Consider the following 71,123-nt stretch of genomic DNA (forward strand, 5'->3'; position numbering starts at 1 on the left):
TTACCTCAACACTGCTACTACTGTAGTACTACTGCAGTACTCTACTACAACTCTTACCTCAACACTGCTACTACTGTAGTACTACTGCAGTACTCTACTACAACTCTTACACACACCTCCCACTACCTGCTCCTGACGAGCTGGCTGTCGCCCTGTGTGGTTGACTCTGCGGTTGGTGTGTCAATGTGTTTATGAACCGTTGTAGATCGCTTTGGATAAAAGCGTCTGCTACATGCCCTAAATGTCAATGTCAACACTGTGCAAGTACTGCTACTATAGAAATATTACAATATTCTACTACAATTCATTACTTCTTACCTCAACCTGCTGATTGCTGGAGTACAGTGCAGTACTACACACACACACACACGCACGCACGCACGCACGCACGCACGCACGCACGCACGCACGCACGCACGCACGCACGCACGCACGCACGCACGCACGCACGCACGCACGCACGCACGCACGCACGCACGCACGCACGCACGCACGCACGCACGCACGCACGCACGCACGCACGCACGCACGCACGCACGCACGCACGCACGCACGCACGCACGCACACACACACACACACACACACACACACACACACACACACACACACACACACACACACACACACACACACACACACACACACACACACACACACACACACACACACAAAAAATACACTTCATGTTAAACTTTCAGTATGCTGGGTTTTGTCATGCTATGGGTTTGTGTCTTTTTTCAACCCATAATTAACCAGGTGTACCCCTATGAAGTCCTGGCTGGCACCCCTAGAGGGCGGGCCAAACTCCCCAAGAACGTAGACAGGACAAGACTCGAGGTAAGGATGAGTTCAACAATTTTGTTCATGAAAAGAAAAAAAAAATCCTCATTAATAAATGTTACCTTCAAGTATCCTTCAATTTATTGAACTTGTATCTTTCATCTCTCTCTCTGTTTCTCTTTAAGCGATATCTTTCTCCGGACTCCTTCTACAAAGTGTTTGAGATGAACTTCCAGGAGTTCAACCGGCTTCCTCTGTGGAGACGCAACGACCTGAAGAAGATAGTGAACCTCTTCTAGTCTGAGAGGCTTGTCTCATTAACTAACTCAACGACCTGGGGAAGATGTGAACCTCCTCTAGTCTGGAGGCTCATCTCATGAACCAACTCCCCCTCACCATCGCCTTTTGGTTTCATTGTTCCTCAACTTGAATTTAAATGATTTTACCAACCAGATAATTCTTTGTCATGGGTTTTGAATGTTTAGCCTACGCTCACTTCTGTGTACTTCTGTGTCATAAATCCCCTCCTTGACACGATTTCGGTATTGATTTCTGGTACTTTTGTAGATATCACTTGACTTTATGGAATATTAAACAAGGTAAACTAAACTTTCTTGAAACATGTTTCCCCAAGAGAAGTTAGATGGAAAAAACAGCCTTACTGTATTAGCCCATTCCTCAACAAAACACTTCTAACATGCACCATCTTTCAATTTAAATCCTTTAACTTTTATTTTCCAAACATAGGCGGTCCTTTTGATGTGACATTAGAATTGTTCAGTATACGAGATAAACACAATAACTGCCATTTACAGACTAATTGTGTGATCGAAAGATGAAACAATCAAAGATATTTTGTCTTTGTTATCCCACCTGATGCCTTCACAGTCCCGTTATGAATGTTCACTTATATTTAACCACAATTTAAAGGAAGCTATGCTAAACCACTGTTTTGTGGCACGCAAATAACGGGTTAACTGTTTAAACACAAATGTGATTCATAGTTATTTTCCTGAGGACTATAGGCAAGACCCACATTTTAAAATACGTTGAATCATTATAGGACAATAAAAAAACGATTTAAAGGGAAATGTAAAATAAAAGTAGAATGCTGAAATGAATACCCAGGGGAAAAAATACTATAGTTTACTACAGTATACTATATATTACTATAGTATACTATAATATACTACAATATAGTGTGGGATTTACTATAGTAATTTTCCAGACATTGTAGTGTACTATGGTAAATACTATAGTAAGTTACTACACAGTGTAGTATACTATAGATTACTATACTATACTACAATATAGTGTGGGATTTACTATAGTAATTTTCCAGACATTGTAGTGTACTATGGTAAATACTATAGTAAGTTACTACAAAGTGTAGTATACTATAGATTACTATACTATACTACATAGTGTGGGATTTACTATAGTAATTTTCCAGACATTGTTGTGTACTATGGTAAATACTATAGTAAGTTACTACACAGTAGTATACTATAGATTACTATACTATACTACAATATAGTGTGGGATTTACTATAGTAATTTTCCAGACATTGTAGTGTACTATGGTAAATACTATAGTAAGTCACTACAAAATGTGGTACAGTATAGATTACTATAGTTAACTATAATATACTACTGTAGTTTATTTACTATAGTAAACTATAGAATTTTCTGTAGCATACTATAGTTTACTGTAGTAAAACTACTATAGTAAGGTTCAAAAACACTACAATATTTACTATAGTATATATAGGGTGTACTGTAGTTTATTTACTGTGGTAAACTATAGAATTTTCTGTAGTATACTATAGTTTACTGTAGTAAAACTACCATAGTAAGGTTAAAAAACACTACAATATTTACTATAGTATATATAGGGTATACTATAGTTTATTTACTATAGTAAACTATATAATTTTCTGTAGTATACTATAGTTTACTGTAGTAAAACTACCATAGTAAGGTTCAAAAACACTACAATATTTACTATAGTATATATAGGGTATACTATCGTTTATTTACTATAGTAAACTATAAAAAAATTTCATGTGGGTAGTGACCCTGTGTCAGCAGCAGACACACAGAAGTGGTAGTTTCGACCAAATGGGATAGACTGTCTGGCCTGCAAATGATTTAAGGCCTCCTTTCGACGCTTCCATCTTTTCACTGAGCAGTGACGCTACATTATATACAAGGCAATACACACACCATGCTGTGGGGTCGTTGTTCTGTGCTGATTCTGACCAGCAGATGGCGCCTTGGCTCCGTGTCAAGAGAAGCCGCGGGACTGAACGAGCCTGCAGGGCTCAGAGGTCAAAGGTCAGGACAGCCCTCAGAAAATGAACTGATGCATTGGAAACAAACAGGGCTGTTACAGAAATATCTCCCACTATCATTGACTCTTATTGTTAGAGTCTCAGGGTGGTTCAAAAGCATGTAAAATCGACATACATAATTGTAATTTTAACACCCGCCAGAGTAATGTATATTAAGTAATAAGTATGATATTCATAACCAGGCACTGTTATTCTTAGGCATATCCAGGTTTAAAACCTACGTTTCATTTGAAATTAAAAAAAATGCCATGGCCATCTTATGAAACATATACAGTATTCAATATATAGCAGGCTTGTCTATATTGAACCACACACTGATGAGAGAGGATGGATCTTGGTCTTTATTATGGTTCTGATCCAGTTAAGGCCTCGCCCAAGGATGGCAGTGGTAGTGCAGTATGCCTGTTGTAGTAGTAGTAGGCCTAGTCTACTATGCCTGTTGTAGCAGCAGGCATACTGTAGTAGTCGACCTAGTCTAATATGCCTGTTGTAGCAGCAGGCATACTGTAGTAGTCGGAATTGTCTACTATGCCTGTTGTATAGCAGGTCTAGCCTACTCTGCCTGGACATAACGCAGTGAGTAGGTTAAGCCTGTTTCATATATTTACAGGGTGATAGGAAATAGGGAATGATTTAATGCGCTGTTGGCAATAGATAGCAAAACAGAATTTTCAATCATAATCTGACTTAATACCAATCTAAACTCAAGATTTTTTTTGTCTCTTGTAAAATAAGATAAACAGCCATTTTACTAATATAATGACGTTGGTGAAGAAAAATATAACACCTTGCCGGAAGTTGTTGTTGTCATGGCGTTGACATAAAGGCCTACCCACCGCCCACCCACCCGAGACGCACCGGGGGGTCGCAGGCATGGACCTATTAAAGAAGGCCGTCTGCAGGACACGTCACAACATGCTCTTCCCAGGAGGAGGAGGACCCTCCTCTCTTGTTGGTCGAATTCGCTGCCGATCATCCTGCTTCTCCTGTAGCCCCGCCTCGTCATTCCACTGCCTGTCTGTCCGAGGCTGGGATCTCTACGAAAATACCCCTAACCCCCCCCTCTGAGAACAGAACAGCCATACTACTGCGAAACGGGACGGAACTGAGAGGCCATGAAGCCCGCGACATGATCCAGCGCGCAGCGGGGATTGGGACGTCGGAGCGTGGCGCTGCGAGTCGTGAACTCCCGTCAGGAAGGAGAGGACTTCACGACACCAGTGCGTAGTGGTGCCGAGAGACGGGCGGTAACGTGGAGCCCTGATCCGACCGATGGAGCTGACGGGACCGCTGCGGGACCACATCAAGAGGCCGACACAGGGTCCCCTGTGAGACCCCCTGTGAGGTCCACATCTCCCCGGAGGAGGAATCCTCCGACGCCCAAGCGGTGAAGGGCTGCACGACTCGTCGCGTCCGCCTCGGAAGACGTCCTCCGCTTTACAGACGTTGTGTTTTCTCGGTTCCCAAAGTTGGGCTCTCTCTCAGTGAGCAGGCAGGTCCCGCCGTTGGACAGGGACTAGGGTCGGTAGTACCACCTGGACCGTGGAGGTCCTCTCCATGGAGGCCTGGATGTCGCCACACTTCAACCCTCCAAAGATTACTCTGATTCACAAAGTTGCGTAATTATTGCATCGCAGCATTCCGCGGTTTTTGAGGAACTCTTAGACTTTGTTTTGTTGTTGTGTTGTGGCCCAAAGTGTCTACTCCACGTCCATCATGTCATCTAAAGACGGCACATGTCGGAAGTTTCAAGCCAACATCTTCAACAAAAGCAAATGCCAGAACTGCTTTAAACCCCGAGAATCGCATTTGTTGAACGACGAGGATCTGAACCAGGTAAATCATTGACCTATGAGCAATTTTGAAATAACGATACTCTGCCAAATGCCACTCATAATACCAACTCATGATCATTATTCGCTTATGAGGTCAGATGTTGACTCGGAGGGCGGGGTAATTAATTGGACGGGGATCATTAATTGGACGGAGTCCTAATTGTGTTTACATACCTCTGGTCTGTGGTTCATATAAATAACTATCCTATCATCCGGGAAATATGTCTTTACGTTCATTTCATGGATGATCATGATAATGATGATACTACTACTACTACTACTACTACTACTACTACTAATAATAATAATACCCTCATAATGACCTTTTGGACCCAAACTGTCAGCAGTTCAGGACTACAATTAGATTCAGTTTTGATTCAGTCCCTCTGTTATTAACTGTAAAGCAGAAGTGCGTTGGATTTATTGGACCTGACTCAATGCATGACTAATTATTATCATTACTATTATTATTATTATGACATAATGGGTTACTGACAACAGATCTGTTTATAGGCTTCTGGTATTTATGATACAGAAAGAACCACCTCGTGTTTCATAGTTGCTAACTTCATATCTAGTTACAGGAAAGGTTGACTAGAATGAGTAGGATGAATAAAAGCATGCCCACCACTCTGGGTGATTCTACCTACGGCGGAAACTTTGGAGCCTCCATAAAGCTAGTGGTGTCCCTGGGACAGCACCCCCCGCAGACATTCTTCCTGCGGTGGGACAGTAACGGGGCGGCCAACAACACGCAGGCCTGAATGACAGCCTTTAGCCAGCCGAGGGTAAAAGCTGACCTGGTTCCAGCGCCTCAGGAACGCCACTCAGGAGGGCTTCTCTCAGGCCTCCCGGGGGAGACAGAGCGAGAGAGAGAGGGGAAGGGAGAGAGAGTTGTATTTCCTCTGCTAATCTCTGAAACCTCCCTTCTCCCTCGCCTCCCTCATATAGTTTCCACTACCATGAATATAGTGGAAAATAACTATCTAAATGCAATGTTTGTACAGTTGTGGGCCTATATTATGCTGGCTGTCCCTTCTTCTTAATGGGAACAAATGAACTTCTAAATCTACAAGAAATGTAGTCATATGTTATGGCTCCCTGATTCATGTAGTTTATTATGTAGTTTCTCAACATTTCAAGAGTAGCCAATGGACACAAGGGAGCCTACACCATTGGCGATGTATGTGAGTTCCACATGCATAAATCCTGATATCTCATAGAGGTATACATCATATTATGGTATGGGATGGTTTTTGAACACATAGCACATTTAGGTTGTATACTGTCATACCATGATGGTCATAAATAGTGATATGGGGTTATAGGCTGTCATCACAACATAGAGTTGTATGCTCTCGTATCATGATATGTATACTGTAATGTAGGGTGCATATTAATTAATTGCATATTAATTGAAATGGAGATTATGACCGCTACAATTAGCTCATTTTGAATACCCAGAAGCTAGAATCGAAATATCAAGAAAACGCAACGTACATTACATTATTATTATTCTGCGTCACAGAATATTAACTGAATCTACTATTTGTTAAACCCATCGAATAACAACACTTAGAAATTCAGGCAAAATAATGACGATCCTATTATCGTGCAGCCCTACTGTCATAATTATATTTATATTATTCGTTAGTCATATTGCTAAATAGTGTTGTGTAACGTCATAAATCATGATTTTGGGTTCTTATTGTCATCGCAGTATAAGTTACCTTGATGGCTATGACAGCGTTTTTGTGGCTGTTTGACCTTGAGAGTGTTGTGTTGTTAGTTTCACTGAGTTTGTTTGATTAGCCATGAATCTGTGATGTGTGTGTGTGCGGGTGGGGCTGGGGGAGGGGGAAGGGGGGCTCCACAAGGTCAGCTAGCCTCTCCCAGCACTGCTCTAACTAACGGCTCAATCGCAGGCTTAGAGGAATTAGCGACACGGTTTGGTTCGTTAAGGTGTTTAGCGTGTTGACGCTTGGATTTGTGGAGCTCGAACAGACTAGGTTCCTCTAGTGCTGCCTTGACCAATGGGCCGCAGCGCTACAACCACAGCCCCGCTGGTGGAGGTTTGGATTAGTGAGGGCTTTGGAAACGGGCCCTTGATGAGTTCTGAACCCTGGCTGGCATCTTGTTCTTCATCAACCCTCTGCCCATCCACCAGCCGTCCAAATATGAGGCGCACACACACACACACACACACACACACACACACACACACACACACACACACACACACACACACACACACACACACACACACACACACACACACACACACACACACACACACACACACACACACACACACACACACACAGCCTTCTGTCCGTCAGCCTGATCCTGAAGCTTTCTGACTGTCGGTGCAGCATGCCTTCTTCCTGTGTTGTCTCCCTTCTAGCTGAGCTTCGGTGTTGTGAAGGATACATTTTATTTATTGTACTAATAGAACAGCATACGTCTCGTTGCTTCTCCATTCAATAGGCCTGTATAACTTTCTAAGGCTTCCATCTCAAAAGCCTTCATGGTTCATTATCATCTGTTTGAGCCGTCTGAAACGGTTTGATTTGATTTGATCTCAGGTTACACACCAAACATGAATTTGTTGAGCGCTTGTTTTCATACAAAAGCATATCGTTGGCCTTGGTCAAGCAGCATCACCTCATCACATCGCTGGTGTTCTTCTGGACAGGATAGTCTAGTGGTTCGGGTGTTTGACTCCTAGCCAAAAGGTTGTTTGTTTGAACCCTGCTGTCCACCTGGCACTGGATGCCCTCACCCCTACCTGCTCCTTAACGTAGAACATCTAACGTGTGTACTGGTCCTGTATGAATTGCCCATAGTTAGTTAACTGTACAGGATATAAAACAAAAATAAATGGACCATTTTGAAATAATAAATCTGTGCTGGAGTTGTCCAGCATGTAAACAGCCTCTAAAGGAGGCTAACCCTAACCCTATCACCTCCCCCCCCCCCCCTTCCCAGGCAAAGCCCACCTATGGGGGATGGCTGCTCCTTGCTCCGGAGGGAACCAACTTCGACAACCCTCTCCACCGGTCCCGGGTGAGTATGCTGCTGAGTTCTCACGGTTTCCTGTGGGGGTAACAATGTTTAGGGGTTGATGTTTAATCTCGGGGTTTGATGATTAGTCTTGGGGTCGGTCAATCCCAACGTTTCTCTCCCTCCTGTAGGGTTAGGGTAAGGGGGTTACTCGTGTCAATCACACTGGTTAATTATTGCCAGTTCAAACGGCGGCATTGGCCACACAGTACGCCAGGCCTCACTCTGAGCTCTCTGAAGGGGCCTGCAAACTTATCCCAATAAACACCACCATACCCCAGCATCAGGACCAGAGGGCCTGACCCCTGGGGGGGTGGTTGCTGTTTTTTTGTAAGAATTCATGTTGGCTAACTCCGGCCAACATTCTGAAGATGGGTGTTGTTGTGTGGAATATAATTAGTGTTCAGTGGCGCTTTAATGCATGCTTCTGTTGACGCTCCTAGCATCTACACAGTGGGCTACGAAGCAACCCAAGGAAGACTACTGGGTAACTTGTGTTCTTGCCCGAGGGTTGGTTGATACAACAGGGGGATTAGCAATTGACGTCTATTGATGTTATTCTGCATGGCAAAAAACCAACCCATCAATTAAAAATTTCAAACGACCGGCTGACGCATGTGTGGCCCGTTTATACGACGCGAGTGGTGAGCATAGCCGCTGATTTAAGGTTAGCGCTGATCATTAGCGTAGCTAATGATCAGGATTTAGCTCTGCTTGTTAGCCTCGAGCACGTCGAACACGGCCTACCAGCAGACCGGGTGACGGGCGGTGCTCTAACTGCGGTGGGATGAGAGGGGGCATTTCCTGTACTCAGTCCAAGGAAAACAGCTCGTTCTCAGGCGCTGTGCAGCCCAGTGTTGGAGGGGGGTCTCTGGGGGCCTCCCTCTTAGCTCCCCTGGTGGGGCAGGGCGGAGGGAAGTAGTTAGTCTGGGGTTGAGGGGGTGTGGGAAGGTTCCTGTTCCCAATGGACCGCTGATGGCTTCCATATGACCCTGGGATGTGGGGAGGGAGGAAGGGGGGGAGAGGGGGAGGGGGGGAGTGATTGCGACTGCTGGAGCATTCAACTCTGAGTAGGGATAACATGGTGTGTGTGTGCGTTGTGATAATGTCTGATAACTCTTCATGTGAGAGTATAACAGCTTTCCTAACGTCTCTCTCTGTTGTGACGCAGAAATGGCAGCGGCGCTTCTTCGTCTTGTACGAGCACGGCCTTCTCCGATACGCCCTGGACGAGATGGTGAGTAACCCAACAGTTTCACACCAGTTTACACCCAGTTCAACTTCGTTCACACCAGTGCCAAGCAGTATAAACCATTTCCCACGAGTTCGCCCAGTGTGCGCCAGCTGTGGCGGTGCTGGTGTGTGCCGAGCGTTGATGTGGTTCCTGGTGAACGCCCTGTGGGTCTGAAGGTGTGGAGCCGGCTGCAAGCGCCTCTGTTCCTCCTGAGCGCTGTGTACAGTCTGGCATTCCTCAGGTCGACACACGCTCATGTAATCACCCCTCCTCCATGACATCAGGTGTGTGTGCTCGTGTTTGAGCACTGTCAACAAACCACAGTGTCCCGTGGTCACAGACCGCTAGGCCGGCCGGCTAGCTGTGTTAGAGGCTGCGCCGCGGTCGACGTTGAGGGTTGTTTGCACTGTGTGTGTGTGTGTGTGTTCATTAGCATGCTAGCCTGTTAGCACAAGCCGAAACGTCCGTCCCCGGAGTCTGGGGAACAGAACAGACGGGTGCTGTCCTCCCGGGGCTGGCGCCACGTGTGTGGGTTCCTCTGGGGTGGACTTTCTTCTTTGTGTGTGTGTGTGTGTGTGTGTGTGTGTGTGTGTGTGTGTGTGTGTGTGTGTGTGTGTGTGTGTGTGTGTGTGTGTGTGTGTGTGTGTGTGTGTGTGTGTGTGTGTGTGTGTGTGTGTGTGGGCGCGTGTGTGTGTGTGGGCGCGTGTGTGTGTGGGCGCGTGTGTGTGTGTGGGCGTGTGGATCCGGAGCAGCGGTGTTATCTAACGGAGGAGCGGGCGGAGGTCGAAGTGGAAGGCTTGCTTTGTGTTCAGCGTGTGTAGGAGGGTGTTTCTATGTAGGCGTGTGTTTGAGGTATGAGCGTTCTATTACCGTGGCGGTGCTGCAGTATGTGGTGTTTTTGGAGGGGAAGTGAAAATGTACTATTGACGTCGGTACTGGTCCACTGTGTAAAGGGTTGGGTATACTAGTATACTGGTTCTACTAGTACCAGCTTGGTTGTAGCAGTACTAGTAGTGTCAGCTGTGGTTCTGGCCGGAAGCATCTCTCAACACGCATGAGATGTTCCCTGGTGCTATCACTGGCTCAAGTCTCACCCTGATGAGGGCGGAGAGAGGGGGTGGAAGTATGGGGGGGGGGGGGGGGTAATTACAGAGAGTAGGACAAGATAAAGATACCACAATGAGGAAGAGGGTGGAGCTCTATCTCCCCTCTGCATCAGGTCTCTCATCTCTCCATCGCCTTTTTATACATCATCAAACGGGGGGTTTTAAGATGGAGATCTCAAGTGTTGCTAAAAACAGAAGTGATGCGGGCCAAAGATCGCTCTTGTGGTTCTCACTCACTCACTCGTTCACTCATGTGTTTTACATATCTCAATAAAGACGGCTTAGAGCAAACAGCTGTAACCAGTTAGCCAATGACAGCAAATACTCCTTCTCTTCTCTCTTTATTTGAAGGCAGATTTGCAATCATTTGACTCGCTTTCACAGGCATCACCATGACAACACCACCTTAATGCTGTAGAGAACAGCTGATAGTCCTGCTGCTGGTGGTCTTTCACAGGCATCACCATGACAACACCACCTTAATGCTGTAGGGAACAGCTGATAGTGCTGGTGGTCTTTTGCAAGCCATGCACACACGCACACGCACACGCACACGCACGCAGAAAGACAGTGGTTTCACCTTGCTGTGTGCTTTCTGAACAACACAATGTTAATGTGGTCAGATGACCATGCTTTACGCTGCATTGACACCGTCTGGGTGATCGAGGGGAGGTTTCTCAGCGTGTAGCGTCCACCACCCATGGGTCTGGCAGAGTCCAAAGACTGGGCCGTTTGGGCTGTGAGGCCGCCCCCATATCCAGGGTTTGGGGCAGCGCTGAGTATCCGTCCGCCTTGGTGGCACTGTTATTGGTCAGGGACTGGGCCTGCCTCCCCAGGGGCTGGTGGGTCATCAGGGTTTCAACGGGACCGAGGCCAGGTGGATCTGTAGAGAGAAACAACCTGACCCCCCCCACCAACTCTGGGTTATCCCAGGAAGCTAATGTACGTCCCTGTTGAAAATATGGTGGCATGCTAGGTTGGGCCCTTGCTGTGTTTGGGCCTTGATGATGTAACATGATTGTTAATTTGATAAAAAAACGAAAGATATGATGGAATATTATAATTCATTTATTTGAAAACATCTTGATAGAATCAGAGTCTGGGATATCGGAACCGTCTGAACGTTCTTGAACGATTTTTCCACCTCGAAGGTGGTTGGATAATTATAACCATTCTATGTTCCTACTAATCCATCAGTTAACATATTGATCACCCATGGCATGCTCTGGAAGCATCACAGTCTAGAATCTAGATCTTTCTCCCTGAGTGCATCTAACCACAACCCCAGGTTTCCATGGCAACATGTTTTTCTTTTCCATCTTTTTCTTTTTTTCTTACTTTTTCTAATCATGGTGTGGGCAACATGTGACATGGAAATGTCCTCCCTCTTTTGTAAAGACCTGTCTCTGTCTCCCTGTTTCCCTCTCCTGGCTGTACGCCTCTGCTTCTCTCTTGCTATTCAACTTGGATAGAATGTTACAGAATGTTCCTGAAGCCGAGTGCTGAGCCAAGGTTGAACGCTGTTGTCTTGTTGGTTCTACAGCAGATCCACACAGCACTCTGTCTCTGTGTGTTTCTCGCTGTCCTCAAATCCAAACAGTACTCCATGTCCTATGTCCAATTGCATTTGAGGAGGAGTTGGGAAACAGTTTGGTAAGAAGAGAGATACAGATGTCTTACTTTGAGAACATTAAGATACAATTAGATGGCAGAGTACATCGAGAGAGGTTGTTCTGGCAAAGGGTCCTCCATGTCCTCTCAAACTAAGCAGATTGTTGTCCTCAGAAGGCGTGTGTGTGTGTGTGTGTGTGTGTGTGCGTGTGCGTGGAGGGGGGGGGCCGGCCCAGTCTGCTCATGGCCCTTCACACACACTCCCAGCGTGTAGTCTAACCCTGAACAGCAGACTCCTTAACACGCCGGTGATGATGTTCATGAGTAGGACTCCCCTACCTGCTTCTTGCTCATATGTATCTAAAATGAACGATGCAGGTCGCTTTGGCTAAAAGCATCTGCTTAAAGACCCAAAAATGAACAGTAGTTCATGCAGACCATAGGCCCTAATGGACCTTACCTGGTGTTTGTGCCAAGTCTCCGTCTTGTACCATCTCTACCCATCATCTGCTTTCACCACAGATATTCACTTTCTTTTTGAAATTTCTTCATTTTCAAATACATGAGACACACACTCATGCACAACATTGCACCCACACATTCCTAACTATACCTAGGTCCATATCACACACAACTCTTCACACAGAGAAAGATATGCCCACACATCCCTAAACACTTGCGCACACATGCCACCTACTCACACACATTAACACCACATCGCTGGCTGGTGGAGCACCTACTTGTAAGAGACTCCTGTCGTGTGTGTGTGTGTGTGTGTGTGTGTGTGTGTGTGTGTGTGTGTGTGTGTGTGTGTGTGTGTGTGTGTGTGTGTGTGTGTGTGTGTGTGTGTGTGTGTGTGTGTGTGTGTGTGTGTGTGCGCACAGTGATGGAGCCCTAACGTCACTCGTCTTGTGAACTCTTGCACAACTGTTACTACCACACATCACGGCGAGTGTGGACATAATTAACAACACACTAAAACACACAGTGAGTGCTAACATAATATGCACAGTGAGTGCTAGAGATACTAGCAGATACACAGTAATGCCCCCTAGCATAGTGAGTAGAACTAGTACAGTGAGCACTAGCACTAGTCATTGCTAGCTAAATAAGCACTTACGCAACAATCCCAGTGAATGCTATCCCAGTGAATGCTAGCAGAGTGAATACAAACACGGTGTGTGAAGCAGGGCCCTGGCTGTGAACGCGGCCCCCTCGCAGCCCCTCTGAAGCAGCAGATTGAGGCTATTTTTACCAGATAGCGAAGGGCCTTTTGTCCTGCCTCTGCGTGGGAATGCAGAGCAGAGTGTTCTGGCTTTACTGCCGAGCGGAGGGAGGAGGGAGGAGGAGGGGGGAGGGAGGAGGAGGAGGAGGGGGGAGGAGGAGGAGGGGGGAGGGAGGGGTGCTGTGGTGGTGGAGGCTGATCTCTACTCAATTAGTGTGTGTGTGTGTGTGTGTGTGTGTGTGTGTGTGTGTGTGTGTGTGTGTGTGTGTGTGTGTGTGTGTGTGTGTGTGTGTGTGTGTGTGTGTGTGTGTGTGTGTGTGTGTGTGTGCAGCAGCCTCTTGTTTAAGACATGGTCAACTAGTGGGATCAGGTTTTAATCCTAGATCTAAGAAATGTACAGTATTTGTTAAGGGGCTGCTGGTCGAAGTATGGTATCAGTCTGTGGATGTGGTATGGTTGGAGTTAGCTTAGGGTTAAGGGGCAGGGTAAGGGTTAGGGTCTTGCTGTGGCAGACTATTCTTAGTAGGTAATAGGGAGAAAGAGTGGGAGGTATAGATTGCTTGGGTTAGGATGAGGTTAGGGTAAGGAGGGTTGGCTAGAGAGTGGGGCTGTGGTAGGGTAAGGAGGGTTAGGGTAGAGAGTGGGGCTAGGGTACTGGGGTAAGGAGGGTTAGGGTTAGGGTAGAGAGCGAGGCCGGGGCACTGGGGTAGGGTAAGGAGGGTTAGGGTAGAGAGTGGGGCTAGGGCACTGGGGTAGGGTAAGGAGGGTTAGGGTAGAGAGTGGGGTTGGGTGAGGAGCGTTAGGGGAAGGCGAGCATGGCCAGTCATTCCCATGGTCCTTTAGGGCTTTGTGCGGCGATGAACACTGACCCCTTCTGTAATCCTGGGCTGTTTACATTCCACCAGATCAGTTGGTACTGGGGTGGGAGGGCTGGGGTTACCAGAGGACTCCCACACACTCGGTCTCCCCCCGGATCCAACCATACCCACCCCCAGACTGAACCCACACTCGGTCAACAAACACACCCCCGGCAGCAAGACGGTCTGTTGATAGAAACGTAGCGAAGACCAGGGTGTTCAGAAAGGATTTGGGGCTTTGATTCGTCTACGAAGCCGTCGCGTCGGTTACGTCTTCTCTCTACGTCGTAGTCTCTATTTTTTCTCCATGTTCTAAGTGGGTTCTCAGAGAAGGTTCTGGACTCGGGGAACTGCCTGAGTTCTTCATGGTGCTTCTGCCTGGTAAACCTGAAGGCCATGTTCTAATATTCAACATGTTCCAACATTCTTTATATTCCAATGTGCTAACCCATCTCTATGTTGCCAATGCTCCCGATATTGCCAATGTTCCAATGTGCTACATGGCATGTTCTGCTGGATTGTACAGCAAGACCACGCTATCTATTAACTTCAGACCTGTTGGTCGGCACTGGCTTATCTCTTAATCTCTCTCTCTCTTGCTCCCTCTCGTTCTCTCTCTCCCTCTTTCACAGCCTCCCTTTCACTCCGTCTCTTGTTCTCTCTCTCTCGCTCGTTCAGATGAAGTTCTTATCGGCCTCCGACCGCCTCTGTGTTGCTGCTTTCATCGCTAGAGTCAAAGCAAACATGCTCCACCACCCTTGACTGGCCTCAAGTAAACCATACTAACCTCTCCCCATTCACCCTGCCCACACTAAACTAAACCATACTAACCTCTCCACATTCACCCTGCCCACAGTAAACTAAACTATACTAACCTCTCCCCATTCACCCTCCCACACTAAACTAAACTATACTAACCTCTCCCCATTCACCCTCCCACACTAAACTAAACTATACTAACCTCTCCCCATTCACCCTGCCCACACTAAACTAAACTATACTAACCTCTCCCCAAACACCCTGCCCACTGTTAGAACGTGTATTGTTCAGAATCATTTTTAATAAGTTCTCCATTTCTGCACAAGCCCCTCCGTCATCACATGACTCCAGCATGACTCCTTCTCTTTATCTCCCGGCTCTTTCCCTCAGCTGTTTTCTTTCCCCCTCTTGCCGTGTTTGGTTGTGTGAGCTGTTCCTGGAATGCAGGAGTCCTGAGATCATGCTGCTGCCTGGTATACGTGTAGAGAGGACTCCCCTCAGGAGTTCTCTATCCTGATTGGATAAAGTGCGAACCTGGATGCCATAAAACAATTGTTTTTATTGACGGGAAGGGCCTGGGAGACCTTTGTTACCGACCAACTTGCGCTATCAAACTATCAAATCTGTGTGTTAAAGTTGGCCGTCCAGTTTCTGTCCAACACGGAGACTCTGGGGTACGGTGTAGCCACTGCCACACTGGGGTACAGCATAGTCACTGCCACTCTGGGGTACGGCTCCTTCACCGGGCGGTGAGACCGACTCCTTCACCGGGCGGTGAGACCGTCTCCTTCACTGGGCGCTGAGACCAGGTCCTTGGCCAAATGCAAGGCTCAGACGCAAACCGGCCATTTCTGATTTTAGTTTAGAGGATATGGCAGCCTTGACTGTGATGGATCTCAGGCTCCAGGGCTTTAAACAGCCGGTAGGTTTGGAAGGCTTCTTTCTTCAGGATGCCTACAGGTACACCCGGGGTCATTGGGATTGGAACCCAGAAACCTTCAACAGAGTGTAAAATATCCTCTGTGTGTGTGTGTGTGTGTGTGTGTGTGTGTGTGTGTGTGTGTGTGTGTGTGTGTGTGTGTGTGTGTGTGTGTGTGTGTGTGTGTGTGTGTGTGTGTGTGTGTGTGTGTGTGTGTGGGACCAACACGCTATGTAAGTTATTCGGCAGAGTGTTATCTTGCATGTTTAGCGGTGAGGGAGGAAACCCAGGTGGACACAGAGAGAACCCCCCCCCCCCCCCCAAACACCGGGAGGCCCGTGGAAAGGCCCGTTCTGAGAGCACTGCTAGCCAGCCAGCCAACATGAAACCCCCTGTGTTCTGCTGGGGTTGGCTGGGCTGCTGGTGGGCCTGGAGGATCAGGACCCGGGTGGTGGTCCTGCTGCACCAGAACGCCCCCTGGTTGTCCCAGTGCAGCGCCGGAATGTGTCCTTATAAACCCAGAGGAGAAGCACATCCCTGCTGTTCCTCAGCCAGTGGAATACATTAGAATATATTCAAGTTGAACTTCTTTCAGTCGCTTTTGAAGTCTTTTTTTACCTTCAGTCTTTCAGTTCCTTCGTTCAGTTTTCTTTTTACGATCTTCCAGCTTTTTGTGTGTGTGTGTGTGTGTGTGTGTGTGTGTGTGTGTGTGTGTGTGTGTGTGTGTGTGTGTGTGTGTGTGTGTGTGTGTGTGTGTGTGTGTGTGTGTGTGTGTGTGTGTGTGTGTGTGTGTGTGTGTACATTTCTTTTTTTTTCAGATAATTCACTTTCACTCACCACTCTCTCTTTCCAGCTTTCATTCTTACTCTGTCTCTCTCTCTTCTGTCTTGTCTATAAATCACCCCCCCAACTATAAAATCTTCTCTCACAGCTTTTCCAAACCCTCCGAGCCCCAGGGGGTGAGAGAGAGAGAGACACACAGAGAGAGAGAGAGAGAGAGAGAGGAGGAGAGCGAGGCTTCTCAAACCAATAAAACCAGCTGGCTGGCTGGCTGGCTGGCTGGCTGGCTGGCAGGCAGGCAGGCAGGCAGGCAGGCAGGCAGGCAGGCAGGCAGGCAGGCAGGCAGGCAGGCAGGCAGGCAGTCAGTCAGTCAGTCAGTCAGTCAGTCAGTCAGTCAGTCAGTCAGTCAGTCAGTCAGTCAGTCAGTCAGTCAGTCAGTCAGTCAGTCAGTCAGTCAGTCAGTCAGTCAGTCAGTCAGTCAGTCAGTCAGTCAGTCAGTCAGTCAGTCAGTCAGTCAGTCAGTCAGTCAGTCAGTCAGTCAGTCAGTCAGTCAGTCAGTCAGTCAGTCAGTCAGTCAGTCAGTCAGTCAGTCAGTCAGTCAGTCAGTCAGTCAGTCAGTCAGTCAGTCAGTCAGTCAGTCAGTCAGTCAGTCAGTCAGTCAGTCAGTCAGTCAGTCGTTCAGTCAGTCAGTCAGTCAGTCAGTCAGTCAGTCAGTCAGTCAGTCAGTCAGTCAGTCAGTCAGTCAGTCAGTCAGTCAGTCAGTCAGTCAGTCAGTCAGTCAGTCAGTCAGTCAGGCAGTCAGTCAGTCGTCAGTCAGTCAGTCAGTCAGTCAGTCAGTCAGTCAGTCAGTCAGTCAGTCAGTCAGTCAGTCAGTCAGTCAGTCAGTCAGTCAGTCAGTCAGCCAGTCAGTCAGTCAGTCAGTCAGTCAGTCAGTCAGTCAGCATGTCAGTCAGTCAGTCAGTCAGTCAGTCAGTCAGTCAGTCAGTCAGTCAGTCAGTCAGTCAGTCAGTCAGTCAGTCAGTCAGTCAGTCAGTCAGTCAGTCAGTCAGTCAGTCAGTCAGTCAGTCAGTCAGTCAGTCAGTCAGTCAGTCAGTCAGTCAGTCAGTCAGTCAGTCAGTCAGTCAGTCGCAATCAGTCAGTCAGTCAGTCAGTCAGTCAGTCAGTCAGTCAGTCAGTCAGTCAGTCAGTCAGTCAGTCAGTCAGTCAGTCAGTCAGTCAGTCAGTCAGTCAGTCAGTCAGTCAGTCAGTCAGTCAGTCAGTCAGTCAGTCAGTCAGTCAGTCAGTCAGTCAGTCAGTCAGTCAGTCAGTCAGTCGTCAGTCAGTCAGTCAGTCAGTCAGTCAGTCAGTCAGTCAGTCAGTCAGTCAGTCAGTCAGTCAGTCAGTCAGTCAGTCAGTCAGTCAGTCAGTCAGTCAGTCAGTCAGTCAGTCAGTCAGTCAGTCAGTGGCGTGGAGGTTATCGGGAGTCAGCCCTCCCCAGCAGTCTTTCTGTAATGGGGGCGTTACCGTGACAACCGTCCTACTCAGCTGCAGCACCTCAGTGAGGGTGGCTGGTCCCCCCCCTATCCTAAGCCCAGCCCGCACCTGTCAAGGCAGTCCATCGGATGGCTACTAAATGGTGGGAGGTTCCAGGTGCTGAGCGAGTTGAAGACGTGCCTGTTCATGTGTTCATACTGCTAGGAAACAAATCTCAGACCTGCCCATTTGCCTTCTCCTTCTCTCCTAAACAAGCAAGGGAAATCCTCTTTGGAAGCAAGCTGACCCGGATAAGATAAGATAAGATAGTCCTTTATTAATCCCCCTTGGGAGAAATTCACAGGTGACCAGCAGTACAGTGGGAAAAGAGAAGTGCGAAAAAAACAGTATATATACAATACATTTACTAATTGAAAATAAATTATAGTACAAAACTATTTTAATAAGATTAAGATAAAACAAACATACTATATACATGTAACTCTCCGTTTGTAGGTGACCTGTGTGTTAAGTAAATAAATAAGTACGATGAAATATGAGGTATAATATAAAAATAAGTATAAATATAAATATAAATGTGCCAAATGTGCAGGGACCCTGAAGTAATCGAAAAATTTAGTAAATAAATAACAATATAAATAACAATATACCAACGTCCGAGTCAGTGATGATGATGATGATCCTTCGTCGTCATAATAATGACAACACTGTAAGCACTATTTATCCGCATGTTCCTTCAGAACAGTTTTAGATTGTCTCTCTGCCCACCGCGCAGGACGGCCCACAGATGCCACCAGCAGCCGGGCTCTTGTTGTCGTCTCTCTCTCTCTCTCTGTCTCTCTGTCTCTCTGTCTCTCTGTCTCTCTGTCTCTCTCTGGCTTGAGCGGAGGATTGGAGCAGCTTCTGGACCAGTGCCTGATCCATGCTGGCCCAGAACCAGCCCAGTCTGTTAGCCTTCTACTGCAGGGCTGCATGTGTGTGTGGGACTGCCGGCATGTTAAATGCTTTGCCCTGATTCAGAGGACCCGCTGGGTGTCTTGAACCGACCCTTACTGATGCTCTGTACTGTAGACTCAATGTGTGGGCCAGGGTCGTCCCGGGGTCAGGTTGCGCCTGAGAGGCTCAGTGTTTGAACCCTGAGGACCAGTCCATCTGTGGTACATGGGTATGGACTACTCCCTTGTGTTAAAATAACCTGCAAAATGGCTAAATAGTATTTGTAAACGGTGAATGTATGTTGTACTGTGCGCACCGTGCACAAAATAACAAGTAAGCTGATGTGTGGCAAATAATCCCGACTTGGAGTGTGTGTCGACTGAGCGGGCGTAACCATGGTGATGGTGACAGTATGAAAATGGGCGTACAGTGAGTGACAGGAAGCTCTGCTCGAGGAGACAGAAGGGATTGGACAAGTCTGGGCAAACGAATCACTCTCACACTCTTTCTCACACAGACGCACACACACACACACACATTATCGTCCTACACACTCAGATCATCATCCTCCTCTTCCTCCTCCTCTGCTCACTGTGATTGGTCTCCTGTTGGATCGCTCTCGCTCTCTCTTGCCTCCCGCTCCTCACCTCTCCCGTTCGCCCACGTGAAACGTGCATGTTCCCGAACACTCCTCCGCAGCAGTGTGTTTGACGATATAGATAGTAGGGCTGGGTAAAAATATCGATTCATCAATGCACTGCAATTTATTTGTTCTCAATTCAATTTAGATTCAGATTTTTTTATTAATCGATTATTTCCATAAAAAAAAAAAGCATGCTCAGTCATTATAATCTAGAAGCGAGTGTGCCTATGTCCATACTATACAATGGTGTATTCCCTTTTTGCTAGTTAAAGCACAATGAAATGGTTAATTCATTTTGAAATGGTTCATTCTAAATAATATTGAGGGAATTTTGTCATCTGCACGTATTATTGAATCGCTTTCGAAGCAATTGGATCAATATCGAAATCGATATCAATCAAGACCTAAAGAATCAAATTGAATTGAATTGTGAGGTACCTGGCAATACCCAGCCCTAATAGATAGATATATAGAGATATACATGTGTGTGCATATTATATGCTGTATATGTGAATACTGTAGGCTGGTCATGTGACCAATCTGGACATTATTTTGGCAACAAACCCGTCCAAATATCTAAAATAGGCAATGCTGCGTTATCATTAGCATGTCTGTGTGAGATTATTAACATTGATTAGGTATCTGTGTATTGTTCATTACTACAATGTTATTCAGGCAAAGCATGTGGGCACGTGGCCCGCCCTTTACAACCAGTTCTGAGGATGGTTTGTATGGGTCTCCTCTGGAGGGCGGATGGGTGGGTTGGTGTCTGTGTGGTTGGTTGGTGTGTGGTTGGTTGGGTTGGTGTCTGTGTGGTTGGTTGGTGTCTGTGTGGTTGGTGGGTTGGTGTCTGTGTGGTTGGGTTGGTGTCTGTGTGGTTGGTTGGTTGGTGTCTGTGTGGTTGGTTGGTTGGTGTCTGTGTGGTTGGTTGGTTGGTGTCTGTGTGGTTGGGTTGGTGTCTGTGTGGTTGGTGGGTAGGTGTCTGTGTGGTTGGTGGGTAGGTGTCTGTGTGGTTGGTGGGTAGGTGTCTGTGTGGTTGGTGGGTAGGTGTCTGTGTGGTTGGTTGGTTGGTGTCTGTGTGGTTGGTGGGTAGGTGTCTGTGTGGTTGGTGGGTAGGTGTCTGTGTGGTTGGTGGGTAGGTGTCTGTGTGGTTGGTGGGTAGGTGTCTGTGTGGTTGGGTGGGTGTCCGGTTTTGGGTGGGCGGGTGTGGGTGGAGCAAGATCCCTATCAGTGTTGGTTGTGGGGAGCTAGTGTGTTTACGTCTTGTTGTCCACGTCACTAAGGAAGTGGGGGCTAATTGGCGTTACCGCCGGCCAAAGGATGAGTCAGAGCGAGCCAGCGCCAGCTGGTTCCGCACCGCTCTTCCCGTCAGAGCGGGTGGAGGACGCTGATGTCAACCTGGCAGCACCCCCAGACGCCCGTGGTCCCCGCCTGTCAACACACAGGTGGTGGTGGAGGTGGAGGAGTAGTGCTCTCATGTCATGAAGCTCCCAGAACGATACCAAAGATCAAGGTTCAAGATTAAATATAACCCTTTAGATAGGAGTTCAGGTTAGGCAAGATACAGGAAGATGTAAGACAGTGTGTGTGTGTGTGTGTGTGTGTGTGTGTGTGTGTGTGTGTGTGTGTGTGTGTGTGTGTGTGTGTGTGTGTGTGTGTGTGTGTGTGTGTGTGTGTGTGTGTGTGTGTGTGTGTGTGTGTGTGGAGACGGGTCCTTAAGGAAGGGAAGGGGTTAAACAGTACAGAGGCAGGTCATTTAGAAACAGGCAGGGGTTAGACAGTGAATACAGAGACGGGTCATTAAGGAGAGATAGGGGTTAGCTCTGGGCGTCCTGCTCTCGTTGACCTATCCTCTGTTTATAGACTCAGGGAGAGTGTTTACCAGTGTGTCTTGGCACTGTGTCCGTTGGCCGTTAACCAGAGAAAGTGGTTGCGTAATCCAAAACCGTGATGTCAGCACCGACCAATGAGCACAGGCGCAGCGGGGAGTCTTGTGTTCGTCACGCGTGTGTCATCCGTGCCTCACCTGTTGATAAGAGGTGACATGCCTCCTGGCAAACCGCAAGGCCACACACACCTGGTATATGTGGCCACACCCACAACACTCACTGGCCACGCCCACAACAGATGCTGCTCCACCTGAGAAGAACAAGGAGCCAATGAATCAGTCGCCATCCGCCCCCCCGTCCCCGAACAGACCAGTGACTCTTGGTTCTCTCTGTACCTCATTGGTAGCCGGTGACTGACTGGCTGACTGCACTGTTCCTACTCCACAAAGGGCCCCTTTGTGCAGAGAATAGTCCCTAGTAGAGGGGTCCAGGGGCCGGAGAGGTGTGTGTGTGTGTGTGTGTGTTGGGCCGGAGGGGCCTCTCCGGCCAAGTCTGCTGGAAACAAACGGAAGCTGCTTTCAGTTTTTCAGCGTCCTCTACATGTTCTATGTGCCCTGTGCATGTTCTCTGTGACCTCTGCATGTTCTGTGTCTATTGCTACGTGTAGCCTGACATCACCAGACCAATTCGACAATGCGTATTCATCTGGAACCTTTCCGTCCTCTCTCTGTCTCTCGCTGGCTCCGTGTGTGGGACCACCAGTTCAGCAGATTATCCCCCCCGTCTGTCAGTGCCAGGAGCACCGTCATGTCAGGCGGACGTGTCTCTCCCAGCTGTCCTGGGGCCCTTGGCGGGGCCCTTCCTCTGTCAACCCCAGCTGCCCCCTCCCTAGTCTCTGGTTCCCAGAGCCCCTCTGCCCCATAGACCCCGTTCTGCAGGGTCAGGGGGGCAGAGTGCTGACTAACGCATTGTGAGGGGCAGTTGTCTAGCAAAGACTGAGGAGAACCCCCCAATACATAACAGCTTCTGCAGTAGTAAAAACAACACCAAAGAAGCTGTTATTAGAATAAATGTTGAGTCTCTGTTGACCAACAGCTGGTCATTAGCATCGATACGGCAAAACTGCAACTGTAGATGCAATGGCCGCGCGTTGACTGCAGAACTTAAAGGTCATGGGTCATTCGATCCCAAATGTCCACAGTCTACCTGGCCTCCCTGAGCAAGATGCCCTTATCCCAACCTGGGTCTTAATTACCTGTGACTTGGTTTGCTTTAAGTGGCTTTGGGTAGAGGCATCAACAGCAGCAATAGTCTTGATTCAATTGTTTGAGTATATGCTTGTGTCCGAAATGGCATGCTAGCATACTAAATAGGATGAGAGAGTAGTATGTAATACATCCAAAATCAACTTTTTAATGTTATTCTCGTCCAATCCCGTGCGTGGTCTTGTAGAACAGTAAGACCTGTACCACCGCAGTATGCCTGCAGAAAGCATGTCTTGGGCTCGCATATCAATGGTGTGCCAGCCTGAAGATCAGGCCGATCCGGGAGCTCATGTTTCATGTGCTCTGGCTCGTCTGGCCCCCCTCCCGTTCAGTGACATTTCCAGAAAACCCAACTCAGTTCGGGCCAATCACAACCGTTGATCTAATACGGGGCGGGTTTAGCAGCTGGCTCTTCAGAGCCGCAGCCAATGGGGGCGCTGTTGAGGCTTGATTTTCATAAACGACCAAGATATCTGCCGCTGATGTTTCCCGAGTTTCGTTGCTCATTGTGGTCTGCGCCCGTTGAGAACAACAGAAATTCAAAAGGAGCGGAATTCAATTCACCCACATTGTGTAAGTTATGATACACGCACACACAGTTCTGGAAGAGTTTTAAAACCGAACCCGGACTTGATAAGTGACATCCTGGCATCGTAATCACCTTGTTCTGTCTCTCCTGTGTAGATAGTTTGTTGATATGTTCTCCCTGGGCTCCTCCTGGCGCTATGAGTCCGTGTTCCTGATCCTAGACTGATTGAAGCCCTCCTATTATGCCCCTCCAGCCCAGCACCCTGCCCCAGGGAACCATCAACATGAACCAGTGTTCAGATGTGGTGGACGGGGAGGGCCGTACCGGACAGAAGAACTCCCTGGCCATCCTAACCCCAGAGAGGGACCACTTCGTCCGCGCCGAGTGTAAAGAGATCATCAACGGGTAAGAAGACCACCACCCATGGGGGGTGGCATCTGGCTCAGGAGCTAGAACTGGTAACCTGAAGGTTGCTAGTTCAATCCCCGGCTCCTCCTCGCTGGGTGTCGAGGTGTCCTTGAGCAAGACGCCTCCCCCTCACTGCTCCTGACGGGCTTGCTGTCAGTCACCTTGCATGGCTGACTCCGCCGTTGGTGAATGAATGTGTGCATGAATGGGTGAATGATAGGAAATATTTTAAAGCACTTTGAGTGGCCATTGGTTAGAAAAGTGCTGTATAAACGCGGTCCATTTACCGTTGACCATTTAAGCCTTCCTATGGCCTCTGTTTGAAGGATGTCCCTGTCTGGGTCGTTTGGCCTTTTGGCCCAGAATGTGTAGAAATACTGACCAAATGGTGTCTCTATGTAGAGGAGTCCTGCTGCTCGTCTCCTGGGCAGGTTAACACCGCTAGACACGCAATCAGACCGAGATCAAGTCTTAAGTAACCCGCGTCACATTGCTGTAATTAAGAGCGTGACTATTTGTTCATTACCCAAAAGGTCTCTGACCAAAAAATACAGACTTCCAAACTACATAAAGTTGAATCCAGCGCTATGCTGCTTAAACACGGCTTGTTTTGGTGTTGGTTCCTGGGCTGGGATTAAAATATAATGATTAAAAAAACGATTTCCCGATTCAAATTGCTCTTCATTTGATTGATCCAATATCCGATTAATTAAAGTCCCACATTTGGCACCTGACTTCTGTAAAGGTGAATCCTTCTTGAGGCTCTTGGAGCCCTCTCTTTTTATTTTTTTTAGAAAATCCAATATGAATAAAAACGTAACTTATTTATTTAAATTGCAGTAAAGTATCCTTGAATTGTAAGGATTCCACACTTAAATATATATTTTTTATATGGCATCATTTGTTTTTCATTTAACAATATCACATTTCTGCACGGATATGGGTATGGCCCATATCATGCTCTGGATCACATTGGCACCCACAAACCATATCTGACCCTTCTAGAGGTGGAATGATGTGGGTGTCTACCCCCTGGTGGTCGTACCAGGGAGTGCTAATCCACCATCTCTCCTGGTCCTTATCGGACCCTTATCCCCTGAACTCCGACCCTTAACCCCTGAACTCTGACGTCACTCCAACCCCAGTGACCGGCTGATAAACACACACATTTATACCTTCTAAAATAAGAATGCCTAAAATATATACATATTTAAAAACAAGGTTTCCAAAACAAGGATACTGAAAGAAGAGTTGGCCTGCCGCAAAACCAGTATAATTAAAAAATGAACTGACTTAAAAACTATAAGATCACTTCATCAAGTGTACATAATTTTTTTTTAATTTAAAATCCACTCCCATGTTAACTCCATGGCAGAGTTTGGATCGGATTATGTTGGATCAGATTAGACTGGTATTATATTAATCTACAAGGGGAAATTTACGTGTAATAGCAGCAAAAATATCAGAACATGCCTGTGATTAAAAAATATGATGAATTTTGAAAGATGAAGACATTTGCCTTTTTTAAAAGGATAAGCAGCTCACAGGTCAGCCTCTCCCTCCAGAGAGACGTTATGAACGCAACGCAATAAGGGTCAGGAACTGAGGAGACAGATCCACAGAGTTTATGTCTGCAATGTGAGGACGATGAGTAGATGGATGTCCAACCTGGATCTATTGCATCTCCTGTCATCCTCCTCTTCCTCTCTGTGATGAAGGTGTGGGCTGTGTGTTCTGGTCTCTACAGGTGGCAGGAGGCATTGACTATCTACCCCCGAACCAACAAACACAACCTGAAGAAGAAGCGTAAGGTGGAGCCCCCCACTCCCCAGGTAATACCCCGGACCCTCCCTGTCCTCTCCAGGTGATAGCCTGACCCCCACTCCCCAGGTCATACACAGGACCCTCCTCTCTTTCTCCAGGTCATAGCCTGACCCCCACTCCCCAGGTCATACACAGGACCCTCCTCTCCTTCTCCAGGTCATAGCCTGACCCCCACTCCCCAGGTCATACACAGGACCCTCCTCTCTTTCTCCAGGTCATAGCCTGACCCCCACCTCCCAGGTCATACAACAGGACCCTCCTCTCCTTCTCCAGGTCATAGCCTGACCCCCACTCCCCAGGTCATACACGGGACCCTCCTTTCTTTCTCCAGGTCATAGCCTGACCCCCACTCCCCAGGTAATATATTCACAGGACCCTCCTCTCCTTCTCCAGGTTCATTAGCCTGACCCCCACTCCCCAGGTCATCCACGGGACCCTCCCTTTCTTTCCAGGTCATAGCCTTGACCCCCACTCCCAAGGGTCATACACCAGGCCCCTCCTTCTCTTCTCCAGGTCATTAGCCTTGAACCCCACTCACCCAGGTCATACACAGGGACCTTCCTCTCTTTCTCCAGGTCATAGCCTGACCCCCACTCACCAGGTCATACACAGGACCCTCCTCTCTTTCTCCAGGTGATAGCCTGACCCCCACTCCCCAGGTCATACACCGGACCCTCCTCTCTTTCTCCAGGTGATGGCCTGACCCCCACTCCCCAGGTCATACACAGGACCCTCCTTTCTTTCTCCAGGTCATAGCCTGACCCCCACTCCCCAGGTCATACAGCGGACCTTCCATGTCCTCTCCAGGTGATGCTGTTTTAGCCTAGCCCCTTCTTTCTCCAGGTGATTGGCTGAGCCCTTTTTCTACCATGTCACTAACAACTGATGATCCAGTTATCATTTAGCCTCATTATAAGAATAGGAATGAATTGGTTTGTATGTTTTAATGATGAAAGGTTAAGCAATAGAGACCTTTAACACTAAGGCTAGATGTTTAAAATGGAACAAGCAGAGACATGCTTCCGTTTCTACTCGCAGCTCTATCGATCAGCAATACTTTACCTCCGACGTTAACATCTTTGTTCGGTATAACAAAGCAAAGTGAAAATCTTTAGGACCCACTCACATAATCCTTTGGACCCCCTGTCGGACCCTCAACCTCAGCACAGCAATGCCCCCCTACAGATAGACCCTCAGAGCAGGGGGAGGGGGGGTTCTACGGTCACTCGGGTGTTGACGTCCACGGCCCTGACGAGGAGGCGTCCATGGTTCTCCGTACCTGGCGGAGGTGCGGGGTGGGGTGGTTCACGTGTTTACCTTCTGGGAGGGTCTGGCTGAAGCAATCCCAGCGCATGTCGAGGAACAGGCACTTTCCTCTCCTCAGAGGGCAAACAACACACAGAACACTCTGCTCTACTTCACACGTTGATACTAGAGTGGATAGAGACGTACCGATGCACTTAATGTCACACAGGGAATGATGGGTTCACTGCAGAACGACCAGGACAGGAATAAGACTGAGAGTCCCATTAATGACAGCACTTGTAATAATTACAGTCGTCTGAGTTATAAAGAACAACTAAACAGTCAAATCCAGCCACAGCCCCACCTGGTGGTTGAATGCTGTTATTTTATTTATTTTATTGGGGCCTGTAACTTCCTTCCCGTCCATGTTATGACCAGTGGGTTTGTTTTGGCGCTATCTAAGCCATTCAGAAACCACCTGCAGTATCTGTGGTCAAACCTTCCACCCCGATGAGAGTTCTCATAACAGAGGGAAATAAGTTGTATCTTGTTTGAACTATTATTGGTCAGTTTAACCAATAAGGTGTCTTATTATTGGCAGGACACCATAACTCCAAACGGTCACTTTTCCGCTGAAGAGTTGAACGGGCACGCTGTGAGTTGTGGCTCTAAACTCGTTCTCCCCCTGTGCTGTGATGGTTGAATCCCACATCTTGATCCCCATCTTAATCCTAATCTTATCCTGATTCTGATCACTATCAATCCTGGTGATGGGGTGTTCTCGACCTGTGTTCTCCTCTCTCTCCCTGGCTCTGATGGTCCGTCCGTCTGTCTGTATCTCACTCTGTCCCTCTGTCTGTCTGTATCTCGCTCCGTCGGTCTGTCTGTCTGACTGTCTTTGATTATCTGTCTGGTTCTCTCTCTGTCTGTGTCTTTGGGTCTATCTGTCTTACTCATCCTCTGTCTGTGTGTCTTTCTGGTTCTCTCCATGTCTGTCTGTCTGCCTTCCTGCCTCTCTTTGTCCGTCTTTCTGAGTGGCTTCCTGCCCGTGTGTGTGTGTGTGTGTGTGTGTGTGTGTGTGTGTGTGTGTGTGTGTGTGTGTGTGTGTGTGTGTGTGTGTGGTGTGTGTGTGTGTGTGTGTGTGTGTGTGTGTGTGTGTGTGTGTGTGTGTGTGTGTGTCTCTCCCCCTCTCTCCTGTGCCTTGGAGCTGTTGTGTTAGCAGATGTGGGTTGGCAGAGAGCTAATTAGTCTATGTGTTGAATGTGTGCACGTGTTGGTGGTTGTGTGTGTAATTCAGGTATGTCTACCCTCAAAGAGCTCTTTGTTCTTTTGTCGAGTTGTCCTTTCATTCTCTTATCTTTCTCTCTCTCACCCTGTCGCGTTCTGTGTCTCCTTGTCTCCTTTATTAAAATGTACTGGCCTGACAAACCCGTTTGTATTGCCACGGCATACAAACCATATAATAAAAAATAAAACCTTGTCACTGTCGTCGACCCTGTCTCGTTCTGTCGCTCTCTCTGGTGGGGGCGGTCCTCTGGTCACCTCCTCTCACCTCTTACACCGTCACCCCCCTCCTCACCCTCCTCCTCCCCCTCCTCCTCCCCCTCCTCCTCCTCCTCCCCCCTACAGGAGCCTGGCCCGGCCAAGGTGGCGGTCACCAGCGTGGGCGACAGCGGGGGTCTCTGCTGGGGACCAGGGGGCGGCGGCAGCAGCATTGCGGGCGCCGAGCGGGTCCCGGCCACCCGGGCCAGCCTGTGGCAGGACGAGGCCCCCGCCCGCTGGTCCCGGGCCCCCGCCTCCATCCCCTACAGCCGCAGCTCGTCCTGCATCAGCCAGCTGGACCAGCCCCAGGACCGCAGCGGCGCCCCCGCCACCCAGGACGGTGAGCCGGGGGGGGGGGGTGGGCGCGGAACAACGTTTCAACTGGCGTGCTGCTCACACTGTTGTCAAACATGGCCGATTTAGACGGCGACTCGCTAGTGACTACTTATGGTCTCTGAGATGTTAAGGGGTCGAGTTTAGTGGAGTACCAGCCAACACACTCATAAAACATGTATTCAGGTTGAGAAAGGAAGAGAGCGGTGGGGGTTTAGAATCCGTTGATCCGTAGAACGCTGTAATCTGTTGGACGCGCTTCAAGAGGTCAGCATCAGCCCAGGGTCAAAGTTGAAATGGTTGGTGCGGTGAGTGCAGCGTCCTGGTGGAGAAACGTTCAAATCCATAAGTATACATGAGCAGGGCTGGCCCCGCCCACCATGAAGGCTCAGCGAGTGGTGACAGCTTTACAGTTCAAGAGGTCATGAAACCCCAGAGATGAATGTCGATGAGTTGAGTTAAGTTAAGGTAAAGGGCCGGTGAAGTAGGGCTGGGCGATTTTTTCGGTTTAATCGATTAATTTGCATTTTTTCTTTCCTACGGTTTGTGAAATGGCTGAACCGAAAAATCGCGATTTAAAAACAGTTCTAGACTCTTCCGATTTGTTTTGCTGAATAGACTCCGTAGTAGCCTCCTCTCTCACTTTCCAGAACGCGCGCAAAACTCAGCCTACTGCAATCACATTCACCTCGCCCCCGACAGACTTGGGGGAGAGCCGGGTCGATTGAAACACTTTTCAGTTAAACGTCTTTTGCAAAGATGACGTTATGTATACAATAATTTGTGATCAACAACTCACATGTGTGTTCTCTTAGTTACAAGCAGTGGTGTAGTCTACGTGATACGCAGGTATACGCCGTATACCCACTAGGAACGCACCAGATTTTGCGTATACCCACTTAAAAATGTGCACGGATACGTATCAATCGTCTTGTGACAGATCTTTCACTTCTGTGTTTATTTTCGGAAATATCGGTTTGGTATAACTGCAATAAAATACTTTAAGCAGGGGAAGTTATCTCCTACATTCACCATTCATAAAATTCCCGCTGCGCGCATCGCGCTCTGCCCTGTCTCTGTTACGAAGCGCGAAGCTGCCCCTGCATCTCTGCACGTTAGTTAGCGGGCCGAGCCCCTCCTTCTCGCGTGTGCGTGCGTGCGTGCGTGCGTGTGTGTGTGTGTGTGTCCAGTCCTCCCATATTAATGTGTAAACCACATAATAAGTAGTCAACAGAAGACAATGTTTTAATCCCACTTTATATCTCCTTGTTACTTTTAGATGAGGACCCCTGGCCAGCCTTTCAGACTGGGTGTCAGGCTAGGGAATTTAAAAACAGGCATCCTTGGTTAGAGTGGAGGGAAAAAAAGTTATAGGTAAATGTCAGCCAACATACAGTTGGTATACACAATTTAAATTCATAATGTTAATCACTATGCAAATGAGAGTATAGCTAATTCATGGTCATTTTTAAGGGGCAGTAATTTCACACTTTTACACAATTAAATTACTGTATGGTATGTTAGATAACAACAGTAAGAGCTCAAATTAGAGCAATTGAAAGAGTGAAACATTAGTCTCCTGTCATCTCCTTCTCATGCACTGGTTAGCCATGGATGTAAACAGTTCATTCAATTATTCTGAGTAGATGTTGTCCTTGTTTAGCATGTGCTATTGCTACTATAGATATACAAAGGACAACTTGTCATTTTGTGTTCTATTTGTTCATACTGTTATTAAAACTGATAAACCTACTCAGCTTTCCATGATTGTTGATAATCGTGATACTCTTAAATCAGCGGGTTGTAGACCCCTGCGTTGGTGAGTGTGGTGCGACACCCCATAAGCGCCACACACGTACATGGGTTTCAATGGAATTTGTTTAGAGAAAAACAGAAAAAATAAATCGAGGTTTAAATCGAAAATCGTCCATTAGTTAGAAAAAATCGAGATTTTATTTTTAGGCCAAATCGCCCAGCCCTACGGTGAAGCCACATTTTCAGCTGGAATTTGGCTGAAGATTTTGGGCCATAGGTTTGGGCCATAGGATGAAAGAGGTGTTACGCCCCACTGCAACTTTGTGATGCTTCTTTAGTACCGACGTGGTGTAACATACACCGTGTATGGGCGATATAGTGAGCGACGTTGTATATGAAAGCACCGTGGCGTTACACTGAGAAGCTTCACCCTCAGTCTGATGCGGACATCCGAATAATCCGCCGCTCTGACCCTTTTTTTTCTCCACATCCTTCGGAAGCCGAAGCACACCGTCCTCAAAATCAATAGCGTTCCAAAAACGAGCTCCACACCTCCACACACACACCGTGGCGTTGTACTACAGGTGTTCCCCTCCGGGCAGAGCTCCACACTCCCACAAACCCCTCGCTGCTGAGGTCCCTTTGTCGTGACGTCTATGATACCTTCAGTCAGCCCCTTCCCGTGCCCTGGTGCTGGAACAGGGCCCTTTAACAACCTCTTCCTCCCCGCCCCCTGGTGGTCGCAGACGGCGCGGTGGTGGCGGGCGGCGGCCGTAAGCCTCGCGTGGAGAGCGGCTACTTCTCCCTGGAGAAGACCAAGTACGAGCCCTTCGACTCCCTGCAGCACCCCCCCCAGCACCTGCCCCTCTCCGCCGCCCCCGTCCCCCCGGGGACCTCCAACCACAGGTACGCCCCTTCTCCGTCCCCGTCGGACCCCCCTCCCGCCCCCCCCTCCCCAGAGCCCCTCCCCCCTCCGGGGCCCCTGCTCTCCCCCAGCTACTCCACCGTCAGCTCCTCCCAGAGCTCCCTGGACTCTGAGCCCAGCAGCACGGGGCCCCCCGGCCCCGGTGTGGAGGGGCGAGGGGGAGGAGGAGAAGGTGGAGGAGGAGGTGGAGGAGGCGGCGGTGGGGGCCGGGCTGGCCGGGAGTACGCGGCGCTATCGGACGTCCCTCGCGCGCGGCGGCTGAACTACCGCGAGGCGTTCCGCTCGGAGCGCAAGCGGCAGGAGCTGCGTGCGCGGACCCGGAGCCCCGGGCGCGAGGAGGTGGCGCGGCTGTTTGGCGAGGAGCGCAGGTGAGACGTCCGGCCGGCGGCGGCGTGATGGCTTTAGGGAGGCGCTGCTGTAGCGTCTAGAGCAGCTGTTCACTACGGGTTGGGTGTGTAACGTCAGGGTGTGTAACATCAGCAACACGTGCTCACCACACTGTTGGAAAGAAGAGCGTTTGACCCAGTAACACAGAGGGGAGGCTGAGAACCTTTATCTACGCATGCAATCAACACTGGAGTAACCGCTGCACCACCTAGTCTAAAACACAACTACACAGAGTGAAAAGTATCTCGAGGGAATTTGAAAAACATTTCTTTGGGTAACATATGATACAGTGGTACAGAAGTGACACATTTGAATCCGTCTTTTACTCCAGACATTTAAAACAAAATGGATTCCCAAAGCTGGTCTTTAGGTTTCAGTCTCAGCTCCTCGGCCTCCGGCGTCTAGCCCCCCCTGCTGGAGACGTCAGGGGGCCGGGGAGCTCGGACGTCTTCTGCATCTCCCACCAGTTTCTGCCTTCTTCTACTTTTCTCTTCTGCTTCTGCTCTCTTCCAGGGGCCTCACCAAGGAGCTTCTGCAGCTCCTCTCCCAAGGGCCCCTGGGTCCGGCGGCCCCTTGTGGCCCCTGGCTCCTCCCCTCCACCGACGCCACTGACTCCTGCTGCTTGTCATTTCACCTCTGCTCTGGGATCTCATCACACACACACACACACACACACACGGACCACCCACACAAATAGACCCCCTCGATGCCCCCCACTGTTAAAGACCCCTCTGGTCAAAATGTATCACCCAACAGCCTTAGCTCAAAGGTCAGAAATCTCCCGCGAGCGACACCATCCGCCAGCAGGTGATCCCTAATGTGTTCTCACCCCATAGGTTGAGAAGCACTTACAAATATCAATAAGAGCGGGCCTGAAAGGTTGAGCCTGTTAAAGTTCAAGCCCGTCAAATTTCTGTCCGAACCCGGCCCGAAACCGCACTTTTGCTCCGCTTTTATAAGCAAGAACCTGATTACAGCCCGCCATTTTTAAAACCATTGCCCCCCCCCTGCTCGGTCAGAGGTGCGTGGGCTCAGTTGTGTCGCAGCAGATGGATCACGCAGCAAAATGACGAAATATACTTTGTGGCTATTTTACCAATACGTGGCCACTGCATAAGAATCAATGAATAAACAATTCACTTGCAATTCATCAAAACCTGCATTATGTTCAAAGCCCCTGTTTGCTTTGTGATGGTTGGAAGAAGGCCTTTTCTCGTACATGGAAGCTGTGTAAACATTAAAGTTCTGTGGAACCAGGTCGAACTCGGACCGCTGAGTGGTTTTGAAAGCCACCGGCGTGCAAGCAGCCCTCCTAGTTGATATTGTAGTTTTGCTCCCTGCGTTATTAAGATAACACTGTAGAAATGAAAAGGAAAAAACTATCAGTTGATAAAACCTTGATTCTTCAGCAGTGTTCTCCGCTGGCTCTGATTTCACAAGGCATTTGAAACCTCTTTCCACTTCTCTCTGGCCAACGGGAGCGCAGCGTGCCACCACAGAGCAACTGATTGGAGGAACAGAGAGAGGAGGACGCTGAAGTCTTTGGGTTAAGGGTGGTTATGACGGTGGGTTGGTTTAGGTGACCGTCGCCCACCGTAGGACAGTCGTTAAAAACCTGGGACAGACCAGCGGTAGTTTCATGGCATGGGGAACGCGGCCCTCTTGTCAAAGATGTTAATAGATCAGTCCTAAATAGATTAATTAAGAATTGACTTGTGTTCTAACATTAGTATGATCCCAAAAAATGAATAAAACCAGAGACGTGTAATATGCTAACCGTCTTATTAAACAAGTCTAGGCTCCTCTACTGCGCTGCATTTCCTGTCTTGTCGCAACTTTTACATTGAAGTAACCCTCCATTGTTGTGATGATGTACGTTGGCAACGCGTTCCTCAAACCTTCCCCCCTTGTCCTCTGATGCAACCAAACTGAAATCGCCCGCAACAGCTGGCTTTTCAAAGTATTAAGTAAACACAGCCGAACCCAACGTAAGCCGATAAAGTAAGTTGGCAATTTAGATGACCCTTCGCGCTGGCTTGCGGTCGGACGGAAACCTCAAACTCTAGTATGAACTCGCTCACTCACTCACTCACTCGCTCACTTGCTCATTCACTCGCTCTCTTTCCCCCCATGGGTCCTCTTCCACCTGCTGTCCCTGGGATCTGAACCCTAACCCTTCATCTTCTTCATCTTCAGATGGGTGTCCCAACATAACACACACATCTCCTCCGTCACCACCTGGCACACGCTCAATGTCTCCAAACATCTTCCACCAGAACCTTCTACAACAGTGGTCGGAGAACAGTGGTTCTAGAACAGTGTGGTTCCATACCTCTCTTTGCCTGGAACCCCCTTTTGAGGTCTGAACTTTCTTGCAACCAAAACTTCTTATATCGTGGTTCTGCTTCCCCGCCCATCATTTGAACACAATCCTTCAGTCCTCCCGTTACATCAACGACCCAGTGAGGTACCTATGAGCCGCAGCTGAATCATGAGGCCAGCTAATGGGATGGTGGGGGTTGTTTACTAATTTCTGCCATCAACATGCATAATTGTGTTCTCCTTTAGAGGCCTTCCCTATCTCTGAGTTCTCCTTCTGTTCCACTCTGTGGATCAGTCTGGCCTCCAGGCCATTTAAAGCCTCTTCCATGAATGATTACATAATAGGACCAATCAGCGCCAAGGGGAGGGGTTTCACTTGAAGACGAAGTCTGCAGAATTAAAGAAACTGGCGCCGCATTGCAGAGTGGAACACGGACAGTCAATTAAAAAACATTTGATCTGAAATAGTCCAAATAACCATGTTGAAAGGTGAGGAGAAATTAGCATGCAAGGTTCGTCTTAAAGGAGAAGATGTTTTTTCGTCTTCAAGCAAGAGGGAAGAGAGTGTCACTTAGTTATTTCATCTGATGTTTATTGGACAACGTCGTTTGATTGATTTCCATATGTGCAAATAAATGACTGCTCAGCAAAGGGCGGACTGAAGCTCATTGGGAAACGCTAATTTGTGCATCTGGCTGGTCTCATGAGGCTCTCATCAAGTAGCTATGGCTCATTAGGTCAGAAGAACATCCTGGGATCTGGGAGGCATTGCAGGTTGGAAACACTGTTCTAGAAGTTCTGCTGCTCTCCAGAGGAGAAGACATTGACCCTGTCCATCATGTTCTCCACACTGCTGCAGGGCTCCGTGAGGCTGGTGTCTTCACTGCCTCATCAAGTCCTCCACACTTCATGTAGAAACAGCTTTGGTTAGCTCAGACGCTGTATACCACGTCTGGCCCTGGAATCCCTCCAAACACCTCAGATCACAGCCCAGAGACCCCATGAGAAACAGCGTCAAACCACGCTGAAATAGTGAAAAGTCACAGTCTGATACGTCTTAGTGCATCCGGCTCGGTATACAGGAATTAGTTTGGTTTTGGTGCATACATTGAACAAGAAGGCAATCAGCTATAAATCCTAATTTAGTCTGCCTATATTTTAGATAAGACGTACTTTATTAGTTCCAGATAAAAATATGGGAATTTATATATTTAGATATATGTGGATATTTAACTTCAGAATCTGATAACTTTTCTAATGAATTCATTAAAATGTTTGTCACAATTGCTGTGCCTAAGAAAATTCAGAACAAAATATAAGTTGATAAGTTATTACTCATACTCATACACTCATACAGGATGTCGGGTGATGGAGAGTGAGCCTCTCCCTCTTCCTGTTTGTGTTCCAGGCGCTCGCAGGTGATTGGTCGCATTAAGGAAGGTCCGCCCCTGGAGTGCATGGACACGCAGGTCTCCACGGAGACGGCCTCTGACCCGGTGTCTGCTCCGAGACAGGGCAGGGCTGAGCGACGCTACATGGCAAACCGACCAGTAAATGTTTTATTCGTATAATCAAGAATGTACACGAAAAAGTATTCATCATAGACTGGTAACAGTTTAATCAATTTGAGATTATTAGGTAGATCTTGCGTTACATTAAAGTCCACAGTAGTATTTATTGTATCAATTGTCTCTTATGATACTTTAATCTATGTTTATAGAGTTCTTCTCGACTGTTTCCTCTCAGGAGATGTCCTTGGATGCTGGAAGGGGCCCCAGCACAGATGTTTCCGCCGCCTCCAGCCTGAGAAGAGCCAAGTCTCTGGACCGCAGAGCAGCCGACGCATCCGCCACAGTGAGGAGTTTTTATATATGTAAAAAGTTTTTATATACAGTTTTTATATATATAAAAACTGGATTCATGTTATATCATTCCAGCATAAGAAGGGCTCCTGTCCTGTTCCACACCACTGAGCCCCCCTGACCCTCGGTCATTAGCCGCTCTTACCGGTCGTTGTTGTTGTTGTAGTTCCACAAGACGCCACCAGGTGGTACATTGTACCGCACTGCAGGCGGGTCGAGTAGCAGCCAGCTGCAGCCCCGGAGCCGCACATTGTGGTGTGACAACCGCATTGTGGTGTGGTAACAGCACTGTGGTGTGGCAGGTCGGGTTTTTTCTGTTTTTTTTGTACAAACCTGACATGTTTGGATCAAATTCTGAGTGGCTCCTGATGTTGAAACCTAATACTCATGGAGATCTGTCCTTACCTCAGAAAGGAAGCTTCTGGAGAACGGACCCGCATGAGGGTGTTGTCAGGAAACGAATCAAACCTCTTTAGTTTGACTGCCTCACCGGATCATATACATCAGTCACAGAAGTGACTCACGCTTTGGCGCACCATGTTTTTGCTCACAATAACACTACCTTGGTAGTACCATGACGGGCACACTGGCACTGAGAACACTTTTCAACCACTCTAATCAAGTATGGAATTGCCACGCTAACAATTGAGCAGGAAGAGACGAATAAAAAATTCTCCCTACTCAGTAGAGCGCAGGGTTAGGGCTGACCGTGGGAAAGGGCCAGAAACCATTCCCATCTCTGAGGAAAGCCAAGTGGGGGTGGGCCTTACGGACCACATGACCCAAGGAGAAACAGTGAGAGGTGGACCACACTGACGGCCCTCTGTGGTGTTCTACACCAGGCACCAATGCCTGGTGTTCTACACCAGGCATTGGTGCCTGGTGTAGAACAAGCTCCGTCAGTGAGCAGGCAGAACAACCCCAGAGAGGAACACAACTCAGTGTCGATCAGGGGTCAGCAGGCGGCCACTGGAGGCCCCTCCCCGGCACATGACAACACCAGAGTTCAGGGAACTTGACACAGCTGCCATGGCTGGAAGCATCGCGTCAAAAACAGGAAAACAATCGATGATTCACTTCACTGATATCACTCCTTCCAGTCGTATTAATCATCACAAATCAGGTATTTGCTCCTTTGGAAGGTCTAACAACTCTGCTACAGATCATTCCCCCACTTTTTTTATTGAAGTTTAAGGAAAACTCCTGAAAGGGCGATGCTGAAACTGGTGGAGAGTTTCACTAGACTGTCTATATGTGCCGTCCTCACTGAGGGTCCAGTGAGGACGATGCTATAGCTGACCTGGGCCTCACAGTGCCTGAACCTCAACGTATGGAGGTGGCCTCACGCTCACACAAACACACACACACAAAAACTCTGCACCTCCCACACATGCACAACCAAAACAACCGGAGGGGAATGGGAGGGGGGGTAGGGGGGTATTGATGTCCACATACCCACCCAACACCCCGACCCCCCAGACCAGTGATATAAATAGAGAGCTGACTCCCTGGGCTAGCGTCAGTCCGGGTCCGGAGGTGTTAGTCAGTCTGCCTGGGTTGGAGTGTGCCGGTCTGCCGTCTGCGTTGGCCTGTGTCTCCGTGTGGGTGCTGGTTTACTGGAGATGTGTGGCCCTCAGGATGACTCTGTGTCAGTCGTTTCCTGTGCATCTGAAGATCAGTAGAAACAAGGTAGGGGTGTGGGTGGACCCCTGGTCCCCGGGAGGGGTTTGGAGAAACTGATGGGGGGCATTAGGCTCGGTGCTGGGGTTGCCAAGTTGGTTCTGTGTTCTGGTTCTTAACTGCTTGCAACCACGTACTTAACAAATTCTGTACATTTACTTTTATGACTTTTATGCTTCAGGTCCAATATTGGAAATTTGTCTCCAAATATAATGTAGACAAATCTATCTTTGTTCAACGCCACCTTCGACATTTCCAAAGATTGACCTTTGAAGATGTATGGAATACAACAAAAGAGATGAACGTTTGGAGTCACACTTTATGTGGAACTCAAAGAAATGCCTGTAAAACAGATAATAACAAAGTGTTGAGTTGTTGTTGTTTTGGGTGTGATGTCAGTTTCCCCCGGTATATGGTCCAAGCGGGACGGAGCCGGGGCCACGTTCTGCTGTGGTCCCGAGTGTTCTGGGGAGGGGGAGTGGAACGCCGCCGCAACACAATAAAGATTAATCCTGCGCTTCAGGAAACTGACCTTTTGTCTCGTTTCTTTTGGCAGCCTGATCTGCTGAACTTCAAGAAGGGATGGATGACCAAGCTGTACGATGACGGAATGGTAGGTGACCTCCTCACTGGTTTTACTGGGGAAGGGAAAAGTATTCCATACTGGTACATATTCCTTTATACACTCTCTTGTGGTGAGAATGATGATAATGATGATGAGAAGCTTCAAACTCTTCTGAATTCCTACCTGTGTGTTTGATGGTGTCTGCAGTGGAAGAAGCACTGGTTTGTGTTGACCGACCAGAGCCTGAGGTACTACAAGGACTCCATCGCAGAAGAGGTACCAGTATTCACGCTGTCATACCAATATTGTATACAACTAAAGTCCTTTGTTATCCTGGTGAGCATTTGTTCCTTCACAATTGCTTTGCTAAAGCAATTGTGTTAAAATATTAAACATAATTTATGTGATTAAAATCCTAAACACTAAAATACAGCAAACTAAATAGGAAAATATTGCTGTAGACACAGAAGTGTAGCTGAAAAGAGGTTCCTAATGTGTGTGCAGGCGTGTGATCTGGACGGGGAGGTGGACCTGTCTTCCTGTTACGATGTCACCGAGTTCCCCGTACAGAGGAACTATGGCTTTCAGATCCTTGTGAGTTCCACACACCAACAAAGCGCACCCACCGGGCTATAAACACTACCTAACCCCCTCGCGTCTGACCCTTACTGTCTGACCCCTATGGACCCCCACTGTCAGACCCCGACTGTCTGACCCCTACTGCCCCCCACGGTCTGACGCCCATTGTGGACTCCTACTGTCTGAGCCCCACTGTCTGACCACATACATAACAGGGTTAGCCCTTGTGGGAATGAAACCAGTGCTAATGCCCTGCTCTACCGGGTGAGCGAGACAGGGTATCCAACCTCCAACCCGGCTAGTCTTAATGCCTCGCTCTACCAGCTTAATGCCTCGCTCTGAGCTAGACAGGTCCTTCTCATCTCAAAATAAGTCACTGGCCCCCATCACTAGGCATCCCCCCCCCCCCCCCCCGATCCAAGCCTGTCTACACCTGGGGTTCTCAGCCTTGAGGCTGTCACTCACCAGACACACAACCTGTCTACACCTTGTCTCGCCACGCATAACTCTGCTGGCTGCATCCGCCTCCCTGCACCCTACACACACGCGCACCCACACGCACACGCAAATGCACACATACTCAAACGCACACGCACACACACACTCAGACGCACACATGGACAGCACAAATTCACCACACAGCCCACACTCTGCCGGCACATGCACAAAGCACGTCCACATGTGCACAAACTCGGCACACGGGACAGACACACACAGGCATGTATCCACAGTTATTCATAGTCATGTGCATACACATACTGACGCATACTTGCACACAGTTCATGAACCTGGTCAGACCCTCGCCAGGTTTTCTGCCTTACCCAACATTTCCAACATGATGACCACTACAGAGTTACCAACATGATAACACGATACTGCCGTTGTTAAAGTCCTCCTCTTCCTCCTGCTCCTCTTCCTCCTTCTGATCCTTCTGATCCTGCTCCTCCCGCTCCTCCTCCTCTTCCTTCTGTCCTCCTCCTCCTCCTCCTGATCCTCCTCCTCTTCCTCTTGCCCCTCCTCCTCTTCCTCCTTCTTATCTTGCTCCTCCTCCTCTTCCTCCTGCTCCTCCACCTCCTGATCCTCCTCCTCTTCCTCCCGCTCCTCTTCCTCCTCCCGCTCCTCCTCCTCCAGAGTAAGGAGGGAGCGTGCACACTGTCGGCCATGACGTCGGGCATCAGGAGGAACTGGATCCAGGCCATCCTGAAGAACGTGCGGCCGGCCACGGCCCCAGACGTCACCCGGTAAGGACCGCCCAGGAGCCAAGACCCTCCCCTAGCAGCCTCACTCATTCACAACCCAGCACAACCACATAACCCTGCACTCACAATGCCTTGTGATGAAACTATTAACCTTTCTCTCCACCTCCCTCTCCTTTGGTCTCTCTCTCTCTCTCTCTCTTTCTCTTTCTCTTTCTCTCTCTTTCTATATCTCTCTCTCTTTCTATGTCTCTCTCTCTCTCTCGGTCTCGCTCTGCTGGACGTCATGTCTTCAGAAAGCATCTAGCTCTGAAGCTGTCAGTTCTCAAGTCAAGGTTGGACCGCTTGCCTTCCCTCCCCCCCCTTTCCCCTCCAAGCCAGTGATGTCACCGCTCAGTGATGTTGGCCTTGGCGTTCTTCTACGTGTCATGTGATCTCTGGCTTGCGGCAGCTTTGCGCTGATGTGATAATGTCATGTGATGAAGCACCCTGTTGTTGATGAGAGGCGTCTAAATATGTTGTGAGGACTGTCATAAGCCCTGTGTCTGTGTGTGCCTATAGATGTGTGTGTATGTGTCCACATGAGTGTGTGTTTGTGTGTGTGTGTATATCAGTGTGTGTGTCAGATGTCAGACTGGCCGGTGCCGGATTCTGGATCTCCTGGCGGTGCCGGAGAATGTGGGATATTTTAGTCATTTCTGCATGGACACCTCTTCCTGAACCTGCTGTTGTCTGGTCACACACACACACACACACACACACACACACACACACACACACACACACACACACACACACACACATACACATACACATACACACACACACACACACACTTGAAGACACACACACTTATACACAATCACAGTCAGCCCCACGACAAAATGGAAAAAGGAGATTGCGTGGGTCTCCATTTTATGAGGAAGCTCTGCTTTCTTTTAGCCAATAAGTAAGTCTCCCCAGCACACCCTGGCCGTCTCCCCACTCAGGCTAATGGCTCTGCCTAGTTCATGTTAGGCTTCATATGCGACAAGGCTAGGCTATGTTATGAAGCTAGTCCATGCACTGAGGCTAGCTAGTGAGGACTGCTGCACATGTTCTGAATGAAACTTAGTCTTCAGTCTAAATGTGTATCCGTGTCTGCGTGCCTCTGTCTGAATGGACTGTGTTTATGGACATCGTGCCCAGCGTCGTCGGCTAACCACTAAATGTGCTTCTTGTTTCTGTTTTCAAGCTTTTAAGGACTGTTGCACTGTTGTCCCTCTATGGACTGTGTCGATAAGTGTCTAACTATGTCTATATAGGTTTATGTACCTGCCTATCTGCTTGTCACGTGTCTCTCTGTGACCGGAATTGCTTGTCCGTGGGCATGTTCCCTAGCATCGTGGGCTAACTGCTATCTGTGCTACTTTCCTCTGTTAGTAGCTAGTACTGCTGATAAGAGCCATTGAGACTTCTGCACAGTTGCCTCAACCTGACTAAAGGTGTTTCTTCCTGAATGGACTGTGTTCACGGTTGCTTAGCGTTGTCGACTAGCTGCTATCAGCTTACTGGGTGACTTTCCTCTGTTAAGGGTCCTAGTTCTGTTACTGACCCAGTCTCTGGTTCTGACCCTGATGTTGGTTCTGTTACTGACCCTGCTTCTGTAACTGACACTGGTTCTGTTACTGACCCTGGTTCTGGTTCTGGTTCTGACCTTGTTCTGTTCCTTAACCTGGTTATTTTCCTGCCCCTGTTCTGTTCCTGCCCCTCGTTCTGGTTTTGATCCTGGTCCTGACCCTGGTTCTGGTTCTGACCCTGGTCCTGCCCCTGGTTCTGTAACTGACCATGGTTCTGGTTCTGTCCCTGGTTCTGTAACTGACCCTGGTTCTGTCCCTGGTTCTGTAACTGACCCTGGTTCTGGTTCTGACCCGTGTTCTGTAACTGACCCTGGTTCTGTCCCTGGTTCTGTAACTGACCCTGGTTCTGGTTCTGTAACTGACCCTGGTTCTGGTTCTGTCCCTGGTTGTGTAACTGACCCTGGTTCTGGTTCTGTCCCTGGTTCTGTAACTGACCCTGGTTCTGGTTCTGACCCGTGTTCTGTAACTGACCCTGGTTCTGTCCCTGGTTCTGTAACTGGTTCTGGTTCTGTCCCTGGTTCTGTAACCGACCCTGGTTCTGGTTCCGTCTCTGGTTCTGTAACTGACCCTGGTTCTGTCCCTGGTTCTGTAACTGACCCTGGTTCTGTCCCTGGTTCTGTAACTGACCCTGGTTCTGTCCCTGGTTCTGTAACTGACCCTGGTTCTGGTTCTGTCCCTGGTTCTGTAACTGACCCTGGTTCTGTCCCTGCAGGTCGTTACCTGAAGAGCAGGCCAAGACCCAGCTGGCTCAGTGTCTCCAGTCCCCAACGGACCCTCTTGCTGGCCCTGAGGGCTCCGGGGCCGAGGTCCCCGCGCAGCCGGCAGGGGCCCCCGTCCCCTCCCCCGAGCCCCGCAAGAGCCGCGTCCGGGAGCGTCGGCGGGAGGGCCGATCCAAGACCTACGACTGGTCAGAGTTCCGGACGGGGCAGACGACCGACCCCTTGGACCTCAGCTCTGTCCTGCCTTCCTCCTCCACCTCCTCGTCCTACGCCTCCTCCACGGCCTCCTCCCCCGGCTCCAGCACCTCCTCCCCCCAGACCTCCTCCTCCGTCTCCGCCCCGCCTCCGCGGATCTCCGCGGCCACCAGCCTGGACGGGGTGGCGGAGGAGCGAGCGCGCCGGTCGGACCAGGGGCGCGTCGCCGGCGGTCCCGCGCCTAACACGGTCACCGTTACCATGACGACTACGCTGAACGCCGCGCCCGCGCCCCAGCCGCGGCCGTCTCCGCCCCCAGACCAGGGAGCGATGGAGGTGGACGGGCAGGTCAAGGCGGGCCCAGAGGGGGACTCGCGGCGGCGGGGCGGGGTGGAGCGGGAGGAGGAGCGGGAGGAGGATCACCAGGGGGTGATCGAGGAGCACTGGCATCAGGTGGAGACCACGCCCCTCAGGGAGGAGAAGCAGGTGCCCATCGCCACGGCGACCACCATCGGTGCCGAGCGACGCCCGCCGCGAGAACTGGCCACCCTGCTCAACAAGGAGGTGGGCTCCCCTCCCCTGGTCCTACATTCACACGAGAGAGAAGAGAAGATGGGTTAGTTAGTAGTAGATTCTTTAGCTTGACACCTCTCCTCATCATCCAGCACAAACAAGGACATCCCACCATACATTGTGGGGACGGTGAGGAAGGTCACTATGCGGGCCCTTTACAGAGAGGAAACCCTTGTTAATCAAAGACGTCTGTGTTCGTCCACTCTGGGACCCAACCCCGTTGAGATTGTAGAAATTGAGGACTACAGATATTTGATGGTGCATGTTTTCTGAAAGAAAGAGGAAAGGATTGAAAGGTGCTCTGAAAACAGACCCATGGTACTAGCTAGCTAGTACCAACCCATTGATCCATATCCACGAGCCAGCTGGTACCAACCTATTGATCCATATCCACGAGCCGGCTAGTACCAACCTATTGATCCATATCCACGAGCTAGCTAGTACCAACCTATTGATCCATATCCACGAGCTGGCTAGTACCAACCTATTGATCCATATCCACGAGCTAGCTAGTACCAACCTATTGATCCATATCCACGAGCTAGCTAGTACCAACCTATTGATCCATATCCACGAGCTGGCTAGTACCAACCTATTGATCCATATCCACGAGCTGGCTAGTACCAACCTATTGATCCATAGCCACGAGCTAGCTAGTACCAACCTATTGATCCATATCCACGAGCTAGCTAGTACCAACCTATTGATCCATATCCACGAGCTGGCTAGTACCAACCTATTGATCCATAGCCACGAGCTAGCTAGTACCAACCTATTGATCCATAGCCACGAGCTGGCTAGTACCAACCTATTGATCCATAGCCACGAGCTAGTCAGTTGCGACATTTAAGGCGTATGGCGGAATTCACAAAGATTTACTGGGACATGGATGTTACGCTGTTGGGATGACGCTGATGGGATGACGCTGATGGGATAAAACTGGGAGGGGGACCCTGCGTTGGGGTCCCGAGGTTTCAGACTAAAGCAGGAGCACAAGGCCCATTGAACGATTCAATAAACACGTGAAGGTAGTGTGGGGTGATGCTGATGAAGAAGGAGGTGGTGTGAGGAGGGTTGTTCTCATGGTGGGTGCTGTGCTGTGTCTTCAGCTGGGGGAGAAGCAGCAGGAACTGGACCGTCTGCAGGAGCAGAACCTCCATCTGAAGGAGCAGCTGGACGAGGCGCGAGGCCGCGAGCACAGCGCCAGGGAGGGCTACGTCCTGCAGGTAGCCCCCGACACACGCACACACGCCACACAACACCACACACACACACACCCCTAGCAGGGGTCCCATCATGGTTTCATCTTAATCACAATAACCAAAAGATGAGGAGGGCAGGGTGGGCCCAGGTGAGAAGAAAGTTATGTTTGGACATAGGACAGTTTAGTAAAGTAGCAGCATCTAGTGACATCAGTGCTTCCATGATGCGGGGGTTAAAGGCCTCAACAGAGGCTTGGAGCACTCCCCAAGCTTTATTGAGGGCTTGGACATCGTGACTTCACGTCGCAATGTTGATGGTAGTAAGAATGTTTTGGTTGTTGTTTAGTTATTCATTGGGAAATGATTAAGTCATTATGGGGTGACATTGATTAGCCTAGGATACACTTTATTTACGTTGATTTAGGATTTTCCATGACTACAACTCTAGCGTTCCCTCAAAATGAGTATCTCCAACCAAGAATTCCGTCACACATTTTGATGTACAAGCCCTATAGGAAGTAAAGGAATTGATTAACATCTGATTCATACGGATAGAGGTATTGCATCATCCAGATTGGCAATACAGGTGGAAACACGTCACATGCATATCTATACGTACAATGATTATTGGATATAATAAACAGTTTCAATTCAATGTCAAATTTGTGTGTGTGTGATAAGATATAACTCTACTAATATGTATGTGGGCTTAGACGTGTGACTCTGGGACTGCATGGATGTGGTTGGTTGGGCATGAGGTTTCACTAACTGCTGTATGGGGGCTCACATCTCCTTGGGGTTTGATGGTTTGGGACAGACACTGTCCAGGTAAGAGACTTGATCGACAAGCCTTGCGCTGTGCTTCTTCTCCCTCGTCACCTCTACTCATCCTCTTCTCTTCTGTCACTCATGTGGTTTTGCATGCTGTCGTTTCTTGCGCGAGTCGCATGGGTTCTGACACCTTTCTTTCATTATTGATGTTTGCACGTCAGGTTAGGTGTTGTAGACCCGTACACAGACTTTTAGGGTCTTAAAGAATTTCGGCACAGTCATAATTAACACCTTGGCCCCAAGCCCCTCTTAGCCCAAACAAGCCAACCCAAACTCCTACCATCTCCCGCCCCAAACATCTCACTCCCCAGACATCTCCCTCCCCAAACGCCTCACTCCTCAAACTTCACTTCCCCAAACGCCTCGACCCAAACATATCCCTCCACAAACACCTCTCTCTCCCCGACGACATCTCTCTATAGCACCTCAAACCCCAAAAATCTCACTCCCTAAACACCTAAATCCCTCCTAACCACCTCACCATTTAACCCCCAAACATCCCGCTCCCTCTAAAACACCTCACTTTCTCTAAAACATCCCACTCCCTCTAAAACACCTCACTCCCATCCAAACACCTCACTCCCTCCAACACAGCTCACTCCCTCCCAAAAACCTCCCTCCCCAAACACCTCTCTCCCTCAGGAAACACATCACTGCCTCCCCATCCACAACTCTCCCTCCCCAAACATCTCCCTCCCAAACAACTCACTCCCTAGACACGTCCTCCCTTCTGTAACACCTCAGGCCAAACACATCCATTCCAACCAAAAACCACCCTCCATAAACACCGAAATCCCTCCCAACCACCTCACTCCGCAAAATCCTCACTCAGAAACATCTTGCTCTCACCCAAACACCTTACTCCCTAAATGCCTCACTCCCTCCAAAACACTTATCTCCACAACACCACTGTCAGGCTCACAGGAAAGTATGGAAACCAGCATTCAGGAGACTATAGCAGTTATCTCGATACCAAGAAGATGGGCACGAAGTAGAAACCATTTGCGTTGTCTATATTTAAAATCTCAGAAACTGTTACATTAAGGGTATTTGGTTTCCTCACTGGATTTGAGGCTTAGGGGCCCTTGGAGGATTATATTGTTGTAGTATAGATGAGTTACTGGTAGTTTCGTCACCCTTTTCCACTCTTGTGTCATGTAGTCGGTCACTTTTTATTTGTTTTGTTCACCATCTTCCATCACTCCTGAAAAAGCACAGTGGAAAGCTTAGGATGAAGCTTCTTCATAACATTAACGGAACCATTTCCAGATTTACTTGAAGTTCAAGGAGAATTCCCAATATTCCTATGTCATCCTCGGAGATGTGCTCCTCCATACGCAATGGCGAGGGGGAGTGATGTCACTAACCCAACTTGTTGTCGTCAATCTTTTCAAGAGTTCCTCCACCCCCTGCTCCTCGCCACACCGATTGCAACGGCAAAGTCCGCACAAGCTCGGCATGCACACGCACGGTGACCCAGAGCCCCCGCTGGAAGTCGTTCCACAGCAGCTCCCCACATTGAGGAGGAGCCTCACCGAGAACCAGGGCTCTGTAGGACGCCAAGAAGTCCAGATCCAGGCCCTGCAGGCCAAATTAGCCTCGGCAATGGCAGAGATCCTGGCCAGCGAGCAGGCTGTGGTCCGCATGCGCAATGAGCTGAAGTTGGAGCAGGAGCGCTCAAGGGACCACGAGGAGGAATTTGGCCGCAGTGAAGACACCCTGCGAGCTCAGCTCCGGGAAAACGAGGACAGGCTCCGCGAGGTCGAGGCCAGCCTCTTGGAGAGGAACCAGGTCCTCAGGCACCTGGAGAGGCAGCAGGCCCTTCAGAGAGACCACCAGAGGGAGGTCCAGAGGCTCCAGGAGAGGCTGAAGGAGGTGAGCGGCAGGTTGAGTGCTACAGAGGAGGCCCAGGCCCTGAAGGAGGAGCGCCTAAGGCAGGACCAACAGGGCATACAAGAGGCCTACGAGAGTGAGAAGCAGCACCTAACCGGGCTGTTATTGGAGGCCGAAATTTCCCAGAAGGAGATGGAGAGTAAACTGTGGGAGGCAGAGTTGCAGGTTGAGACCCTGCTAAGAGGAAGGCGCTCCTCCTGTGGAAAGGAGGAGAGGGAGGAGGTGCTGAAGCTAAAGGAGGAGCTGAGCCAGAAGACCAGCCTAGTGGACACCTTGAGGGAGAGCGTCCGTAGGCTGGAGGAGGAGAAGGGTCATCTTACCTGCCGCTGTCAGGAACTCCTCAACCAGATAGCAGAAGCAGACCGCGAGGTGAACAAGCTGCGCAGCCGCTTGGACACTGAGGAGGCCGACTATCACAGCCTGGAGCAATCCTACAAACGAGCTTCACAGGAGTTCCAGAGCATGAGCCAGTTCCTCCGGGAGAAAGAGGAGGAGATCCGCCAGACGAAGGCCATGTACGACAGGCTGGTGGCGTGCAAGGATGAAGACCTCAAAGAAGCCCTCGTGAAGATGGCTGTCCTTGGAAACAGCTTGGAAGAGACGGAACAGAAACTTTTGGCCAAGGACGAGCTGATGTCTCAGATAAGTGACACCCTAAGGGTGCAGGGCGAGCCCTGCGGGGCAGAGAGGGACCTGCAGGCCAAACTGGTGATAGCAGAGGACCGCATTGCAGAGCTAGAGCAGCATCTCAAAACCCTACAGCTTGGCTATGCAGACTTACACATTGAACGCCACAGATTAGAGCAAGAGCACGAAGAGGATCTGGCAGAGTCGGCTTACAACACCAATAACTTCACGGTTGGAAAGCAGCCTCTTGGAAAGAGACAGAGAATTCGCTTCTCCAACATTCAATGCCAAAAGTACATGAGCCTGGACAGCTCCCAGGTGGACAGCAGTGAAGGTATTATCCAGGGTATGGGAGAAGAAACGACCAGCTCATCACCCACACCTCCTCAGTATAGCAGTGACCCAGAGAAGTTCATCTCCGTCATACATGCCCTAGAAACTAAACTTGTGTCCACTGAGGAGAAGTTGAGAAACCTCACACAGAAGCTTGACGGCCATATCCTGGTCCAATCGGAAGACTTGCATGCATCCGAGCAACCAGCTAACCAGGTGTCCTCTGTTGGAGGAGGAGTGTCTTCTGTTGGAGGAGGATGTGTTATTGCTGCAGCTACAGACCAGTATGCCAAGGCCCTGGTGTGTATTGAGACCAGCCAAGAGAAGGTACGCAGCCTCCTCTTGGGCTCCCATGAGCCCACCGAGTGCCAGCTATTGTTGTTATCAGAGGTCGAGAAGGAGCTGCTCAATGCAACACTGTACATCAGGCAAGGCGAGAAAACCCTGGAAGGCCACATGCCACAGTATCCAAATTACCCATTAGATACTGTTGATGGCAAGGAGCTTGGGGAGGAAATGTCCCTCTTTGCAAAGACGTTGTCCTATGAGGCTCTTGTTTTGAACAAGATGGCTTTGTTGATACAGAATTCAAACTCCGACCTTCTGCAGGGTTTCGATGAAATGCATAAAGAATTGGAGATGGTGAATTCTGCTGATGGAGATTGCTTGGCAGTAGTGTACGCTGATGTTCTGTCCAGGAAGTTAGTATTGGAGAGTGCTTTCTGGAAAGATCTGGAGAAGGTGAAGACACAGTGTAAAATACAGCAAACAAAAGATTCAGACCTTGCTCAAAAACCAGAAGGGGATGTTGGCTCAGCTGATGTTGACGTTGACACCACAGAAATCATTACCACCGTTGTCAAAGCAGAACTCACATATTCCATTCAAAATCTTAAACTCCTCTATGAGGACAAATTCAGATCAATTCAACAGGAACTTATATCAGCCCATAATAACCTACAGAAACGAGACATGGCTCTACAAGAGATCTTTGAAGCTCTACCAAGCCCTGACCTGAAACACATCGTTGAAGATATCAGGAAAAGCCTTTTCGGTCAAAAGAAGCGGTTAGCTGACATCAGTCCTCCAGAGCTCGCTCCCTACATGGAGCAGATTGAAATGGAGGAAGCAAAGGACATGGCCGAGGAATTTCTCAACAGACACTTGCCTCAAAATCTTTCGTCTTCTACTGTCAACTCACTGGCGTCCCTGCCCCACGCACAATCCGCCCTTGCTGCTGAGCTCCTGAAACAGGCAGCGCTTCTTCATAGATGTTCAGAGGAAATCGGGAAAAGTGGCAGCTTTGAAGGACTAGCCAGCTTGATCCGGACCCTTCCAGGTCACCAAGCCTCTCGCGGCCTGGTCAGCGGATCGCTCTGCATGCGGGAGGCGTTGATTCAGGCCCAGGTGGCCTACGTTGCTTGCAGACTCCGAGCCGTCCACCAACAGGACCTGAACCGGTGTCGTCAGACAGGTCGGGACATGGACACTCTAGTCCAGGACCACGCCCGCAGCGTCAGTGCCATTCACCAGAGTTACGAGTCGTCTCTGAGCGAGGAACGTCTGGGCTTCGGCCAAATGGTGAGCTCGCTCCAAGAGGAGAACCAGGAGCTGAGGAAGGAGCTCAGCGAGAGGCTGAACCAACTCTCTCAGCAGCAGAGACAGCTCCTGGACCTGGGGCAAAACTTTGAGAGGGAGCAGGAGGAGATGAGTCAGAGGCACAAGCAGGAGCTGAGCCAGGCGGAGCAGAGCCGTGCCACCACAGAGCTGGCCCTGATGGAGGCAGCCACCGACAGCCAGCATAAAGTAGAGGTTCTGCTGGGGGACATGGAGACCCTGGCGGAGAGGCAGGAGAAACATGTAAGGAACCTCGAGGAACAGTTCCAAGAGAAGCTTCGGGAGCTTCAGCACGTTCAGAAGGAGGAGATACGGAAGTTGCAATCCCATTACATGGAAACCATCCGATGCATCCAAGAGAAGCAACAGAAGAAGAAGAACCCTGACAGCCCGCCGCTAGGCGATGAGGCCTGTGCTATGAGCTCGCCGATGGAGGAAGAGGAGCAGGGGTATGCAGGAGATGTTGGGAGCAGGGCGGAGGTGGACCCCATGGTGGTTCTGAAGGACAGGATCCTGGAGCTGGAGACACAGATTAACTGCATGAGGGAGGAGCTGGACAGCAAACACCTGGCGGGAGACGTTAGCAGCTTGAAGGAGAAATACCAGAGAGACTTAGAGAGTCTTAAGGTTTCTGCTCTTTTACTTTACTAGTTTGTAGTTCATGTTGACAAAAGTGAGGGCATAGTGTAGTGCCTTCATCATTCATCAGTGTTGTATTTTAGACTTCATCACAACCTTTATCTTCATTGATGAATATGGATTGAAAGCTGCAATTAATATTGGCAAAACCCCTTCAGAATAGTACTTAGAGCTGTCATCACTGAGGCATTTTCTGATTGGCCAGCTGCATGTTTCACTTCTGAATAAATCCCCAGTCTAGGTTTGACTCCTCTTTAGAAAGTCTCCACTTTTGTAGCAATCATCAGCAGTAATCATCACATCAAGTAACAGTCTACATTAGTACAATTTCCAACCGCATCTAATCACATCTAATCCAATGTTAAAATGCGGGACCTTTAATTGGCTGTGCTAGCTTGTCTTCTTGCTAAACTTCTTGGCTCCTGATCACCACAGGGTTGCATGGCTTCCGACATTAACATGATCAGCTTATAGCTAAGTTAGTGCTGGACACTGCATGCTCTGAAGTCACGTCTCGTACGGTAGCTCATACCCCAATCACTACGAGTGTTTGCCCTTTTGCTAGATTGCTAATTACATTACTTTAGATAGCTGTACAAAATGTTACAGTATTTTAGAGTACTTGTAAATCACTTTTGACAGTACTTAAAAGTATTACACAATACTTTTACATTACCAAAACATACCTTTTACGTTATTGAATATAACTTTAACATTATGTTTCATTACTTGAAAATACTTTATAGTACTAACTTCCCATTTCTTGATATTACTTTGTGTTACTGTTAAACAAAGACATAGGAACGCATGCAGCTTGTAGCGGTCGTGCATTAGCTCGTAGTGCTTGGGGCTGAGCCAGAGTGGCTGTACGGTGCTGACGGAGGCGTTTCTGAACACCACCAGGCTACGTGTGAGAGAGGGTTTGCCGCCATGGAGGAGACCCACCAGAAGGTGGTGGAGGACCTCCAGAGGCAGCACCAGAGGGAGGTGTCCAAGCTCCTGGAGGAAAGGGAGAGGCTGCTGGCAGAGGAGACGGCTGCCACCATCTTTGGTGAGGAGACCAAACCAACATCTAGAAGCAGTCTAGTGAACAGCTAGCATCAGTTAGAGAGGTCTACAGCAGGGGTCACCAACCTCTTTGAACCTGGGTGCTACTTCAAGGGTACTGAGTAATACCAAGGGCTACTTGTTTGATACAAACTTATGCAATGATAAGAATACGTTTATTTTAACATTTATGAACAATAAAAAAAAAATCGACATCAATGTGAGCGTTATTGATTCAAAAAGAACATCAACATAATTGGGACTCCATGGTGACCAGGGCTATTTTAAAAAAATGCCCTGCGGGTAGGGATGACCAGTACTCAGACTCTGGCCTGATGCTGTGCTCATGTACTAACTAAAACTTTGCCAATACAACCAGCCGATACCACTTTACGCCACGTGACGTAACGTTGAACCCAAAACTTCTAGCATAGGAAAGATCTAGAATGTATAACAAAGACCTAGCATCAATAAGAAAGATCTACAATGTATATCGAAGAACTAGCATCAATAAGAAAGGTAGAGATAACATCTTTTTTGATAAAAAAGTTAAACCAATGAAATTGTCTTGACATGGAATTATGAATAATAATAAAAAGGCTGTGTTGCCAATGGTTACGAAAACCTTGCTTTTCAAGCACAGTCAATTTAATTGAAGATCCGCTATTAAAATTAGTTTATAAACGTTATGATTGTATGATTATATGATGGTTAATAAAGTATAATTTGCTATACTTGATTAATTAACTGTCATTATAAGGTGTTAGACTAGTTCTAAACCAGTAAAACTAGTTATTATACAGTTATCATATAATAAACTGTTAGAACTGGTTTCTGTTTTGTGCCTTCAGCTATTGAAGCCATGAAGAACGCCCACAAGGAGGACCTGGAGAAGACCCAGCGTCCGGCTCTGAGTGGCCTCAACTCAGACATCGACCAGCTGCACTCTCAATACGAGTAGGTTCTCCTACAACAGCTCCTTAATACAAGGAGGCTCAGCCCAAACACCAAACCTCAAACACCTCACGTTGCCCTGTTAGGAGGAGGACCACTTCTCCTCCTTCTGTTAAGAGGAGGTTCTCCTCAAACACACCCAACCTCCTCCTGTTAAGAGGAGGACCACCTCACCTCCTCCTGTTAAGAGGAGGACCACCCCACCTCCTCCTGTTAAGAGGAGGACCACCTCACCTCCTCCTGTTAAGAGGAGGACCACTTCACCTCCTCCTGTTAAGAGGAGGACCACCTCACCTCCTCCTGTTAAGAGGAGGACCACCTCACCTCCTCCTGTTAAGAGGAGGACCACCTCACCTCCTCCTGTTAAGAGGAGGACCACCTCACCTCCTGAATCTGACTCAGACAGAGAATCACCAAGAATTCTCAAAAAGGCCTTTAAGGACTTTAAAGATGCAACTTGTGTGTGTGTGTGTGTGTGTGCGTGTGTGCGCAGGGCAGAGCTGCAGTCCGTCCACAGGGAGCTGGAGGTGCTGTCGGAGCAGTACAGCCAGAAGTGTCTGGAAAACGCCCACCTGGCCCAGGCTCTGGAGGCCGAGAGGAACGCCCTGCGCCAGTGTCAGCGGGAGAACCAGGAGCTCAACTCACACAACCAGGTCACACACACACACACACACACACAAGCTGCCTTTCCATCCCTCTGCTGTTATGCAAATTTTGAAGTATCGAATCAGTAAACGGTGATGGAAACACCAACATTTCCATAAAAATCCTCTAATTCGCAAAAAAGTTTTTCCGCTCGCTTGAGGTGGCTTTTGATTTATGCGAAAGAGAGTAAATGCGCAAAATGGGAGGTGGAAACACTTTTCGAAACAGCTGTGACGTAGCGAACATTGAACACACAGGCCTGACAACGTCTTTCCTGTGTGTTCATTTTTAAGCGTTTGTATACATACACATCCTATATCATATATATGATATAGGATGTCTATGTTTGTATATCCTTTAATTATACCGTGTCCATTAATCCCTGATATATGGACACCTAAGTAATTCCATTCAAATTGTCTGTTCAGCCTTCAAAACGAGAGCTGGTAAATTGTGGAAAATGCATCAAACAGTAATCGGAAAACGCGGTTATATGCTATGGACCCTATAGTATCTGTCGTATTAAGGCTGGGACGAATTTCAAATTATAAATATGTGCACTTTATGTTGAATGCATAGACTGTCCCGATTCCCATTGAAACGAATGGTGCGGTGAATAGTCTTCAAAACGAGAGCTAGTACATTTTGAAAAATGAATTAAACTAATCAGACAACGCGGTTATATGCTATAGAGACCCTAGTATCCGTGGTATAAAGGCTGCGACGAATTTCGAATTATAAATATGTACAATGTATCCTTTCAATACGTCCATGGAACAGATGGCCAATGTGAATAATAGATACGTGTCGACCACTGAAGAGGTAAAACTTTTCCTTGCTCTCATTGAGGGAAAAAACATTACAGCTATTGCAGATGGAAAACAGCAATGCAATTCCACTATATATCAGGACCTAAGAGAGAGCATGTTATCAAAAGGATATGACAAGCCCGAGAATGTGTGTAGTTTTCCGCTCCAACCACTTGATGGAAACGTACCTAATTTGAATTTCTTTTTTGCAAACTTTCTAAAGATTTGCTTCACCTTTTAGATGGAAACGTACTGTCACACACACACACACTCTCACTCTCTCTTTCACTCTCGCTCCCACTCTCTCACTCACGCACACAGGTTCACAGTCACACACACACACCCCTAGCTTTCCGCAGTGCGCTTGTTTGATGCCATGTGTTCTGCAGGAGCTGAACAACCGGCTGACAGATGAGATCATGAAAATCCGCTCCTGCTTCAGCGGACAGACCGACCTTTCACCTCTGACCCACGGGAAGGACCTGTACGAGCTGGAGGTACAGTCCAAAGCTCCCTTAGCCATGTGTGTGTGTGTGTGCTGGAGGCCCACTGCTCAGTCCCTCTGAGAATGCTGACCAGGTTCTTTCTCCAGGTTCTCCTAAGGATCAAGGAGTCTGAGATCCAGTACCTGAAGCAGGAGATCCACTCCCTCAAGGATGAGCTGCAGTCCGCTCTCAGAGTAAGAGACCCTGACTCTAACCCTGACCCCTGACCCTGACCCTTCAGGGACCCAGACCTTGAATATTTTGACTCACCCACGACTCAATAAGATATTAGAGTTCTCCTTTTATCCATTTATTTTGTTGTGGCTAAATCATCTTGTTATCTACTGCAGTCTAATCTCTCTCTCTCTCTCTCTCTCTCTCTCTCTCTCTCTCCTCTCTCTCTCTCTCCTCTCCTCTCTCTCTCTCTCTCTCTCTCTCTCTCTTCTCTCTCTCTCTCTCTCTCTCTCTCTCTCAGGATAAGAAGTATTCCAGTGATAAGTACAAAGACATCTACACAGAGCTGAGCATCGTCAAGGCCAAGGCAGACTGTGACATCGGCAAACTGAAGGAGAAGCTCCTGGTTGCCACGGAAGCGCTGGGCGAGAGGAAGGTGGACGGGACGGTTGCCCCTGGATACGGTGAGAGCTCAATGCTAATGCTAACTACTAAATAAATAAGAACCCTGGTCAGCCATTAACTGGTACTGGGTTGAGTGAAAATGTGTACAGGTTCCAGTCTTCCCAGTGAAAGGGATTTCCATTTCTTACTCAACATTATGTGTACATTATTTTTGCATTTCTGTTCATTACTCTACTTTAACTTGATTTTATATGAATGACATTTACTTAAATTGGTTTCATGGTTGATTTTCATGACTTTCACATGATTTATACTCACGTTATTTTGCAGTAATGAGGGTTCTGTTAACTAGTATACAGCACGCGGGTTTAATGATGGCTTGGTTTGTTCTCGTAGACATCATGAAGTCAAAGAGCACTCCAGACTTCCTGAAGAAGGAACGAATGCCGCTCACTAAACAGCTGAGGGGCGTGCGCTCCAAGGTAGGAGTGGATGAATACAAACAATATCAGAACATAAACCTTTTTATATTACCCCCAAACAACTCGAGAAAACACACAATCATTTTCTCTATTTAAATTTTGTAATAATATTGGGATAAAATATCAGTACATTATATAGATCAATATGGAAACATTGTTTTTTGTTTTTTTTATAGCACTATTTTAAGTACCATTTCTATTGAAATGTCTCAGCTACTTGGATGAGGGGGAGATGATATTTCAGAGGATCATGTCGCCCATGGTTGACATGATAGTGGTTGCTTGGCAACCACCGCTAACCTCATCATTTGATGAGTGTTTGCCTTGGGGCACGATGTCTCAAAGTTAAATCTGATCGAGGTTTCTTAACCTTATTCACTTTATGTCCAACTTGCAGTCACTGTAAATGTCGATAAAAGCTCAGACATCGTTGGGTGGGGCTTGTTGCTATAGTTTTTCACGGAGGATCTATGCGATAGTGCACCCTATCCATGTGATGGTGAGCACATTCTGTCCGGCGCGCTGTGAATATTCCCGTTCTCATGACCTGCTATGTGTGCTGTCTGCCAGTCTATCACTGAACAGGTCTCTTGGGATAGCTGACCCCCCTCCCCCGCCCTGCTAAGAGATGCTGTAGGTATAGCAAGGTGTAGCGTTAGCTAGCATGAAGTAGCATTGAACTTGCATGAACTATCATGATGTAGCATTAACTAGTATAAATGAGCACGATGTAGCATGAACTAACATGACGTAGCATGAGCTAGCATGAATTAGTAGTGAGAAGCGTGAGCATGCTGCCCCCCAGCTCCCCCTGCATGCCCTTTCTCATTTCCAGCTCTTCAAAAGCTGTGCAGAATGTCTCTAAACCAGTGGTCCCAGCGTTGCCATACGTACCATAATTATTGTATTGTACGATAATTTGCTCGCTGTACGATGATAGATCAATGATGCAGAAATTCCCTTTAAGTATGTGTTCGATAAGGTTGTGACCATTAGAATAAGCAGTAGTCCCAGTCTAGGCTGCCTTATTTTAATTAGTTTCCCGACACCATCAGGATAGTAATCGGGATGCGTTTAGATTTCCATATACAAAATTAAAAATTAAAAACAATTTGGCAGATATTTACCAGCGGTTTTGGATAGATTTTATAGCGGTGAAATAACTATTATTGTGTGATAAATCATAATTACATCAAAACCACCCTATGGCTACTGTTAAAACCTGGAGCACTGATGTTTAGTGAGCTGCGTTTATGTGCTGCTGTTTGAAGTGACACACAGAAATGTATGTTATTTATTTGGTTTTATCCTTTTTACTTTTTAGTTTTTGGTTGGTTCTTGAGAATATATTATTGATTATTGAGAGAGAGGAAATGTAATGTGTAAGTTGTGTAAAAACATTAAGAGTAAAAAGGGAAAAGTGTAGTAAAAATAAGGATGTTCAGACACGTACACTAATATGCTAAATTGTGTAACATTTTAAAGGACATGTGAAACTGTCGTGGAAATATCAATCATAACTATAAATATACAATCACATACAAATTATATTAACCTTGTTTATATAATTATTACATTAGAAGAAAACTGTATACATTCTCCCTGTAACCTTAAAACAAATCCCTTCCTCTCTTTAAAACTGAGCAGAGGTTAAGTTAATTCGTATTCAAGTTCCCACTGGAACCAGTAAGTTGGTTTTGGGACAGGCCATCGGGAATGACCTCTTGTTGTGTAAACTATTACAGCCACCATGTTCTTGGCCAAAACCTGCAGACATGGCCAATAACCACCCTTGTATTGCAATAACTGCCTTAGGTTCACTCCCCACTCCCCTACCCACAAGGGAAACGTTCCTATAAGAACGGTGTTCACCTATTGTTTCATCGAATGTGTTCTTGGTAACTTTTGTGCCAGGACTTTCCCAGATCAGGCCTTAAGATTAAATCAAATAACGCGTCCGACGTGTCCGTGAGAGAACTTTCTCTTCATCAGAAACCAAAACCCTTTTCTTTGTTTTTAAATGTGGTAATATGTTTAAAACCCAAGTGCTAATACCTCACGTGGTTTACCTGTGGAGCTGTCTGGGCGGTGTGTGTGGATCTCTGTGGGCGGTGTGTGTGGACGTATGGAGCTCTGTCTGGGCGGTGTGTGTGTGTGTGTGGACGCGTGGAGCTCTGTCTGGGCGGTGTGTGTGGACGTGTTGAACCCTCCTCTGAATAAGTGTTCAACTTCTTTATTTTAACGCCACGGTGTGTAGCGCATTTCATATACAACATTGCTCGTTATAACCCTCATACACCACGACTGTACTAAAGAAGTTGTACAAAAGGTTGTAACCATGGGGATGACAGGTTAAAATGCATGTATATCTCCCTTACGGTAGGGCACTGAGGCAACCAGTATTTTTGAGGTTGAAGTTGGTTTATTTTTGGTTTGCTTATGACCAAAAATCTCTGAATTTAAAAAAAAGGTCAGTACTTTTCTTAAGGACTGGTATTGTTAAGCTATACGTCTTGTTTTCAGGTACATTCTTAGAGTTTTGACACACTTGGTTTAAGATCTTTAGAATGTACATTATTAATATAAGAATCTAAAAGAGCTGTGTTTGAAAGCTAACTCAATCCATGTTCACTTTAGAACTCCTCATGAAGCAGCAGGTTTGGGTTGATTCCTCCTCTGCCCTCTACTCTCACTCTCCTCCAGAGCCTCAAAGAAGGACTGACCGTCCAGGAGAGGATGAAGCTGTTCGAGGCAAAAGACTCCAAGAAGATCTGAATACTCACAGCTTGAAGGCTGCTGTTTGGCCTCCCAACCAGCAAGGGGAGACAAAACACACAGGAAGTAGTTGGTCTCTTCCTGACTCTCCCGTTTTTGTTTTATTTGCTGAAAAGGACCTAAAGCCTTCGATTTCGATTTAAATCTCTACATAAACCTGTGTTTTTTTTTTTCTTTTTCTTGGATGTAATCTATATTCTGAAATGTTCTCCCATTATAGTCTCCCCTCTGGCATGCCACGGGGCATTTTATTATTAGTACACAGATGTGACAAAAGCCAAAACGTATAGCAATATACACTATGAATAATATATATATTTTCTCTGTAGGAACGTAACCAGTACCTGCTGTAATACCTTGTGTTGGGTTCCAGTGGTTTGTAGTTCTGAAGTGTTTTTAATGTGCCGGTTGTGTTGTACGCAACGAGGAGCAGCTGGGCTGGCTGTGGATTCAGGAGTTGTCTGCTGTAGTTTATTCTGAGTTTCACTGTGGCGCCATCTAGTGGCTCCCTGGGGAGGTGCGTGTTGGGCTGGGCTTTAACATTATTTGATTGGCTGTGTTTGGATAGGCTGTTTGTGGTTGGCCGTCTATGGTTAATTGAATGTGGTATCTGTATGAATGCACCGTTTCTAATTGGTTTTCTGAAGTTGGCCTTGCTACAGCAAATTGGAAGACTGCACTTACCTCTGGCCTGCTGAGGAAGCTGTTTGTTTTTAGAATTTTTGACTGTTTCGTGACTTCAAGCTAACTTCTACAGTGCAACCAAACCTTTTGATCAGCAAACCATGCTGACTTACGTTTGCTCCTCCCCACTTATCGTCGGCCAGGGATGAGTTTAGTAGTTTGTAGTTTGTTTTGCTTTGAGAAACCTCCAGAGAGTGTTTAACCATGACATTTAGCACTGCATAGGGCGCTAGCATGCTGGCTACATCTACAGATATCTCCCTATATCACGAGCAGCTTTACCTTAAACCAGGCCTTTTCAAGGCTGATCTTAAACTGGGATGTTAATAAGCTTAGCTTGGCCGGTCCTACCAGCTTCATGTCCAGATCAAACTGGTTTTCCTTCATTGCCGTCCTTCAGCCATGGGCTCAGACTCAATGTTCTTCATTTTAAAATACATTATAATATTGTTTGTGCCTCAACTGAGCGACATGTTCTTGAAACCTGTGCAGCTATTTAACTGACATTAAATAATTAAGTAATAATTAATTCCCACTGTATAGTATTCAAATCAAGCTTTGTATATAAGATGTATGCAACACACAAAAAACTTTTTTCCGTTTTTGTTTAAAACTTGTACTTTGCTTAGCCTACAAGCTCTATACAGAATATATGAAATTGATATAAATATTTTTTATTTTTGTTTGAATGTAACGCAAATAAAGTCTTTTGAAATATTAGTTTGTTATGTCACCAACAGAAATTATTTCCAACTCTTTGTGTGAAAGATCACATCCGTAAAACCATTAAGGACAAGAGTATCTCTTTAAACAGACGCCTGTTAAAGCGATGGGTTTTAAGAGCCCAGGTTATTGTTGGCATTGTCTTTGTCTTTAATAAATCAGCCATGATTTTAGATCAACTCCCCCTCTGACAGTGTAGACGCGTTGTGATACTGGGCCTTCGGTGAGCCGTTGACGTCATCCATCATCTTCCACATGAGGGTTGATCGGCTCAAATAGCGCTATGTTTCCAAACCAAGGTGAGTGCATATGAGCCCACAAACAAACAAATACACAAGTTTAGATTCTGTGCATACTCGTCACTGCTCATGCTCCCATCTGCAACTTCAGTGCCCTGCTCTGTGCGAAGGGCAGAGCGATATTTCAATTAGTTGAGAGGGCAGGTTTAGGAAGGTGTGTTTTTTAAAGGGCCCCTATTATACAACTATGTGAGTGTGATTAGCCATTACAAGAAAAATGTTGCTGATCTATCCAGCATACATCTAGGTTGACACTCTTACTTGTGACGTCACTAAAACACAGAAAAGGGCAGAGGCAAGTTTATTTATATAGTATCTTACAAACACAAGGCCAGTCATCTTGCTTCAGTAAGGACGAAATAACATGCAAAGGATGATCATTAAAGATAATGAAAAGGCCAAATGTAAAATACAAGAGATAAAGATTAAGATGTTATGAGAACAAATGTAGTGCAGACATACATTTTTTTATCAAAGTTAAAAAAAATTGTCCCTGATTTTAATAGAATAAAGTGTGAATCAGACCTCCGATGTTCTGGAAGTTTGTTCCAGATCTGTGTTGCATACACACTAAGAGTTAGTGACCATGGTAACGAACTCTGTGAGCACCTGAGCAGACCCTGCCAGAAGAAAACTATGTGGGGGGGCCTCCATCCTGCCTGTCAATCACATGCACACATCTTCATCATAGCTCTACCCACAGGGGCCTCGGTGCAATACAAACGCAGAGAGGGTTTTTTGGCTGTTTATTTTATTTTTTTAAATCTCGCTCTCTTCCCTTTTTTCAAGACTATCAATTCTTATCTCCTCTGCTCCTCATTCTCCTCCTCCTCTACCTCCCAATCAGAGCCCTTTTGAGCTCCTGCCCCTGTACCTTCGTCATCAAGAAGGGGTTTCTGCACACCCGCGTGTGCAGGCGTGTGTACGCAGAGGGGCGACTGTCTGGCATCTCTTCAGGAGCACCAACAGGAGGCTGCCTCGGACTCTGAGAGCAGACAGCAGCTCATCCTGCAGCGAGCCGGCCTACGGCCACAGGGCCTGGATCTCAGACTCCTCGATCCTCAGGGGAACCGGGAGACCGAGGTCACTAGTCTGGACTGGTGTGAGTGGGTGACCTCCTGTTAAGAGGAGGTCCACCTCAAACACACCTCACGTCCTGTTAAGAGAGGGTCCACCTCAAACACACCTCACCTCCTGTTAAGAGGAGGTTCACCTCAAACACACCTCACCTCCTGTTAAGAGGAGGTTCACCTCAAACACACCTCACGTCCTGTTAAGAGGAGGGTCCACCTCAAACACACCTCACGTCCTGTTAAGAGGAGGTCCACCTCAAACACACCTCACGTCCTGTTAAGAGGAGGTCCACCTCAAACACCTCACCTCCTGTTAAGAGGAGGTTCACCTCAAACACCTCACCTCTTCCTGCTAAGAGGAGGTTCACCTCAAACACCTCACCTCTTCCTGTTAAGTGGAGGTTCACATCACCTCCCGAATCAGACAGAAAATCCCCATGTTACAGAATTCTGGGTGTAGCCCTTTAATGTTGTGGAGATGCAATGTGTGTGTGTGTATGTGTGTGTGTGTGTGTGTGTGTGTGTGTGTGTGTGTGTGTGTGTGTGTGTGTGTGTGTGTGTGTGTGTGTGTGTGTGTGTGTGTGTGTGTGTGTGTGTGTTAGCCTTTAAAAAAAATTTAGTGTGGCTTCTGCTGCTGAGTGTTGGTGTTTAATGACTGATGCTTGAGAACCATCTCAGTTTGTATAATATGTCTCGCCCTGGCGGGGCATCTCAGTCTCAATGGACCTCAATCCTCATCACTGAACACTGGATTAGGTTTAAATCGTTAAGATAGGGCGACATTAAGATAAGGCAAGCTCTAAGAGCAATGCGTGTGTGATTTGATGATTTTAAGCAAAGGGAACATCCTTAATGATTAAGCATGAGTTCTTCCTTTACCACGCCTCATATCTACTGGGTTGTCAAAGTTAGCCCGACACAGATCAGCAATTAAACAACAAAGCTGGAAAGAGTACTCCTGATCTATCCTGGATAATCTCTTTAAACAGCAGTTCCACATTTACAAAAACCTTTTGTGTTTATCAAACTTTGCTGGATGACTAAAAACATCAACATTGAATTGATGAAAAAAAATATCCCTGTTTGGATGTGGGTGACTCTAAGTCATTGAATTGCATAAAAGTAATGGTTTATTATAAATAACCAGTGTCTTTAGCTGAGGGCGGAGCTAACTAGGCTGTTGAGGCCGAGCTGCAGCATGACTTCCTGTGTGTGGGGCCCTGCATGTTTCAACGGCGGCCCAGAACCAACAACTCTAGAGAGGACCACATCTAATTGTCTTATCTTAGGATCGCTGTCTTACTTGTCAGATTTGACCTATAGATTTACAGTCTAAATAACTAACTATTTATAAATCTATTAAGGAACCTCATCCCATGAGACTTGCCTACTCGACGCTGTCCGACGATGTCATCAATTTGGAAGTAGCTACTGCCCCCTAAAGGCCAGTAGAGGACACCGCAGCTCTCTTGCGTCGATGGAAAGGGAGGGATCAGGTTAGGTAGGGGGGTATCCAGTTGGTTGCAATCTGTAACCTCACCGCTAGATGGCGCTAGATCCTACACACTGCATCTTTAAGTGGTGTTGGCCGTAGACTGCTGCAAGGTATCCCCAATGTGCCAAATATGGATTGTTTCTGCATGGCTACGTCCATAATGCCCTATCCAAGGAATTCACAGATGCTGTGTCCATATTGTTTGGCGTCTATGCGAGAGACCATCCTGATATTCATGTTGTGTTTAACATTGAATATCCGCCCTAGGCTGGACGGCAATTTATTTCCAAACATGGCCACGGCCTTAAAATGTTCAAAAGACTGGAGCCAATCCGAGGGATGCTGCATCCTCTTGCTCTTGCTCTTGCCGAGTCCGGTTGAAAGTATCTCAGAAATCTGTCTTCCGTGCAAATTGATCCTAATCTGTTAACAATATTAATCAGTCTTGTGTGTTTTCATGTTCCGTAGATTAATTTCCTTGTGCACTGAGGCATTATTTTTTATAATTTGGCATCATTAACTAAAACTAATCATAAACTTCAACGCCTCTCTCTGACCTCAATTGGAACAAACAACTAAAGTTCTCAACGACAGCCATGATGTGCGTAGAACGAACAAAAATACATAGAAACGTAGGATTAGGGCCTACATGCATTCAAAGTGCACAATGCACTGGAACACCGGCTGTTAGGCCTGCATGTCCTCAAATGGCCGAGGGAGCCAGCACCCTCACCCCCACCCTCACCCTCACCAGATGACTCTCGCTGCTGCTGCTGCTCTGGCTGTGGCAGCTGACCTTTGGATGTCAGGGGGGCCTGGAAGCGGCGGAGGGCCCAGCAGGGGGCCTCCTACCTGGGGGGGGGGGGGGTCGTTGTCCCCCTGGCAGGCGTGGAGATCCAAGGTAAAGGTTCTGACCTTTTCACAAGCAGGTCTGGGGCCTGAAGTCTGGACAAGGCCAGGGGAAGGTGCTGAGTCTGGGGACGACTTCACCTTTCACCTCCGTCCACCCAGTGTGTTGGAGGGGGACGGATACCGCCGGTGGGCTGACCTTTGACCTGTGTGTTCAGAGCTCTGTCTGTCTGTCTGACCTGTGGATGCGCCGGCCACATATTGTACATCTAGAAACGCAATATCCGATTTATAAATTGTATTGTCGATAGGGGAGTATATTTTTACGTTTATACAAAAATAAAGTTATTGTAACATGATTTTTTTTTTCATTTTCGAAAACAATTGCTCCGATAATATTATTTGGGAATTTTAGAAAGGATTTTATTTTTGTTTATGATTATTGTTAATAATAAAATAAACTACAAATTAGAACAAAAAGATTCCATCAAATATTTTCTATAATGGTTTATTCAAGGTAGTGTGTACAATTTTATCAAGTGCAATAATACAATCCAACATGACATTGCATAGAAAACAATACAACGATCTTTGAAAACGGTTTACTTACATGAATCAAATAAATACAAAATGTACACGTTAGTTTAAACAGTATGCCAACAGAGTTATAAATTATGTATTTCCTTTCAACATTTATTGTGATGTTATCATGATCATGTGAAAGGGGAAGCCAACGTTCCAGATCATCCCACGTTGACAACCAGACCTTCACATGTAGTTGATTAGTTCTTCAGTTCAGACGTGAGTTCTTCCTTCGTCTCGTAAGGTGCAAAGTGTGACAGGAAGTGAGGAGGAAAGAGCAAGAAACAAGGCTGGAGACGGCGCTCCAGATGCGGCGGTGGTGGTGGTGGTGGAAGTCCCGGGGGGCTTCCTAGGAGTCGGTGGCGTTCAGGGGGCTAGGAGGGCGCTGTAGAGACGGGGGCCTCTTCGGTGTCTGGGCCGAGCAGGGGGCGATGTGGGACACCAGCGGGCGTCCGTCGGGGCAGAGCAGCACGCTGGAGTCGGCCTCACACTTGGTGGTCCTGCCCGGCCAGAGGACCTCAGCCGGACCGGGTCTCAGACCGAACCCCCCTGGGGCGCCCCCCCCCTGGCCGCTCAGCGCGGGGACACAGGCCTGACTCATCTTGATCAGCATGTCCAGAGACTTTGTCCGGCACTCCAGAGAAGCCTTGATGGCCTTCCTCTCGCTCTCGATCGCCCCGTCCTCGCCCTCCTCCTTTTCCTCCTCCTTCTGCTCCGTGTCGTCCTCCTCCTCTTCGGTTTCCGGGGAGATGTCTTTGGTGTGGTCGTCGTCGTCGGCGCTGCTGTGGTTGGCCGGTGCGTCGTCGGGTTCCCTCTTGACGGACAGGTCGAGGGGTCCTTCGTTGTGCGCCGCCGTCTGCTCCAGCGCCCGGTGGATGTGGAAGAGCTCGCTGCGGATGGTGCTCAGGTGTTCCCACAGGTGACCCTGGCCGGGGAGGTCTTCCTTGTCCAGGTCGGAGATCTTCCTCTCCGCCTCCTGGTACTCCTGCAGGGCCTTGGAGAGGTCGTTCAGGAGCCCGGCCACCGACTGGGAAGGCCCGGCCACCGGCCCCGCTGTCCTGCCCGTGGTGCGGCCCGGTCTGGGGTCCTCCCCACAGCCGGCCCGGGACGACGGCTCCATATTGGGGCCGGGAGGGGTGTCGTCCTGCCACGGCTCCACCGGCCGGGACACGAGCTGGGCCCCTTGGGAGCTGAGGGAACAGGCAGAGCGTCCAAGTTCAAAATGTGCATACAATCTAGAATGTCACACAACCTAATTTTAGAAACAAAGTGCAGAGTAGGAACATGATTCAGAATGAAGCAAGGTTAGCAGTTTTACAAATACGACCTTAGAGAATGATCGGACGATACTTAGATATAATATATATATATATATATATATATATATATATATATATATATAATATAATATAATGTGGGTTAAATTTGACATTGATAGTAATGACTCTTACCTGCTGTGCAAAAGAAGCCTGTCAGCTGGAGAGGAGGAGTTCTGTATGTTCTTCATCACCTCCAGACCGAATCCCACGGCAGGCCGCTTCTCCACAGGGGCCTCACTCATCCCCTGCAGGGCCCCGGGCCTCTTGAGGCCCCAGCCAGTTCTACCTTCCCTGGCGGCCGACGTCAGCTTCTCCCCCGGCCTGAAACCTGGGTCAGGGCCCTCCCTCTGGGGGGAGACCCAGCCGGCCTGGGGGGACGATGGGTGGGCCCCTGGTCGCACTGCGGGGACCTTCCACAGGTTGACCTTAGGGGGGTAACTGGGCAGCCGGCCGGCCAGCCCACTGCTGGATGTGCTGCCGGCGGGGGCCTTCATCCCCTTGCTGGTATCACCATTCCCGAATGCGGTCGCTCCCAGGCTGTGCTCACAGAGGAAGGGGTAGAAGAGGCGTGGCGCGAGCAGCGTCCGGTCAGGGTGTGCGTGGATGCCAGAGGAGGGGTGGATGAGCTGCGCGGCAGAGGCGAGGAAGGGGAGCTGGTCCGCCATCTGGGCGTGGGTGGGGGTGTTTAAGCCGGGAGCAGCAGCAGCAGCGTTCATGTAGGAGAAGAGGCCCGGGCTGATGGGGTAGCCCACCCCAAGCAGGGACAGGTTGAGCCCGGTGGGGTCCTGGTAGTCCAGGAGATTGGGCGGGGGAGGGTAGCAAGGGATGGAGCCTCCCATCCTGGACTGGACGCCCTCGGCCTTGGCCTTGGTGTGGCTCATGGTCAGCAGCCTCCAGTGCTCGGACAGCAGGCCGGGCGCGGTCAGGCAGGTCTTGGACAGCTTGTACTGCTTCAGCTGGGCCTCCACCTCCACCGAGCGGGCCCTCAGAAGCTGGTCTTCTAGGGAGAACATGTCTGCCATGAGGAGTTCGGATTCCTGCCGGCTTACAGGGTGTTTGGTTCCCTGTGTGAGCCCTTGACTCCTGCCAGAGTTCTCCTTTGCTAGCCCTGTGAGCTCTGCCCCATCCACTCCTCCTCCCGCCTCTTCCTCCTCTCCTCCTCCTCCTCCTCGACTCTCTGGGTCCTCCCCTTCCTCGTCTAAGGGACCCCCCTGCCTGGGCCTCTCCTCAGGCTCTGTCCCCTGCCCCTGGTCCTCCTTCTGTGGCTTGTGGAGCCCATGTGCGTGCTGGAGAGGGCGCAGCTGCTCGGGATGGAGGATGTTGCCCTTCTTGTAGGGCCAGTCGGACTCTATGAGCAGTGAGAGGGAGTTCTTGCAGAGGCTGTACTTCATGTGGTTGTACAGATGAGACTTCTCCATGCAGGTGAAGGGGCACTGGAAGCACTTGTAGTTGTAGGGTTTCCCCCAGGGCCGGGGGATGTAGTGGGGCTTCTTGGGCTTGCGTTCCTTGTGCTTGCAGACGGACGCGACCTTACACCCATCCTCTTTAGACATGGCTCCCCCGGGCTCTTGTGAACAAGGGCTAACTTAACGTCTCCTCCAAATGTCCTGCAAAACGGAAATAAATATTTGTTCAATAAAGGGTCAAGTGGTTTAGGGTAATGTGGTTTGTTATCTTCTCAACAAAACATGTTCATGGGCTGTGCCATAAAAGAGAATACATCAGCCTTGCAGACCACCGAGCATTAAGGTGTGGGTACTAGGGGGTAATGGCTGACACATGGCGCTCGGTAATAAGTGTCAGCCTCCTATTTGTGCTCCACGGGTGGATCCCGGCCCTTATCCCCCCTGGGGGTCTGACCCACCAACCACCACCCACTTTACCTGCCACTCCTCATTAAACTCAGGGCCCCGGCGGAGCCAGCAGGCCCTGGGCTGGGGGTCTGGGCCGGGGCCCACGGGGCTCTGCACCTGGATCAGAGGGGCTGCGCTCACGGGACCCTGACGTTAAGGCCTGGAGCCCCGGAGGCCGGCTACAGGCGCGGTGCGGCCAGGGAAGGGGAGGCCTGGGCGGGCAGGGAGAGCGGGCTGGAGCCTGGGTCTTTAATGAGGCGCCCATGGGGCATCATTAGTGGTGGGCGTGGATCTGGGTCAGAGAGCTTCACCCGGCTTCATCTGCTCCTCTGAGCTCCCAGGGTGAGGAGAGCCTGCTAAGTTCCACTTTGGACGGAGGTTTAGTTAAAGTCCTGTGAGTCCTCGTCTGAGGATCTGACAGGGCTCGCAAATATCACTAAATATCAAATTCTAAAACTTTGTCAAAACCCATTTTAAAATGTCAACATTTTAACAATTTAACAATTGAGTTGTCCAATAACCGTTTTTTTCTAATAATATCATGTTTGATAAATACTTAATACTCAAAAGGAGAAATTAAAGAATAGGTTCTGAGGATCTTCCACGTTCTGAAGTGTATACTGAATGACTATTATTTTTCTGTTATTTTTTTTTAATTTGAATAACAATTTCATTGACGATCTATCCATAATTTTAGATGTGAGAGATACTTTTACATACTTTTATATTTGTGGAAACATTGTAACCTAAAGATAAACAGCAAAATTTGACATTACCCTATATATTATATTATATTTTGACTTACTGTATATATTTGAATATATATTCCTATATAAATGTCATATACTGTGTATTTTCACACTTATTATTATTATTGGCTTGAATCTATATCTAAGTAAATGTTTAAAAAAAAAAAATCACGATAATTTCTAGGTTTTAATTTAGTTAAAAAGCATACAAAAAATATATGTAACATTTCCCAATAAAAATGTTTTTCTATTGAATTCAAAGTGATGAATGATGCATTAGGGTCTTGTTTAACTGGGAGCACAGCCCTGAGCTTCCCCACAGAGAGAAGAGGAGGTTGCTGTGTTCTTTGAAGCCCCTGCTGTGAGGGGTCTATTTATTCGGGTGTCCTTCAAGTTGTTCAGTGAAAATGCTATTTGAGGAAAAGCGGATGAAACCCTATTTGTCTGCATTTGACGACTGAAAGCGTCATGCTTCTCCTTTATTTGACAAGCTCTCCCTGGTTCTCCGAGCTCTGAAATGAAGGGCTCCCGGTTCCCCTCCTCCCCCGATTGCCCCTACACAAGTGTCCCGTTTGTGTCGGTGGGCCATCCTGTCTTCCCCGAGGCCGTATCCCTGCTCTCTGCCTCATAATGGAGACTTACAGTTGCTATTAAGAACCAATCAATAAAAATCATATTCTCCCCCCGCTGTGATCGGCTCCCTGACCACTGACAGCCCTCCCCCTTCGGGCCCCCCAGGCCCCCGGCCCTGTTTTTAGCCTTGTGGGTCGATGATCGTTCATGTCATCTATTGTTTCAACCGAGGAGGCTAAATGCTAAATGTTAAAAGCATTGATGAGTTACGTAACAACCGCAGCAGCCCAGCCCATGGGCAGGGGTCTGCGGGGGCTTCTGTTCAGATGGTTAAACCACTACAAGCATCGATTTACCCTCAGTGAGACAAGCCGTGGTGCTGTTGGATCTATAGCGACATCTCAGCCTAGCTCCCTGCTGGGATCAGGTCACACACAGAGGGACGGGGAGGCTTACCTAAGACGGCCGTACGGAGGACAGGGGAGGTCGGCGTGGTGGTCTGCTTCTGGGGAAGGGAGCAGTCGGCGTGGTGGTCTGCTTCTGGGGAGGGGGAGCAGAGGGAGAGGATTAGCTGGGATTAGACGTGATGATCAATGTCAGGTTTCAAATGGTTCTAATGAACGGTGATCTTGTGATCCTGGCAAACTGTGAGTCGCTAGATTTTAACTTTTGAGCAACTGAAGAAATTTTGCAGGTTGTGCTTACAACAAATTTAATTTCTAAAATATAAAACATTAAATATAATTAGGCTACATATAATGTTATGTAAGGATTAATTATCCAACACATTAAAAATGTCATATTAAAATATTAAATGAGTACAAATTATATCTCTCTTGATAATACATTTAATGTGCACAACAAATATGATACAATTTATAAATCATAGCCAGAACGTGGTGTTTAATGGTGACATTAATTAGCAGGGCCTGGCTTTCCTGCACACATTACCAGCACGTACAACAAGCAGTTTGGACAAATACATTTATAGGTTTAATTTAAATGATCCAAAATAATCTTTATACTAAGAACAGTAGCCTTCTCTTCATAAGACGAAACGGTCCCAAAGGCCTCCTTCGTCCGACACTAAAGTCATAGTTTAAACCGCTATTTCCTCACGCCAACACATTCCATCACACGTCGTATGTGTTGACATAAACAAAGATAAATCAAACATGGTTGTCGTCATTAAAAGTGCGTAATCTTAGTAGTTGTTCCAACATACCTGGACCGCGGCGCGCTGCGTCCCCGGTGCGTCTGGCTGTGGTACGTCCCCGGTGCGTCTGGCTGTGGTACGTCCCCGGCGCGTCTGGCTGCAGGTTCTTGTGCGTAAAAGCTACGACGGGAGTGCTGCGCGTCCCGCTGGAGTGGGAGCGCGGGGGCGGCAGCGGGGGGGCTTTATATCGACTCCCAGCGCCGCCTGCAGCTTTTACGCACAAGCTTTTACGCAGCCAGCTCTCCGCCCCCTCCGCCGCGCCTCTGTGTGGAGTGGAACAATATTGGCACAGGTTCGATCCCCTGGTGATACCCATGGGTTTCAAATAAATAGACATGAATCAGAATTAGTTTGAAGTTGTTTGGTCATAGGCCTGTAAACCCTGTGGTTCGTTTAATTTGATTAAGTAAAACATAATTCCCCGTATAGGAATGCCTTATATGGGGAGTATGCCAATATCCGTGGAGTACTTTATTTTATATTTATTGACTTATTTACTTTATGTACTATATTTGGTATTTAAGCACATTTATGTGGAAGCTATTAATTAATATTAAATATGAATTAATATCAATGCGTTCAAATAATTCAAGGTATTATTTTCAGCATTTTCACTTTTACCGAGAATAAGTTAAAACATTAGAAAATAAAAAAGTTGTTTTAAAATGTTTATAATTTAGGCCTTAAAAAAACGTCCGGATTTGATGCAGTCAGATTATGGCACATAGTATGGATTAAAATATTTGTATTTAATTTACATCGAAAATTATATTTCTCAATTTACTCTGAAAATGTGATGAGGAAAATGAAATATCCAACCCCTCTTTTTATTTGCCGTTTTAGAAGACCTCAGTATTAATTTGTTCATGTCAAAATAGAATGGGATTAATTTAGAAATCGCCCTCAAATCCCGCACCACAAATAAAACATGGCACAAAAGGTTTCACCCGGAGTAAATGTCCTGTTATTTTATCCACAGATGCAGATTATAAATCCCTTTGAATGCCCCCTTCACACGGTTTACCACGCTTCTAACAATCCTCTACCAGCACAAGTTCCACTTTCACACTACAACACAGTATTAGCATTAGCGTATTGCAGGATTGGAGTGCGTTCAGTCTGCATATCATTTGCATACTTTATAGTCATTATCAGAATTATTTTTATTGCATCTTATTGTACGAGTACACAAGAGTACAATTCTTAGGCTTGGTTCCTCAACAGCCACATAGCAGCAACAATACAAGATAAAGTAAATAAAGATAAGCAAAAATAAAAACAAGTAGCAGCATAGATCACATAATAAATAATAATAAACAAATAAAATAAAGTAAGTAATAATGAAAGAGGCTGAAACAGTGGTAATAAGTAATGAGTAATGATAAGTGATGAGGTATAGTAAAATGTAAAGTGTAGTGTAAAGTGTTCAAGTGGTAGTGGTTGATTGTGAGTGGTCTGAAGTCTGTTGGTGGAGGCTCCCAGCTGTTGTGTTGGAGAGACGCGTTTGAAACCAGAGGGTGGATGGACAAGAGGTCAGTGAGGTAGCAGTGCGTTTATGTGATATATTGAGTCTATACCGTCGGTTCCAGAGGCCTGATTGACCGGTTCACCGTTTCTCCTCTTGAATGAACGATTCTCTCTTTACTAATGACTCTCCGGCCTCTTCCAAATCCTTCTCTTCTTTCTTCTGACTCGCACCTTCTTCCTTTCTTTTGTATTTGTTTGTTTGTTGCCTTCTTCCTTTAATTTCTCCTCCTTTCTATTTTTCTTTCTATATTTCTAAACACCTCTCTCACCCTCTCTCGCTCATGACTTAGATTCAACATATATCTGTAATTGTCTCTATCTGTATCTTTGTCTCT

The 71,123-nt window shown here is 47.9% G+C and overlaps 3 protein-coding genes across 7 annotated transcripts in view; 2 read left to right on the forward strand and 1 right to left on the reverse strand.

Annotated features, from left to right (window-relative positions):
• LOC130371642 (actin-binding LIM protein 1-like) overlaps positions 1-838 on the forward strand; it is a 22,330-nt gene extending 21,492 nt beyond the window's left edge. The window contains exon 17 of the mRNA XM_056577484.1: positions 758-838. The gene's annotated coding sequence lies outside the window, so the exon portion shown is untranslated. The remainder of the gene's footprint in view (positions 1-757) is intronic.
• Positions 839-4,105: 3,267 nt separating this feature from the next.
• si:ch73-103b11.2 (restin homolog) lies at positions 4,106-60,338 on the forward strand. 5 transcript variants are annotated; one of them, XM_056576354.1, is made up of 27 exons: positions 4,106-4,971; positions 7,959-8,036; positions 9,205-9,270; positions 23,453-23,604; positions 25,355-25,439; positions 27,278-27,331; positions 28,306-28,558; positions 31,053-31,212; positions 35,349-35,490; positions 35,687-35,794; positions 38,039-38,095; positions 38,255-38,323; positions 38,552-38,641; positions 39,758-39,867; positions 40,119-40,157; positions 42,154-42,919; positions 44,038-44,154; positions 46,357-50,058; positions 50,974-51,121; positions 51,969-52,074; positions 52,565-52,724; positions 53,915-54,022; positions 54,118-54,204; positions 54,486-54,648; positions 54,986-55,071; positions 55,642-55,704; positions 57,775-57,866. In XM_056576354.1, the coding sequence occupies exons 1-26, from the start codon at positions 4,852-4,854 to the stop codon at positions 55,672-55,674; spliced, it is 7,059 nt and encodes a 2,352-aa protein (XP_056432329.1). In that variant the 5' UTR covers positions 4,106-4,851; the 3' UTR covers positions 55,675-55,704; positions 57,775-57,866. The 5 variants fall into 5 exon arrangements, with proteins under 5 accessions (XP_056432329.1, XP_056432327.1, XP_056432328.1 ...); XM_056576352.1 differs by lacking the exon at positions 55,642-55,704 and having other exon boundaries at positions 57,775-60,337; XM_056576353.1 differs by lacking the exons at positions 40,119-40,157; positions 55,642-55,704 and having other exon boundaries at positions 57,775-60,337.
• A 3,285-nt stretch (positions 60,339-63,623) lies between these two features.
• prr35 (proline rich 35) lies at positions 63,624-66,423 on the reverse strand. The gene is made up of 2 exons (XM_056577594.1): positions 65,003-66,423; positions 63,624-64,741 (listed from the first exon to the last, which is right to left on the reverse strand). The coding sequence occupies exons 1-2, from the start codon at positions 66,421-66,423 to the stop codon at positions 63,901-63,903; spliced, it is 2,262 nt and encodes a 753-aa protein (XP_056433569.1). The 3' UTR covers positions 63,624-63,900.
• Between the last annotated feature and the right edge of the window lie 4,700 nt (positions 66,424-71,123).

This window comes from Gadus chalcogrammus, chromosome 18 (genome assembly GCF_026213295.1).
Source record: "Gadus chalcogrammus isolate NIFS_2021 chromosome 18, NIFS_Gcha_1.0, whole genome shotgun sequence".
NCBI classification, from domain to species: domain Eukaryota; kingdom Metazoa; phylum Chordata; class Actinopteri; order Gadiformes; family Gadidae; genus Gadus; species Gadus chalcogrammus.

Coding starts and splice junctions, on each gene's coding strand:
- si:ch73-103b11.2 (XM_056576352.1), top strand. CDS start 4,852: ATGTCATCTAAAGACGGCACATGTCGGAAGTTTCAAGCCAACATCTTC. Junction 4,972..7,958: donor ACGACGAGGATCTGAACCAG/GTAAATCATTGA, acceptor CCCCCTTCCCAG/GCAAAGCCCACCTATGGGGG. Junction 52,075..52,564: donor CAGCTGCACTCTCAATACGA/GTAGGTTCTCCT, acceptor GTGTGTGCGCAG/GGCAGAGCTGCAGTCCGTCC.
- prr35 (XM_056577594.1), bottom strand. CDS start 66,423: ATGTCTAAAGAGGATGGGTGTAAGGTCGCGTCCGTCTGCAAGCACAAG. Junction 64,742..65,002: donor AGGCTTCTTTTGCACAGCAG/GTAAGAGTCATT, acceptor CTGTTCCCTCAG/CTCCCAAGGGGCCCAGCTCG.